Below are 72,089 nucleotides of genomic sequence, written 5' to 3' on the forward strand. Positions count from 1 at the left end.
GGACTTATAAGCAAATTGTTTCAGACCCAGGGCATGGAGTTTCGCAGACGTGACACCAGATTCCAAAGCATCCTCCAATGCAGAAATCTCCCCCTCAAGATCCACCACCTCTCTATTCCTTGCCCTCTTAGCTTCAACAATAAGGGAGAGGGCCTGCCCACGAATCACCGTCTTAAAGGCCTCCCATAGGGACACAGCTGAGGAAACAGACCCCTCGTTATCCAGAAAATACGCGTCCAAAGATTTAAGCAAAAGGCTGCGGGTCTCGGGGGAGGTAAGGTACCACGGATTGATGGGAGCCACCCGGCCCACTGCCTCCACTCCAACCTCAAAACGAAGCCAGAGCGGAGAGTGGTCAGAGATACCCCTGGGTAGGTGTACAATCTCACGCACCGCTGGCGACTGAGCTGCAGGCACCAGGAAAAAATCCAGCCTAGACAGACTCCCATGGGCCCCAGAATGAAAGGTGTACTGAAGCTGAGTGGGGTGCAAAAGCCTCCAGCAATCCACCAAGCCAAAGGTATCCAAAAATCCACCCAACCACTGTTGGGCCGCAGGAGTATCTCTAGGGGGGTGGCGATCGTGAAGACCAGAGAACACCGAATTAAAATCACCAGCCAAAAAGAGAGTACTATCAGGGAGGTCCAACAAGACACGGCCCAAATCTGAAAAGGTAGAAGTCTGTAAGCCGGGGGGCACATAAACAGTGAATAAGGAGAGGGTACGACCCTCATAGCGACCCACAAGGACAGCATACCGCCCCCGGTCATCCTGAATCACATCATCAATAGCTAGGGGGAGGGAAGCCCGAACAAGGATACCCACACCCCTAGAACCCGAGGTAAACCCCGAATGTGCCACGAGGCGATAGCCCCACCTATTCATTGCATGACAAACATTGCCTACCAAATGAGTCTCCTGCAGGAAAACAATATCAGGAGATAAACGTCGTATACATTTCAACACCACACTTCGTTTGATACGATCTCCCAGACCGTTAACGTTCCACGAAACAAATCTCAACCCGCTACCCCCCATCCCACCCGAAAAAGCCAAAACACCCCACCAATGAGCATGACACCAAAAACATTTTCAAATACAGGATAAAGTCGCCTTGAAAACAGAACACACAAACAACAAACTTCCCTACCACCCTCCCCCCAATTAACAAGAAAACACCCCCCACCCTGCACCCCTGCAAAAAGCTAAAAAGCCACCCCAACCTGCAGTGTGCCTGTCGCCCAAGAACCCCTATTCTACACAAAGACCCCGGAGGAGGAAAGGCTCCGTCCCACCCGCCCCCCGATCAAGACCCTTGACGAGAAAAAGAACATACATCAAACACATAAGCAGTAGAGGAACATAGGCGTACACCCCTGGAAAATTTATTCAAAACAAGGCACCAGGTATAGACGAAATGTTCAGCTCTCTACACCACCTTCAGCACCGCCCGGGTGGGCATCGGACTCAGTCTCAGGAGGTCGGCTAGGCAGGGAGTCCAGCCAGTCATTCACAGCATCCGGCCGATCAAAGAAGAAAGTTCGGTCATTATACTCAACCCGCAGTCTGGTCGGAAAGAGCATAGAGTAACGCATCCCCATGTCCCTAAGACGCTCCTTGGCACCACGAAATCCCATCCGCTGCTTCTGGACCTGTTGGGAAAAGTCCGGATAAAAAGTCACCGTGGCATTCTCAAAGGCCACCGGGCCCTTCACCCGCGAAGCCTGCAGGATAGCGTCCCGATCTCTATAGTGGAAAAGCTTCACAACAATAGTTCTCGGCGGGGCGCCTGGCTTACCCTGGCCCCCCGGAACACGATGTGCACGCTCCACTGTGAAAAATTTACTAAGGCCAGATGGAGATAGGTGGTTCTGGATCAGGTCTTCAACCAGGAGATCAACCGAGTGGGGTTCTGGGCTCTCCGGCACACCAACCACGCGAACATTACAGCGACGTGCCCTGTTCTCAAAGTCCTCCAAGCGCCGGGTCATGAAATCGTTCACCCTACGGAGATTGCCAATCTCCGTCTGTATCTCAGAGACGTCCGTCGTGAGGCTGGATGATTTGATATCCAATGACTTCACCTTTTCGTTTGTTTTGGAGAGATCGGCACGAATCAGATTCACCTCGATTGCCACAGTGTCAAGTTTGTGGGCCAAGGTTTCGTACTGTTGGCCTATTGACTCCCTCATGCCAGAAATGGCGCCCATGATGTCCTGCAAGGAGGGCTCCGTCGACGCATCCACAACGTGGTCAGACGCACTGGGACCGGGCAGGACAGCTCCGGGGGACCCCCTAGAGTGGGTATAACGGTCCATAACATTAGATTGGACCGGACCCCCGCGCAGAGGTGTCTTCGTCTTGCGCGTCTCCCGGTCCCCTCTGCCCGCCATTTTGAAGATGCGTCACAAGAAGATTCAGCAGGGTCAACGGACCGGGCACCAGAAATGGAGACCCCGGGACCAAAGGACCGCCAGAGGGGTACCACTAGGATAGAGGCAGCAAGCGAGGAAATTAGTCCCGCCAAAGGCCCGACAGCCGACGTGTGTCCTGGCACCAGTTCTGGCCCGACTCTCTCACCAATGTCCCAGTCTGAGGCAGAATAGAAACCGAAACTTAAGAAGGGGACCATCCAGTCAAATCCCCCTGCCGTTGTTGTTCAACTCCAAGACGGCCACCGAACCTCAACCAGTCCCGGGCGCACCTCAAGGGCGGAGCCCAAAAGTTCAAATCATCATAACTCAGGCACCCGGTGTCCAAATCAATTTCTGAAAGGTCCAGGTAGATCAGCCCAACGTCCTCTATATAAATCCTTGCGAAAAATCAGGATTCATACAGGATATTATGCCGGGAGCGGCGGGGGTCCGGGGAGCGCTGTGCTCACGCGGCCATCTCGGATGCCCGCCAAGCTCCTCCTCCTCAAACCATTCTTTACTGGAATTTTCTGGGTTAGAGAGCCTTTGATATCTCTAATAACCTGGGCCCAATTACCACTATGTAATTCTTTTAAGATGTTCAATATACCCTGTGGCATTCCATAGTTTTCCAGTACCTCCCAAAGGCTATTTCGGTCTACTGCGTCAAACGCCGCTCGGAAATCGACGAAACAGCAAAATAGTTTGCCATTTTGTTCCATCGATTTCCTGGCCAGGGCCCACAGTGCAAAACAATGATCTATTGTAGAGTGGCCTTCTTTGAAGCCCCCTTGTTCAACCGGAATGATAGATCTATGTTCCACCCAAACTTTTAGCTTACTAAGGATTATTTTAGAGAAGATTTTTTCTCCTATATCCAATAGGTTGATTAGCCTATAATTCTTCGGGGCATATACATCCCCTTTCTTGTGTAGCGGTCTTATTATGGTTCCCTTCCAGTTTGGGGGCATAATCCCTTGGTCTAAAATTAAGGTAAACATTTTCGCGTAGAATTCTGCCCACCAGGTTTGATTTGAATTTAATATTAGGGCTGGTAGATTATCTGGGCCTGCAGCCCTAGTTAGGTTCAGTGTCTTTATTATTCTAAGGACATTTGTTGTTAAACATTCTTGTTTTAGATCCTCTACTAGGCCATGCCAGTCCCCAGCTGCCTCGTTTCCAGTCCCTCTCCTCGGGGCATATATTTGCTGTATATACTCTGTCCACGCGCCCTCTTCCACTACGCAGATCATTGGGGCAACCGAAGGTCCCGTTGCTGACTGGATTAGCTTCCAGACTGCCGTGTATTTTTGGCTTCGATTGCTTCCAATAATTTGCCCCAACACATTTCTTTATAGGTCCTTTTAGCATTACGGATGAGGGTGATATATTCCTTCTTTATTTTTATTAGGTTTTCTGCCCTGGTTTGCACACATTTTTTCCGTAGGCTACGTTCTTCTCGCCTAACTTCTCTTTTCTTTAGTAGACATTCCTGGTTAAACCAAGTTTCTCGCTTTGCTTGTGACCTTCCGTTGTTATTATTGGCGCTTTCATCATACCTTAATTCTACGCTTATGCTTTCCACTACTTGAGTTATTTTCTCAACATACCAAGGTAAATTTTGGCCGCACAAGTGACCTAATTGCACCTTTGGTTGTAGGCTAGTTAACCTCTCAATATATTTTTCAGTTAACCGAGTGGTTACCCGCTTTGGATAATCCATCTCTTGGGGGATAACTATATCACATGCTAGATGTTGGGCGATTACAAGCTCTAGTTTTAACATTTTATGATCACTACATTCCGCAGGGACAATCCTAAAATCTTTTATCAACTCAAAATTCCAAGCCAACATAAAAATATAATCTATCGGGCAAATTTGCGTCCCATAATTAAAAGTTTTCTTTGCGGGACAATTCTGCGTTATCCTCCCATCTAGACAGAATAAACTTTTTGTCGCTAAAAAGTTGCCCAAGTTGGCCGCATCAGTTGTTATTTTAGTTTCCAGGAATTCTGCTTTTTTCACTTCATAAGCATCTAGAATTTCACTATACAACTGATCAGTCAGTTTTAGGTTTAAATCTCCCAGTAACAACATTAAATCATTTCCATACTTATCACACAGCGTATCCATATCATTCTTAAAATATAACAGTTCATCCCCATATTCCTTCCTTGAGCTCCACTGCATATACACATTTAGGATCAACATACTTTCATATTTTTTATCAGCAAAAGATGTTTGTATTGTGCAAGCCAAAAGCCACTTAGACGTCACGGGTATCTGAAAAAATGGTAGTTAATAAGCATGTTGAAATCAAGGTCAACAAACCCCCGGCAGGACGGCCAGAGGTAGATTTTTCTGCTGGGCGGTAAATTTGTTTAAACCCTTCCACTACCGGGGGTTCTCCACAGAGCCAGGTCTCTTGAATACAAATGATTTCACATTTGTTTGCGAGTTCCTTCAGAGCTTCCTGTTTTACTTGGGTACCCATCCCATTTATATTCCAAGAGACCATATTTGTGCTCCGTGGTTGCCCCCTTACCTATTCTCCATCGCTTAAGGGATCATTTATTTCTGATTCTTCCCTATAGCTTTGCGAGGGGCCTGCCGGGCTTTCAATATTGCTCCAATTTTTCCAGGACTCTACTAGGTCCGAATTATTTATCACTATATTGATGTTTTCGCACCCTTGTTCCATTTCTCTTCCTGGTAGCTTCACTTGCCTCTTACCTAGCCCTGCGTGGTACTTTAAAAATGTTTTCTTTTGGGACACCATCAGGCTTTGTACTAGCTCTTCTTTAGGCACTAGTCTAATCCCCTCTTTTTGAAACTCCTGTTCTGCATTTATTATTGCCGTTAAGGCCAGGGCGGAATAGAACTGTACCTTAGTAATCTCCTTGCCATCATCATTTACCTGGAAACCCACCTGTTTCAAGTCTTCTGTGCCTATGCTCTTTAAGTTTGGGCAAAGTGCGAAAATGTTAAGAAGGTGGGACCTATTTAAGTAAGCGCACTTTTTTGCTTTTTTTCCACCCCTTCCCAGTTTTACTCGTTCGAAATAGAGTGACTTGTTCCCTTTATCCATCTCTGTAGTTCTGTATTAATTCTACAACCTTCCTCTAGGCTACTTTCCCAATATACCTTCTTTTTAGCTATGGCCTTCTGGGCGGGTGCACTCACTTGCTCTAAGGCCACCTGTCTCTTAACTTTTGTCACCTTTTCCTGGAGGGTTTGCTTTCTGCAACTAGTTCCCTCTTTTGCTAAGCTCTTACCCCAATTCTCTAATCTTATTCTCATTGAATTGGATTCACTCGCCATTTTATGCGGCTGGGGCTTGGGATCATGCACTACTGCTTCTATTAAGTCACGCCTTTCTTTGTAATTTTTTGTCACTCTTTTACTTAACTTTGCTTTCACCCCCCTTCTTACTCTTTTTGGTAAGCAATAATTCATAAATTCACTTCTTCTTTTTACCAGCATTGGCCATCTTGACACATAAACTTGTTTTTCCCCGGAATGGGCTATGTCAATCTGACTTGCTGATGGGGGTTTAGTTTTTCCGCCTTTCTCTTCCCCTTCCCTCCCTTGACTCATCACCACCGAATCTGCGACGGGTCTTAACATTGAGGGCATTTGCTCCCTAATCCCATGTAATTCTCCCTCAATTTTAGACAGGTGCATTTTTTGACTTTTGAGAATGTCATGATTTAGCATAGTTACTTCTAGAAGGCCTTGTAACGATTTTTGCACCATTAACATCAGTTCCAGGATTGAAGATGCTGGAGATTCAGACGACTCCAAGTTTATCTCTGGGTGCTGGTTTTCCCCATTTATGTCGCCGTTTTGGACTAGGCCCACAAGGACATTGCTGCTTGAAAATGCCAGCTTTCCTGATCCATCAAGACTTTCATCTAAGTTTGGGTTTTTTCATCACTGTGCCTCGAACTCCGGCTAACTACCTCCTCCAGCGTCTGTCGTAAGAATCTCGGGGAGGAAGAAAGTCGCGGTGACATTATTGTCCCCTTTTGGCCTAGCAGAGACTGTACTGAACGGTCAGCAAGATCTATTGAGTCTGCCAAGCAGTCATCAAAAATTAGAGACGTGCCCCCTTTCCACGGATCCTCCTCCTCTTCAGTAGCATTAGCTTTAGCCGGTGAAAAAAACATTTTGAAGTGCTTTCCCACAAATTCTTTGATTGAATGGGTTGCTACACTCCCTTTACTTCCTCCCTGTTGAACTTCTTTGGGAGTTTTTTCTTTGTTCTTTTGGGGACGTTTTGTTTTTTCCTTTGCCTCTGGTGATGTCGGGCTCTCTTGGTCATCTTGTCTATTTTCGCTGATAGGCTTTGCTTTCCTTATTGTTCCTAGGGTGCTTTTATTTTTCCGTGGAGCCATTTTAATCTTTCCGCACTTTACCTTTCGTGCTTCGATTTAAAAACAGTTTAATTGAATTAAATCAAATATTAGTATAAAAATTATTTCCACTTACCTCTGTTGTGCCTTGCGCTTGCACTCGTGCCCCGTGACCTTCTCCACTTTTTCCTTAAAACGAGGTAAGACCTGGGTTGGGCAGGTTATTCTGCCAAGTAGTCCAAGTTTTCCTAGCCAGACGGGGTTCCTCCTTCTCAGCTTTGCCCCAGGGGTATCCTCCCTTAACCTCCACTTAACCTACCACTGCTTCCACCAATTTCCACTTGCCCCTCTCTGCCCCCACGACACAGTAAGCACTCAGGTGGAAGGGGGAGATGTTTTCTAACTTGCCCACTCTGGGCTGTGCCGGTATTACAGGTTTTTTTTTGGGGGGGGGGGTTTGCCTTTACCGGGGCTTGTTTTGCCACTCCTGGCCTCCCGGCTTTAGCCCGGGGCTCCGGGAGCTATACTCCAAGGTGGAGAGTGTTGCCTGGCCAACACTGGTCCCACAGGCACTGGTTACCTCGCTCCTCGCGCCACTTGCTCCTCGCACCTTCTTTGGGGGTTTATATTTCAGTATTTTATCCACATTCGACTCGCGCTGGGATTTGCGAGTTCTTACGGTCCGCCGCTCGGCTCCAGCAGCTTCGCCTCTCACCCTTGGCGCTCCTCGCGCACTGAATGATGCGTCACAGGTTCGCGTCGGGTCACGGGGTCACGGTTCACGGCAGCAATACGGCAACAACAGAGCCCACAAGAGTTTCAGTGCAGTGCAACTGGATTGATACTACTGGTTCGATATTTGGTAGAGATGCCTATAACATGGTCCTTCAGATACAAATGGGTATCCATTCGCAATCCCATTTTTAGAGTAAGAAAACCTTTCCTTCTTCTTAAAAATGGATTACTACATTACAACCAACACAAATTCTTAATCGGAGAGTTTGCAACCATTGAAATGCTTAGTACACCTGGACTATAGCTCTGTGTTTAGCAATTCTTTGATTACTAAATGTATTTCTTGACTCTGGTATATCCTAATGAACTATGGAGTACAAGTAAGAGTTCACTATTTCCATGAAATTGCTACTGTCATTTTTGAGACATTTTCAACTGATATGGATACCATCAGACTCCAATACCCATATTAACAACACAACTGGAACCAATTACTAGTTATCTCCGTAGCAGTTAAGTGAGTGTTTACAAATTCACAACAGTCACCGGATCCATTAAAAACCACTTGTAAATGTTCAATGGAAATTACTGCCAGGTTGGCCAAACGTTTGTGATGTAATACAATGCAAGAAAGGTACCAATGCCGCAGAGGTGGTGTTCAGCTAGCATTAAATATACACACAGATGTAAGGGTATATTCGGCATTATGTGTGGCATTCCCCCGAATTTGTGATCCCTTTTAAAAAAACACACATCAACCGATTGGTCAAAAATCAGGCTATCCAACTCAACAGAGATCTAAACATTTCAAAACATTTATTAGGCAACTTTTTTCTTTAAATGAGCCATAGAAATTTGACGAACTGCTTCACAATTTAGATTGCTTGCAGTTATACGTTCACTTCCTAATATTGATCTGTCTGTCAATGTGCATGTATTTTTCCCTCAAGTTAATTCTTTTCTGACGAAAAGCCCAGGGCGTGCAGGAGCAGCAGGACCATTTCCAAGAACATGTTTTCTTTTTCACTGGAACCTTGGTATTGATGACAAATGTGGTGACCTGCTTTTCATAGGGTGTATCTACACACGCTCATCTAAACAGTGGCAATTGACTCATTTTTGTCCTTATATAATTGAACATCAGTGGTCAAAATAAAATACAGTATATAGAGTGCATATTTTGCCAAATTACAGCTAATGATTTTATTTTGTACTAAGTCTACGTCGAGGATTACAAAATACCAACTTTTTCAAATCCCTATTAGGTATGTGATGAGTATGAAACTTGAGAAAAGGATCACTTTCACGTCGCTCCCGTGCAGTGGTAGTCCACTGCTTTCGTGATCTGCCCCCTACCCAAGTAGTGTTCTGTAACCATTGACTTGGAAGCCCCTTGTCTTGCCATCCTGCTCCATCGCAGATTTTCTCATGAAGCCCAGTGGTGGGTCTCCCAACAGGGCATTTGGGGACATATTTACACGGGCTTTATCGCCGCTTTTTTGGCTTAAAAAGCAAAAAGCGGAGATAAAACTATCACCCTATTCACAAGAGGGTGCTAACATGCATAATCGCATGTTAGCACCCTTTTACCCAACGCCTCCCTTTGCATCTCTAATGAGATGCAAAGTGGGCCGCACTGGGCGTACCCTGGATGGACAACCTTGCAAATATCGCTGATGTTCACATCGTGATATTTACCAGGCTGCCCCAGCATTTTTGCACACGTTAGTTTTTGGAGAAAACTTCAGTTTTCTCCAAAAACTAACGTTTGCTAAAATGCAGACTTACCTATCCCCAACATTTGGGTGGATTATGCTGATACGACCCTGTGGGTCATATCAGCAAGGTTATCGCCGTTTTCCACGGAACATCGGTGGAAAACCAGCGATGTTCCCTGCAAAACGGCGATAACCTCGCTATCTCTGGAATTTTTATCTCCCTGGAGTAACACGTTGTTAATAACTCGCTACCAGGGCGATAAATTCCAGAGATAGCCTGCAACAATAAAATTATCGTTAAGCACTGTCAGAGATAATTATCGCTGGCCGTTGATAATATGCCCCTTGGTCTCTGACCCTTTTGCTTTTTTCGACTGTCAAGTGGAGCGTCTGAATCTGCACATCACAGCGTTAAATTCTCAGAGTGACAGGAGAAAAAAGCATAGGCAAAGTGCGCATGGCAGCCTTGATGAGTTCTTCTCGTTGACTAAGATATGTTCAGTCTATCTATGCTTTCTCCTGACAGTGTGAGTCTGAAGCTGCTTTGACTCTCGGACTGACTATGTAACAAGCATACACAGACTGTGCATGTCTTGTGAGGATCCCCTTCAGCATATCTTGGGGGCCCCCCTCATGTTTTGTTACACCACTGCACACAGACTGTCATGCTCAAATTCTCTATGTAAAATGTGGACAGGCAGTGCTCCGAGTGGATGTGGGCCTTCAGGCAGGTCATGTAACTCTCAATTGGAGCACTGCTTCTCTGCAGTTAGAAGTTCCTGCATCACACACTTGCAGTGTGAAAGACAGTGCAGTGCCAAATGAGTCCCAGTGCCGGCAACCATACTGTACATGTGTCTGTAGGTCTCACAATGCAGCGACTTCATCTTAGTAGACTTGAATGCAGGAGTGGGTAAGTACAAAACAACTTGTCAAATGCTGTGCGTCTGCAATTCAGAGCATGTTTGTGTATGAGTATATGCAGATGCAGATGGGAGACTGTGCATGAATAAATGTGCATGCATCTGCATGTGTGGCACTTGTTATGCAGCTATCAGTAGTCTAACTGTGAAACATTCTTTAAATTTACTTTCTCCAGGAGTCTCACCAATTTCAATTATCAATAGCCTCCATTGCCCCCAAACACAACCTGAACCCTCCGCTGCCACTTAAATCTCCCACTGCCTCCTCGGTGGTACCACAAGAACCAGGCCAGGACAATGTTAGAGTTACATGCAGTTCATCAATGTTGCATTGATGTTGCATTGATGTTGCTGGGACAGCTGCAAAAATCTTCACCTCAGATGAAGCAAAATGAAATTGGAAGACTTTTCCCAGCAATCATTTGGAACCTTGGCGAAGGTATTTTAGAAGGCCCAGATTTAGAGAATTTCCATTGTTAAGATTTGAAGAATGTATTACTTTTATCATAGTAAGCTTAGTTGATCAGATAACATGAATGTATTTCCTTGGATAGATAACCAATAAAAAAACAGACATAGAGTTCACCATAGAGTTCAAATTAAAATCTTTGTGGAAGACAAAGCCCACTTTGTGGACGTTATCCTGAAGCATAGTAGGTGGTGAAGGTATTGGGCCCAGAATGTCTCATTTCAAATGTCTCTTGGACCTCCTGTGCCAGAGCACTTACAATTACAAAATTTGACGGATGGGGAATTGGTCAGTTCGACAGAGTACTTTACTCCATCACCGTGATGGAGTAAAACCCTACCTTCCAAACATGCCCTTAAATAGTGGTAATTAAAGAGAGAGGAAGTGGAAGTAAGGTCGCAGGAGGTACTGGTACCCTCTTGGATTGGGAGAACAAGTCAAATTCCACTGATATGTAGGAGGCCACCTTGGATTTGGCTGAATGCCCTGCTCCAGGAAATGATTTACGTTTGCACTTTACTGCTGGATATCTCTCGCTTTTCTGTTTTGGGGCAACTGCTCACTACAGTAGACTCCTGTTCCCCATGAGCAGGAACAGAAGACCGAGAGAGAGGTGCCTGCCTCGTTGACAGGAGTACATGCAGACAACAACACTGTTGTGCTTAATACCAGAAGCTGGAGGCACTCAATGACGAGACACCAGAGCCAGGTTTTGGAAACTTTCTGTCTGAGGTTAGTACCTAGTCTCAAAAGACTGGTGCCCATCCAAGGAGCCCTGCCTGAGCACATAGCACATAGCGCAGTCCACTGCAGATCACAACTGTATATTCCCTCCATGGTGCACCCAGCTTACCATGAAAGGCACTGAGAAGCGGAAATCCACATGGGTGCTTGAACAATATATGAATCAATGCATTCATGTTCGTTTGCACAATATCCTTTCCAGTCTAACATGAACTGGAAGCTACCCCAAAAAAGATGAGAGTTGCAATTTGCCAGTCCTGGTGTTCCATGCAACACTATCGCCAGCTTCAGGGCTTACTTTGCAGAAATCTTTTTTATTCCTTCCCTATGTCTCTGGAATATTTCAGAACAATACTCCTGAACCTAGGAGGGTACATGGTCTTGCACGCTGTAAGGAGGGATCACTAAACAAACAGCTAATCTTTTAAAATACCCCATACCAGAAGATTGGGGAGGACTTGGTTGACGATAATTTCCCCATCACTGCGGTTGATATGGAATGGAGAGCACTTCGAACTGGCTTTGTGAGTTGGTGTTGATTGGTAGAGAGGGAGCTGGGGGATGTGCAGCCATGCTGAATTTGGCCTGCCGGGTGTCCTTTGGTCCATGTATGGTTTGGAGGGGTTGACATACTGACCCTGATCAAGGGAGCAGCAGAGACGGCACTGCCTGCGGTGACCCATCGTGGCTTTAACGTCTGTGGTTCCAGTGACTGAGGCAGTGGAGGCCAAGGTATGTAGAGACACTCCACAAGACACTCCACACTAATGAGTGACAGCTAAAAGGGTCTGGTAAGAAGATTAGCACAAATAAAATTGCCTGTAAAATTCTGCAGCGGCACCTGGACTTTGACGACGGTAGCAGAGGTGAGGGAGATTGAGTAGGCCTATGCTGCTGTGCAACTATTCTGTAGGATCCAATATGCTGGACATGATGCGGATGGCCTGTTGCAGGAGTGAGCTGCATGTGGTGGAGATGCTGAGGGGCTACTGTTGGTTGCACTGCAGGGCATATGCTGACTATAGGATATACTTGGATGGCCTTGTGCCGTCCTCCACTTATCTTGATAAACTCCAGTGGGTATGAATGCCTGCTGCCCTTCACAGTTAGGCCCGGTGAATGCCCACATAAAAAAGCTTAACCCTGCTCATCGATTGTGGACTAATCGCACTATTGGTGAGGCCTGCCTTAGTCATCCTGCTCTCAGAATAGACATCATCTTTCAAATCCATTCAAAACAGTGCAAGAGGCCTGTTAGACCCGACAGGCTTAGGGTGGTGTTCCCTAAACTTTTTGCCTGCTTATCTCCACTTTTCACTGCATTCTTTTTGTTGGCCGTAGGACTCAGAGTACTTTACTACCACTAACAAGTTCTAAAGTGTATGTGCTTCTCCCCTAAACATGGTTTAATTGACTTATCTACAATTGGTATATTTAACTTATCTATAAGTCCTTAGTAGAGTGCACTACCTGTGCTAAGGGTCTGTAAATTAAATGCAACTAGTGGGTCTGCAGCACTGTTTGTACCACCTGCAAAAGTAGACCTTTAAACATGTCCCAGGTCTGCCACTGCATAGACTGTGTGTGCAGCTTACACTGTCATGTCGATTTGGGATTTAAACCCCTTGCCAAGCCTTAAACTCCCCTTTTATTACATATAGGTATATAGGTAGGCCCAAGGTATCCCATAGGGCAGGGTGCTATGTAAGTAAAAGGTAAGACATTTACTTTTAAGTTTTTCATTTCCTGGTACTGAAAATCACCTAAATTAGTTTTTCACTACTGTGAGGCCTACCCCTCTCATAGGTTAACATTTGGAATTCCTTATTACACTTTTAAACTGTAACTACAGGTTGAGAAGGGGTAGATCCCTCATGTTTAATATCTTTGGAATGTTAATGATAAAGCCTCTATGCTGGCAAAGTTGGATTTAACATTACTATTTTAGAAGTGCCACTCTTAGAAGGATTGAAGAGAAGAGAGCTGGTACGCACTCAGTTTTAGCAATTCTGAAGACAAATTTAGACAGTGAAAAAAACGTATAAGATTTGGCGTTCACCTAAAAAGGAGGTACAGCCCACCCCCTATTGAAAAAGTGGAAGCTGTTCATTGTCTACACTTTGGTTTTTATATTGTGATTCAAAAATTGCGCTGTGTTTATTCCATGAAGTAATATGTAACACACTCCACCGGAGTTCTTGTGAGTAGTGCACTTGAAGGCCATGACATTCGTCTTAGCTTTCCCACTTTTAAAAAGATGGCATTTCTCTGCTCTTAAAGCTCTGTGTGCCTGTGTCCTGTCTCCAATACATGTCTTGGGTGGTGGACTTTGTGCAGTCCCTCTAGAGAGATACACACAAAGGAAGGTTAGGTGTGACTGAGGAGTCATCTGCATCCTGATGGGCGATCCTGGGCAGGATGGGAGGGAGGAGCCAACAGTTACACCTAAGGAGTGGGCAGTGTCCTGTCCCCACAAAAAAGGTTGTAGGGCTGAGAAGGGGAGACCTCTGCACTCTTCAAAGCCCCTCGTTGAAGTCAGCTCCACTTCAAAAGCACAACCGGGTATAAGTACTGGGCCTCTGATCCCACCAAATCAGACACTTCTAGACCGGTGAATAAACTCTGCCAGGAAGAAGGAATGCTGTGCTGCTACAAGGACTGCTGGATTTCTGTTCTCAAAGAACTGCTTTTCTGCTGGGCTGCCCTGCTGCCTGCTATCCTCTTCCCCTGCTGAGGAAGAACTGGACTCTTGCATGAACCCTTAGTGGTCTTCAAGGGCATGATGGCTTGCCTTCTGTTGTTAGACTCAAGGATAGTAAAATCTCACCTCCTGTTCTTGCACTTAGTCCATTAGAAGTGGATCCAGGTGCTTTCTCCAGTGGAACCAACTTATTTGCTGTGTGAAGCAGAATTGACACATCTAGGAACAGAAGCGACAGATCGCACTTGCAACCAGCGCAGCACCTCCAGAACTGACGCATCTGAATCACTGCAACGCCGGTGCTGTAGTGAAAGACGATCAACGCATCCCCCTGACTGCGCGGAGAAAAGCAGCGCATCAACTTCGGAACCAATGCATTTTGGTTCCAGTGCTTCATCTATGAAACCGGTGCATCGCCATTGTTGCGTGGAAACAAATTGACACATCACCCTGTCTGTGCATCAACACTGATGCATCACTTGACTGCAACCCCATCTAGATGTAGGGACCAGGATCAAGGTACTTTGTTCAGCTGGCCTTGCGTGGCTCCTGTATCCAGCCCACGGTCCATCACGGTCGACCTGAAATCTTGACTTTGCCCTAGTCCAGCGTGACCAGATAACTCCCATAGTCACTTATTGTTTTTAAGCACTATTTACACTTTTATTTTAAAAACAATTAATTTCTCAACTTCTACTTATTGGATTTTTTGTCAGTTTGGGATTGATTTCTTTATAAAATAATAATCTATTTTTCTAAACTGGTGTGGTGTCTTTTTGTGGTGTTTTCACTGTGTTACTGTTTAAAATGTGTTGCACAACTACTTTACACATTGCCTCTTAACTTAAGCCTGCCTACTCTGTGGCAATCTACTAGAGGGTGAGCACAGGTTAATTTATGGTGTGTATCCGACTTACCCTGACGAGGATTGTTTTTCCTGCTTCGACAGAGTGCATACATCTGCCAACCAGAAACCCAATTTCTAGCAAGGTCCTTTTATCTGCTGCCCGGTTGGTCTGAGCCTCACATATGTCTGGATATTTGGGTGATTAGGGAACTAGATATTGGCGTGCACTGGGACGGTGAACTACTGCTACCACAGGACTCTGCCAAGGAATTAATTGGGAAACAACAGGCTAAGCAGCCCTGCAGAAGACCAAGATCAACAAATTCATCAACCCCCGTGGCAGAACAGCAATGCAACAAGAGTGGCGTGGGCCCTACTGACCTCAGCAAAACACAGGTCCCCTCAGAACAGATTTTTCAAGTCCTATGTGACACCAAACAAACATTAAAGATGCAAATAGGAAGAGTGGGAATCGGGGTTGGCCTCTGGTGAAAAGACCTCTGGAAGGTCACTGAAAGGGTCACAGAGGTGGAAACTAGAAATTACGCAGCAGAAAACACCATTAACACATTAACCTTGAACTAAAAAGTACGGTGAACTATTTGGAACGCAGAGTGGAGGATGCTGAAGACAGATTATGGAGGAATAATCTCCAATTCATACACATCGCTGAGGCTTGTGAAGGGTCCAATCTAGAGGAATTCCTAGCTTTGTGACTGAAGACCTTTGTCCAGGCAGATGCAATTTCGGTATATATCATCATAGAAAATGGTTCATAATACAAGAGCAGGGAGGACTCCTCCCAGGACACTGCCAAAGCCCATACTCGCCAGATTCCTAAACTGTGTCAACAAGAACGCTGTGTATGTCACACATGCCTCAAGGTATCTGACCATTGATTCCTTCCAGTTCAGTATCTACCATGAGTGTACATCACATGCCAGCAAATTAGATGGTCATTCCAAGCCGTTGAACAGAAGTTAAAGGGGATGCCGATAACATATGTGCTTCCTTTCCCTGCCAGAATGAAGGTTATCCACAATGAGAGGTCCCACTTCTTAGGCACACCTCAGGAAATATGGGACAGGATTGAAGTACAGCAACAGGGTGGGGACTCACAATCGATTCTAAACTTACCTGATTGATTGGGATGATTGGGGGGCTCCCCCTGCTTCCTTGTGTCAGGTGACACCACAAGTCTCTCTGAAAAAGACTCGGATCTCCGGTTCCAGGAGCCTCTGAGCGAGCGGACTCTAAGGCGTTGCCTGATGTGCATGGCAGCAGAAGTGACAAATCCTCAAATGCAGAATCCAACTCCAAAGACAAACCGAATGAGGACTCTACTCACATCTATTCTTAATCCTATCATTTTTGATTTATAATGTCTCATCTGCTTGGGGGTTATCCTCGGGGAGAATAATGGCATACATACCTGCGCCGCATGAGGTCCTCCAGTGCTGGACGGATGTACGACGTTACGACGCATGGTTTTACCACGCGTACCTTTACAATGCGTTTTTTACAACGCAAGTCGTTACCACGACTTGCGTTGGAGGGGTGCGGACTTAGGAATCTTTTAATTTACTATTCCAACACCAGCCTACGTACAGTAGGGAAGGTGTCGGATAGTAAATTAAATTATTCCTTGTCCTGTAGCGCCCTCCAGCGCAAGTCGTGGTTACAACTTGCGTTGTAAAAGACGCGTTGAAAGGGTACTGCGGAGTAAAATCCGGGTGGTAAAGGATGTTCCCCGTGCTGGACGGGTCAGCAAAGACTATCCATAATTAATACAGCTCATTAGGTTGCTTGTGATCATTTCTCCATACTATAAAGATACCACGTTCAGCAGGAGCACCAGATGCTTCAGTTCTGGAACTGTGGGAGGAATTAAGATTTTTGCAATTGTTTTAAGTTTGTATTCATATTTTATTTTTCTCTTGGGCAGCACCATATATCCAGCCCTTGTAGATTTACATCACTATGACGATTTCATGGCACTGTTTATCTTTAGTCTTCTCTCTTGGATTGTTAATGGTCTCAATGCCAAGCTACAAAGAGGATGTGGGTGGTCCAGTATATCAAGAGATATTCACCTTCAAAAGTGCTCCTGCCGGTGACACACATGCTGGGCACAAAATGCCCTTTCTTCTCCCTTAACGGTTACATCTGGGAGTATCACTCAGGATTTACACAAAACTACCAGGACACTGCAATGGTTATTCATAAAGAACTCCCATCACTTGTCACGACTACACACAATGATGAACTGTGTAGATATACTGCAATAAAAGGAACTCTAGGAGTTACTAGGTTGCAATTTATTTCCGTGTTTGCTCGACCAGCATTGGGTGAAATTACTCTCAAATCACTCATATCACTCATCACCTTATTATCTTCAAATCCCTCTTGAGGCCACAATACTCGGAGATGACTCTAATGGACCCTGCTACTGACACAGGTATTTGACACCTCATAGATCTGTGGCGCTCCCCACATGGTCTGGCTCACCGGCATTGTCAAATATCTAGTGGATAATGAATCTTCACAACAAAAACTACACCTAGAACTCGCATACACATTAACATTCTTCCAGCATCGCATATATCTTCACCCAAACTTCTGATATAAGATGACTTTCATCAGTAACAGCATACCACATGCCGTAACTGACTATGCCTGAACACTAGCCTTCCTCAAGGGATGATTAGGTGAAGCGATGGATTATGGAGACTAAACACATGGGGCATCATTTACAAGAACTGATACATCACTGCATTTCGTCAGCGATGCGTCAAAATGACTTGCAATTCGCGTCATCATTTTTAAATGTCATCAATGCGCCATATTAATGGTATGGAGAACCATGATGTAAGGCTCAGGCTGCATCAAAAACAATTGACACTGCCATGGATGTCTTGTCGCAGCGAAAAACTGATGCTTCTGGAGCAAAACTGATGAACGGCTAGTTAGCGGCACCTAAAGTGATGATAACCATTCTAGCATCACTGTTCAGTGGACCAAGCATCACAATACATATAAAAAATTATGCTTTGTGGAAAAAACATTGGCACACTTCACAGAAGGCAGTCATAGAGCGGGAGGAACCAAGCAGCACCCAGGGCAACAACTCCAACAACCCCAGCACCAGCCATGATATAAAGAAAGACTCCCAGGGAGAGAGGAAGAGCTAAGTGCAACTTAAGTGAGGAGGAGAATGAAATCTTGATCTTGATGACTGAGGTGGCAGAGCACCAACACCAGCTCTCTGTCACCAGTCCATAGTGGCCAAGATCAACAGCGTGGGACAAGCTATATAGACAGCCACCGACTGCAACGAAACAAACGCTGGCACAACTATAAGCACAGGACGAAGGAGAAACTGGCCAACAACCTGAAGGCAGCCCTGCAAACCAGAGGTGAATGCCTGGCACCACAAAAGGAGCTGGGTGACGTGGAGGAGCGGGTGGAAGCTGTCATCCCAGAGGAGTTAGTGGCAGGAGTTCCGGTACAAGATAGATCGACAGGGAAAGTCGCTACAAATGGCAATGTGGGCAAGAAGGTTATGTTGTGCAGCACAGCAAGCTAGGTACCAGTGTTCCACTGTGCTGTGTGCAGGGCAAAAGGCAGAAATTTGGGTCATGTACCTTTAAACATCACATAAGTGTAAGTCACACTGCCTAGTTACATGGGGCACAGCTTAGTCCAGCTCCCTCATGTTTATCCCTTCCATATGTGAAGTGCAGCACCAGTCCAGGTATACTTTTGTATACTGGTACTGGAATGTATAACATGACTCCCCACAATACAAAGCAAAAAACATTGAATGGAACAACACACAATGTATGGACTCTGTTACGATGCAGGCCACCTTGCACCATGAGGCCACTGTGTCTAACGTCTTTCCATGCACACAAATATGGCAGAGGATAAACCATGCACCTGAGAGGGGGACATGTGTGGGGCATGTGAAGTATTAACAAATAGGATTATGCCTAGAGTCATGTGTATAATAAACTACATGAAGCTACATTGCACACAGCTTGTCCCGACATGCTGGGTGAGAGCACACAGGTGTCAGCTCCCAAGAATGGGACCTGTAAAACTCCTGTCATTAACTAATTCAGATTTGGTGTGGTGGCGAATGCACACCAGAGGACCATGTGTGTGGAAACAAAAGATTGTGTGTGGCCCTGGTGGGCCACTGGTAGTGCAGTACATTGAAGGCACTGACTGACCACGTTGAACTTCCACTGTATTTGAATGGGGAGACATAGCATAGCAAGGAGCAGAGAAGGGATATGTGTATTGTAAGGTAGCCTGACCAAGACACATGCACTGCTGTGTCTGTCACTTGTGTCACAGCTGGGAAGGGATGACAGAGAAGAGACCATTGTGGAACCACATCCTACATGTGATGTGGCCCTAGGTGACGATGTAGCATGTGGCAGGAGGGAACCTGAAGGCAAACTGTCTCACCATGTCACAGATATCGAAGTCGGAAGATGTGAAACACGGACCTGTCAAGGTATAGAATGAAATAGTCCTCCACCACAAAGGTCAGAAATCAGGGAAGGTTGGAGCCTGAGGTGGATGGGCCCAGTTTTGTAGTAAACCTGGGTAGGTACATGTCACCAACTCCAGCACTACTGCCATGTGGGCTACAGCTCATCCCATAGCGCTCATAAACAGCCAGCAATGTCAGCCCATTGGATAATTGTTTCACATATTGTTGGTGTCATAGGCACATGGACGTCAATGTGTTATCTGTGTTGCATCTGTTTGTGGCAGTAAGTTGAGTGCCTGGCCCAAAATCTGGAATGCCAGAGGAGGTATTTGCATGTACAATGGAGAGGGCCTGAGTAAAAAGATGTATGGTACTCCGCAGATGACCTACTCTGTCAATGTTGAAATGGTCTGAATGTCAGTGCTGGCAATCTACCTAGTTTGACAGGGCCCATCCCCTCAGAGTTGGTGAAAGTGGCCACTGTCCAAAAATATGGAACCAACTGTGTGTGCTACGAAATCACGTGAGGAAACACAAGTAGGAAACCCATGTTAAGTACATGCCCTCACACATTCCTGCCATGCAGCAACGTTGGAAGCTGGGTAGAGGTGTGCAGGATATGTGCGAAAACTGGACCTGTGGCCAAATGAAAACACAATGTGCATGTAAAACGCCCCACAAGGCAGAGTGCCATGGTGTACTGTATGAAAGACAGACAGTAGTAGTATTACTCAGTCATGAGCAAACCCACTTCACATTCATAGGAACTGTCGGATGAGTACTGGTCACAGGGAATGGAGGCAGGCACCTTAGGGACTAGGTCAATGTGCACAATAGTGGTGTCAAGATGTCAATACACAATCAGCATAGACATCATGAAAAAGAAAGCTAATCACCAAGGCAGAGGGGGGCTGTACCTCATATCAGTCATGCAGGAATGGTAGGGCCAGCAAACTGTGTAACTGTGCAGCAACATGTGCCATGGGATGACAGGTCAGTCCTGTCACACATTGGTTGTGTGAGCAATGCAGAGATACTGCCATCTGAAAGGCAACTACACTGCAACTTGCCTTCTAAACACATGAGGAGCAGATGACCTAAGCATCAAGGTTGACCTGACATGGAATTTCTAGGATGTCTGAATATCAACCAGATTACTCATGTCACTATCTAACATAGATTAAGAATATATATATCTATTTCATTGCAGAGGATGTACCAACAACTCCTGACCATCTGACTGTCTCAGATGAGGATCCTGCTGCCAATGACAGTCTGCCAACCCTCGACCAAGACACCCTCCAGGATATCCTGTACTCCATTTGGACACCATCTCCAGTCGCAAGCAGGGCCAACAGCATTGCACCATCTCCAGAGAGTCTGCCTTGCACCCAAAAAACACCATAGCCAGCCCGCCCCCAGACCTGTACTCCGAGGACCCCAAAGTTGAATTCCAGTGTTGTGCGGTAAGCGGGAGCTTATGTAGTGCGGGTGGGGATGTAGACTGTGGCGAGCACTAGTCAATAGTTGCCTCATTCCCAATGAGGACACCTTTGAGGCCATAAGAGACACCTACCCTCTGCTCCACTGCTTGGAACAGTCCTTGGCTAACATCACTAGTGTTATGAGGCAGAGGCACGAACTACTGCCCTGCCAATGTGGCACCAGCAAGGATGTCAACCAGTTGTGGGCCGTCCACAACATCCTGGTGTCCATCGAGCAGATGCAGGACTTCTACATAGCAACAATGGGAGCCTACACCGCAATGTTGCTGCTGTGCTCGCTAACTAGTATGCTCTTCTTAATGCAGTGCTGCCTTTCTTGTTGGCGCAGAGAAATTCTGCTGCAGGCATGGGGTCCATTTTGTCAGCTCCGGATGTGTGTGTGCGCCTCTGTTGCCTCTGGCACCAACAGCACCCCCCGCACGAGAAGCACTACACAAATGAGAGGACGAAGAATTGGACCTCACCTCTTTCCAGGAAAAATCTTCCCACATAACATTTCTCTGTGCCACATGGCTAGGTTCTCTTTTGACCTGCACTTATGACCATGCCAGTGTACTTCCAACTGGTACTGTCCTCTAATTTCTTTCACTCCTGTTAGTCTCACCTATTTGTGGACTGTTGACCTGACCTATGTGTCCTAATGGCAATGTGGTCCTCTTCTTTGTCACTGGAACACTCCTCACCTCCACATGTCCAATTACATTTATCCCCCAGAAACTCTGTCTGGGGCTGTCTGGGCATCCTATGGCTCACCAACTATGTTGGGGTTGTTGTCGCAAGGGCTGCCACTTTCTCCTTGTTTCATGTGCGAATCAACTCACTTACCTCTACCAGAGTGTTGTATGCCTGTTTATGATTGACTTAGTAGACCATGGTGGATGTGCTGACCCTAATGGCACTACCTACCATCTAAAAGGAAGTGTGGTACATAGAGCCATGGGAAAATCTGCACAAGCCAAGCCAAATTGTATATGTGAAACCTATGTGCATCTAAACTAGCAAGTAGTTATACAGGTCCACATGCATGAAGGGCCACGACAATGGTAAGACTGAATGCATTTTCTGCCCAGGTGGGGGATACTTCCGTGGATACTAGCCAGCAAACAACACTGATGTCACAAATAAACTGTGCAAGGGAGAGTGTGTAAGTGGCTGGCATAGTGTGTGACCCAAAGCATCCTTGATTAGTCACAATGGTTTGACTAAGTCATTTATACAAAACATGTAGCATCACTTACACACACAGTACAACAGTAGTGGAATACCTGTTTTGGACTGTGTTTCCATTCACACCAAGAGTGCCACCTACAGTGCACAATCATGTTTGAAGATTCCTTAAGTGACTCCATTGCAAACTTGACAGTATCCACTCCTTAGGTGCTGCACCTAGTTACACATGTATACAAACACCTCCAGCAAATCCTACAGCATGTGCTCTACCCAACCAAAGCATAAATGACAGCTGCCACACAGTCAATAAGTAAGCAGCTGTGAAAGTACAAAATTAGATTTATTTAAAAACCATAAAAATACTATAATCTGAAACTAACAAAACTACACTAACTATTCCTATCTAAATTACGCCTACACTAACCTATGCTAAACTAACTACACTATCCTACACTTATACTACTGTACACCTATACCACCACAAACAGCTTCAACCCCTTGCCCCCCTTAATACACATTTGCACATGAGACAATCATAAACTACACCTAGACACAAACTACCTAAACATTAAAACCTAAACAAATGTATATATGGTGAGAGGAGCAGGTGCCCAGGCAGGGCCAGGGTTTGGACGGTGGTAGGGTCATACATTGGCATCGGTACATTGACGACCTTTTCATCGTGTGGCAGGGGACGGTGGATACTGCTCGTCGGTATATCGATGTCTTGAATGACAATGAGTATAATCTGCATTTCTCAGGCACCATTTGTCCAATGACAGTTGACTATTTGGACCTTAAGGTATTTGTAGATGAAGGGAAGGTACAGACGGCACTTTTCCGTAAACCGACGGCCGGTAATTCTATTCTCTATGCCGTCAGCAATCATCCACCCAAGCTAGTACAGAGCATTCCCTACGGTGAGCTCTTAAGGCTCCGTAGAAATAGCTCTAGAGACCAGGATTTTGAAGCAGCCGCACTGGACTGTATAGGGAGATTTAAGAAGAGAGGATATAAACAGGACTCTCTGGAGAAAAGTCTTTGTAGAGTGAGACAAATTCCTAGAACAGAACTTTTATCGAAGAAAAGGCCCAACATATCGAAAGAGGTTGGTGGCAAGTTTCGTATGATTACGCCCTACTCAGCAGAAGCAGATCATTATAAGGAGATGTTACGAAAGAACTGGCATATCTTAAAAACAGATGCAACTATTAGGGAGGATATACCAGCATTCCCATTAGTCACATTCAGTAAGGCTAGATCTCTTCGAGATACGTTAATCAGATGTCATCTGGAGAAAGTTACACCAAGAACAGGGACTCTGAAAGAAATGAAGGGCTTCTTCCCCTGCAGTAGATGTAAAGCCTGCGCAGGAAGTAAACGGGTTCTGTCATATAATCTGCTGGACACAGGAAAGACAAAAACCATTGATAAATTCATTACATGCAGCACCCCATTTGCCGTCTACTGTTTGGTCTGCCCATGTGGGCTACGTTATGTGGGGAGCACCATACATCAGCTCAAAATTAGGATCCTGGAACATCTTCGAGCCATAGACAAAGCTGACCCTGCATATCCTGTCGCAAGACATTTTGACGAATGTCATCAAAAAGACAGGAGCAAACTTCAATACTTTGGACTGGATTTCGTCCCCATTAATATTAGAGGGGGTGATAGGCTACGAAAATTGCGTCGCCTAGAATCTAGGTACATCATTGACCTTATGTCGAAATCCCCAAGAGAAATGAACAGCGGGGAAGAACTAGCAGTCCATTTAGGCAAGTAGAGGGTGAAATTGGGTTGGCCAATATTTGGACACTTCAGCTAGCTACGTACACCTGCACACACATGTACAGAGAGATAATTCTTTACACCCCGGTCTACATAGGACAGTGTAGTCGGCTGACAATGCACATGTATGTATGGTATATCTGGCGTAGAGTACATGTTGTGTGTTGATGAAATACTGCTCTCTGATTTAAGAAAATCTTTATGAATTTTACACTTTACATTTTGTAACTTTGAAAATTTAAAATTTGAAAAATTATTTTCCGTTATGAATTGATTGTATTGACTGTAATGAATTGTAAATATTTGGGTTTCAGGTTAGGTTGTATAGTATTAGATAGTAAGGTATATACCTTGCAATACGATAATGAAATGTCGTGAGGTAATGTAATTTGGGCCTGACTCTGTTTTCACACTGCTATCTTGTCTGAAAAGGGACAGTTGCCAATACACGGCATGATATACTGCCACCCCATTTACCAGGGTTTAGCCTTGTGATTAATATATGTACCACCCTATCGGATATCGCAAAAAGTTCTTGATGGTTCTATGTAGATGTGAACTGTATAGGGTAACGATCATGGGGGGCAGGTGATATTCTCTACTGATGAAGTAAGTAGGGATCGGTACCGATACACGGCTTCAACAAGTAACCCAGCAGAGTATGTAATGTTTATTTTGCTTGAATACAGATTAAACATACTAGCGGCCAATAGGACTTGGTAGAATTCAAAGATGGCGCCCACATTCTGCGAAAGTTACAATGTCCCTTTTCAATGTTGTTTATTATTCACTGTGTGACGAAAAACGTTATCAATGCCCTCACTTCTGTATGTTACTAACACTGACGAAGGCTTGACGCCGAAACGCGTCTGTGCATATCGCATTAAAGAAGTTTTGCCAAGACGTTTCCCCGGTGTGAGTGCGGCTTATTTTTGCCGAAATGCAGCAAAATTTTAGCGTTTTATATATATATATATATATATATATATATATATATATATATAGATATATATATATAGATATATATATATATATATATATATATATATATATCTATATATATATATCTATCTATATATATATATATATATATATATATATTACCTACTGGCGGTCGCCAGTAGGTATATATAGTTAGGATTTTTTCTCTATGGGTTTTTTGAAAATTCTATGTCTAATAACTTTGGCGTTTGTGGACGGAATTGGCTGAAATTTTCAGGAAAATGGCACATTTTGTTTCTGAGCAGCCCCTGAAAATTGGGGGGGGGTTCGTCCAGGGGGGGTCGAGAAAAAAGGGGGGTCCCAAAACGTGTTTTTAACATTGAGTTTTCCATAGGGCGGTTGGCCTCACTTTTAGCCCGAACGGCTGAATGGATTTGCACGAAACTTGGCAAAATTGTAGGGACTGGTAGCCCGATGTGCCTTTGGTAGGTCTCAATATATGTGCTTCAGTGGATTTTGAGAAATTAACGTTCAAAAAAAGATATATATCTGTAACAGCGCACCGCTTCGCGTACTTTTCGCGTTACGGAGCTTTGCGAAGCGAAGCTGATTGGCTCTCCGGTGTCTGTAAACATTCCAAACAGTCCGTAGCGGCCGCCATCTTGTCTCTCGGTAAGATCGAGAGACAAGAGGAGGCCAAAGCGAAGGGGCAAATGACCATAAGGGGGCATAGTAGATCCTCGCTGACCCCCTAGGTTTGATGTGGAGGTTTTAAAAGGGCCCCGCGGGGCAAAAAAAAATAATAATAATAATAATCGAACGGCTGAATGGATTTGCACGAAACTTGGTAAAATATTAGGGACTGGTAGCCCGATGTGCCTTTGCTAGGTCTCAATATATGTGCTTCAGTGCATTTTGAGAAATTAACGTTCAAAAACAAGATATATATCTGTAACAGCGCTCCGCTTCGCGGAGATAAAATTATATCTGTATTACCTAGCTGTTGCTAACACCAGTTAGCGACGGCTAGTAGGAGATAGCGACCATCTTGGGCCCCACTTTGCATGTGAGTGATATTTATCACTAATGACATGCAAAGTGGGCATGCCAAGATGTTAGCGACTGGAAACAGTCGCTAACATCGCTATCTCCTATTATCAACTTTTGGAAATATTCGAGATAAGCGCGAATATCTCCAAAAAGTAACAGCTGCCCTGAGCAGTTCTTAGCCATGTTATCCAATGGGAGGTGGATAACATGGCTAAGAGCATTAGCTCGGTAATGCATGAATATCGCTGAGTTTTCAGCGATATTAATGCATTGCGGTCGTTTTTTATCGTATTTGCGATAAACCTTGATAATAGCAAGGTTTATCTGCGATAATTTCTGACGGTAAAAAAATCTTTGCAATGCATCGTTAGGGATAAATATCGCTTAACTTTGGTAATATGCCCCAACGTCTGTTAACGTTCGATTCGAAGGAAATCAGGAAGTGTTGAAAAACATTGTCTGCGCCATCTTGTCTTTTTTCAAATGCCACACTTTTGTCGTGCACGGCAGCCATTTTAGATGCCTTGACCAGACCCACTCTGTGCACGCTGTCGATCCTTAGCATGGCTCCCCACCCTCGCAAGCATCTCACCCAGGCAGTGGTCACCCCCGCTCTCTGTCTTATGCATGGGTAATAAACCTCCCCCCATCTGCGCTGCTCTTCCCTGAGAATCACACCCTGTGCCCGCCCGACACCTCCCTTTCGCCCTATTCACTACCGCACCCTCTGACACTCCTTTTCCTCTGTGTCCGATTGTCCAGGCCGGTCCTAGGCTATCAGCTAGCCCTGCAGATGTAGTTTATGGCCCCAGCTGTAAAGAATCACCCCTCTTCAAAGGAGTTATAGTAGATCAAGGCCCACACTCGATGAGATCCGTCACAGCAGAAGCGTTGCTATTATCTGAAAACCATCCTGTATTGTGATTGGGGAGGGGACCGAGCGTGAAGCGGAAGATTCCAGGGATGACTCTTTGTACATCAAAGTTTTTACAATTATGTGTCACATTAAAAATATATAGCACTCCGACAAAGTAGTAAGATTATAAAACTTTAATAATTTATAAATATATACAAGAAAAAAAAAATAGTAATAACATATAAACATTTTTAGGGAAAAACAACGAAGTAGCGGTCGGCTGTGCGAATAGTCCCAACGCAGCACAACGTCCAGATTTCCGGCGTGGGGCGTCGCGGGGGGTGGGTCATCAGTAGCAAACTGTTGTGCGAATAGTTCCAAGGCAGCAGAACGCGCCGAAATCTAGATGACACGAAAGTGATGTCTAGTAAGTTGCCACCCAGCAAATAACGGCGTGGGGCGTCGCGGGGGGTGGGTCATCAGTAGCAAACTGTTGTGCGAATAGTTCCAAGGCAGCAGAACGATGGCACCAAGGTGATGTCCAGTAAGTTGCCGCACTGGTTTTGGTATCCTACAATGCTGCTCCGAATAACGGCGTGGGGCGCCCCGGGGGAGGCGGCGTGAACGGGCCTCTCCAGGTGGAGTGTCATCTGTTGTAGTGGGGCGCCCCTTTACCGTTTCAGTTGCCATTCCGTCCGTTTTTGGTCCACTGTGTCAAAAGCCGCCATTCAGCTGAGTTGCGCCCACTCTTGCGGTGCAGCGATAGGCGGCTGTCACAGGACTCTCAAAATGGCGGCAGGCTCTTTCCTTTTTGGGCCTGGTCCACTGAAATGGCCCTGGGACACCTTGGAAATCGGACGCTTGTCTGCTAGGTCTTGGACCCCATTCTCGAAAGCGTCCCCTCCGCCTTGAGAATTCATCAAAAGTTTTGGGGGCCCCGACTCCTGCAGGCTTCTGGTGGGGAGCGGCTGCCATGATTGCTCGCGGAATGACCACGACGGAGCTACGAGATGGTGGTGCTCTCATGCTGACGCCAGTTTAGTCTGAAACATCCAGAAACAAGGTGGGGCTTTCATCGTTTGGGAAAAAAAAAAAGTTTTCATCCAATGAAAAGTGTTGTTTTTAGGTCATATGATCAAGCCTTCCATCATTAGGAAACCAAAAGTAAAATGAACCAATGAAAAGTTTTATAAACAAGTCACATGACCTGTTATGCGGAATAGGGTATAAAATGCGGAGAAAATACGTTGGCACGTGAGGCGGCGTCAGTAGCGGACCGATGTGCGAATAGGCCGAAGGCAATACAACGCGCCAAGATCCGGATGGCACCGAGGTGGTGTCCAGCAAGTTGCAGCACTGGTGTGGCCATCCTACAATGCTGAAAGTCGGCGTGGGGCGCCCCGTTGGCCTGTGAGTTTGCGTCAGTAGCGGACCGATGTGCGAATAGGCCGAAGGCAGCACAACGCGCCAAGATCAGGATGGCACCGAGGTGGTGTCTAGTAAGTTGCCGCACTGGTGTGGCCATCCAACAATGCTGAAAGTCGGCGTGGGGCGCCCCGTTGGCCTGTGAGTTTGCGTCAGTAGCGGACCGATGTGCGAATAGGCCGAAGGCAGCACAACGCGCCAAGATCCGGATGGCACCGAGGTGGTGTCATAGTTGAGAGTTCTGAGCAGCGGTTGTAACACTGTCTGAAGCTTATTTGCAGCTGCTGCAGCTTCACTACGCGTCAAGATCCGGATGGCACCGAGGTGGTGTCTAGTAAGGTGCACTGGTGTGGCCATCCTACAATGCTGAAAGTCGGCGTGGGGCGCCCCGTTGGCCTGTGAGTTTGCGTCAGTAGCGGACCGATGTGCGAATAGGCCGAAGGCAGCACAACGCGCCAAGATCCGGATGGCACCGAGGTGGTGTCTAGTAAGTTGTCGCACTTCTATGGCCATCCTACAATGTTGAAAGTCGGCGTGGGGCGCCCCGTTGGCCTGTGAGATGGCGTCAGTAGCGGACCGATGTGCGAATGGGGCCAAAGGCAGCGCAACAATATTTTCTGATTTGAAGACACCACAAGGCGCTGAGATGCCAAGATCCGGATGGCACCGAGGTGGTGTCTAGCAAGTTGTGGCACTGGTGTGGCCATCGTACAATGGTAAAAGTCGGCGTGGGGCGCCCTGTTGGCCTGTGAGATGGTGTCAGTAGCGGACTGATGTGCGAATGGGGCCAAAGGCAGCGCAACAATATTTTCTGACTGACACCACAAGGCGCTGAGATGCCAAGATCCGGATGGCACCGAGGTGATGTCTAAGTTGCGGACTGATGTGCGAATGGGGCCAAAGGCAGCGTAACAATATTTTTTGTATGGAAGATACCACTAGGCGTTGAGATGCCAAGATTCGGATGGCACCAAGGTGATGTCTAGCAAGTTGCTGTACTGGTGTGGTCATCCTACAATGCTGAAACTCGGCGTGGGTCGCCCCATTAGCCTGTGAGATGGCGTCAGTAGCGGACCGATGTGCGAATAGGCCGAAGGCAGCACAACGCGCCAAGATCCGGATGTCACCGTGGTGGTTTCATAGTTGAGAGGCACTTCATCTGTAGTGGGGCGCCGAGATCCGGATGGCACCGAGGTGATGTCTAGCAAGTTGCTGTACTGGTGTGGTCATTCTACAATGCTGAAAGTCGGCGTGGGGCGCCCCATTAGCCTGTGAGATGGCGTCAGTAGCGGACTGATGTGCGAATGGGGCCAAAGGCAGCGCAACAATATTTTCTGAAGAGAAGACACCAAAAGGTGCTGACATTCCAAGATCCGGATGGCACCGAGGTGGTGTCTAGCAAGCTATGCAGTTGAGTTGTGTGCGCACTTGCGGCGAATAGGTCGAAGGCAGCATAACAATGTTTTCTGAATAGAAGACACCACAAGGCGTTGAGATTCGGTTACCACCGAGGTGATGTCTAGCAAGTTGCCGCACTGGTGTGGCCATCCTACAATACTGCTCCGAATAACGGCGTGGGGTGCCCGAAGGGGGGGGAGCCGGCGTGAATGGGCCTTCCTAGGTGGAGGCTCGTCTGCTGTAGTGGGGCGCCCCTTTACCGTTTCAGTTGCCATTCAGCTGAGTTTCAGCTGCTCTTGATGCTACAGCGACAGGCGGCTGCAAGAGGACTCTCAAAATGGCGACCTGTTCTTTGGATTTGGTCCTGGTCCACTAAAATGGCCCTGGGACACCTTAGAACTCGGACGCTCGATTTTTTTTTCCTTTCCTGTACATGCAAAAAAAGGTAAATGCCCGGTATGTTACACGCTTCATCTGCCACGATGAACTCTCCAGAGGAACCGAAAAAAAATATAGTTGTGGTAACTATACCATGCATCGTCATATGGAGAGGTGGCACCAATTAATTATAGTGCTGCATAAAAGAGAGATTTGGAGGAGAACCCCTGACCTGCTGGTACATTCATCAAAGAAGTGGCACTGAGAGCTTCAGAGGCAAGGGAAACGGTCCCAAATATTTAGAAGAACTTTGGAAAGATTAAAATGACATGTTTAGATTGTGGCAAATTAATTTCATGTGGACAGATGAGTGTTACTCTAATAAATACAGCATATGAACATCATCATAGTCGATGGTTGGTAGAGACATTTTGACTATATCCTGGACCTGCCCGTCCTCGCCCAAAATGGCGCCGGAATAAATGGGACTCGTAACTCCTTGTTGTGTACTGGTTGCAGAACCTTGAAATCACGAGATACGTATGCTGTTTTGAAGCACATGGCGGGCGGGGACGAGAATTGATTGAATATTTCGACATCCCTATTGATATTAAGTTCTGATGTGTTATTGATTACTGTACTGTTGAAAGTTCGAATTAACGTCACCCATGGTACTTGCCCGCAAATGTATATCTAGATAATTTTATTGTAACTGGCCCTGTCGTATTTTAATTATAAAATGTACGTCCACCGATTCCGTAACTGTTAGACACCTTAGTTCTTGCAACCTAATGGCCCGCCCGTTACGTTCCTCTACAGTGTAAATGTCTATTCATCATATACGATTACAGTTTGCTCCGTGGCAGGCCCACGTGGTTATAGGCTCGTATTTGTATAATGAAATTTTCACAATAAAGGTTTTTAAAAGAAAACATGGTAGTAGTATATACATTGGTAAAGTTTTTAATAATAGTGACTGTTTTAGAATCATTAAAAGGCAAGTGAAATAAAGCAGACCAATTACATGAAGGGTAAAAGGTATAATACGAAGGAACGCAGTAAAGATAAATGGTCAAGGGCTGTTGTGTTTTCTATTCCTGCAACATAAAGTGATCGATAAGAATCTCATATTCAGGCGTATCGGCGACTAAGACAGCAGGTCGACCCTCTTTTGCTCAACGGCTCCGTCATGGGACGAAGAAACGCTCTTTTTCTCGAAAAAAGAATATATTTTACTTGCAGGACAGTTGTAAAATTTCCGGGAAAGTACATTAGCCTGGAACATTATAACATATATTTAAGAAAAAATAATGTTCGGAAGTAATGAAAAGCGTAATTTTTAGGTCATATGACCAAGCCTTTCATCATTACAATAAGAAAATTAAAATGAACCAATGAAAAGTTTTATTAACAAGTCACATGACTTGTTATGCTTACGTTACGCGCTGCGCGCCCCGGATGACTTCCAGATGCGCTAACGCGGTGCGTCATATGACGCATTACGCGACAACGCAGGTCCAGAATATTGTCAAAATGTCTCCACCAACCAGCGGTCGGAACACAACCCCTTTCAGCAGGCTAAATAGTTCTGTTAAATGACAACAGAAGGGACAGGCAACAAGAACCATCAGTCAAAGAGGGGAGGGCTAGTTCTTCTCTACCGGGTTACATTGGGGCGCTACCCGAACTGATCGAATTGGTAGTCTACAGTGTTTCTGGATGTTTCAGACTGAAGCTGGGGTTAGCATGAGAGCAGCACCATTTCGTAGCTCCGTCGTGGCCATTCCGCAGCCAATCATGGCAGCCGCTCTTTATCGTTATTTTGGGCGGGGTGGGTGGCGGAGCCGAGCTGTTTTGCAGCCATCATTGTGTGGAGTTCAGTTCATCTCACTAGTTTTGTATTTGTCATGAGGGGTTGTTCCTAATGTTTCTATTTTAGCGAGGTCAAAAAGAGATCCCATTAGTGGCCTACTGATTTTGCTCGATTCCTTTTCTTTTTTTTTACACGATTTTTCGTTATCTGCAAAGACTAAACAGAGTATTGCGACTCTGTGTTTGTTTGCAAATAGAGAATGAACCAAAGAGAACTAATTCTAAAACAGTAAATACTTGGATAACAATCAATCAAATGGAGAGAGAAGCAGGCACGACGGATTACAACGGGGGCAAAGGCCTGCGTTAACTACCTTTCACTATCTGCAAAGAGAGAGTACTCCTAATAGAAATGAGGGGGGGGGGGGCACCATTCAAAGCAGATCAGTGTGCATAAACACGAAAATGTTTTCACTTACCACGTACTTGACATTCGACAGCTTATGATATTTGCTATTAAAAAACCATTGAAATTCACTGAAAAAACCATAGGTTATAGACCATATATAGTTAGGAATCAGCATTTACAAAACCTTGAAAATTCACTGAAAAAACCATAGGTTATAGACCATATATAGTTAGGAATTAGCATTTAAAAAACCTTATTTTACTCACACAAAACCATTGAAATTCCATATATAGTTAGTTGCACTAACTATATATTGCGCACCCGCAATCCACTGCTGATGATGTCACATATTACATCATTCATGACATGGTCAGTGACATCACTGATGACATCACTGATGACATCTCAAATGACATCACTGATGACATCACTGATGACATCTCAAATGACATCACTGATAACATCTCAAATGACATCCCTGATGACATCACTGATGACATCTCAAATGACATCACTGATGACATCTCATTTGACATCAATGGTCACATCACTGATGATATCATTCATGTGACAATACAATGCATCTCCTCACACTTTAATATAACCTGTTACATACACCCAGTGTTAAATACAGAATATAATTTTTTAAACCATTGACACACCAATACTAGTTACTACATACGCACTCACTGATTCCTTCGTCTACACACACATTCACTCATTCACCCATACAATCATTCATACATACAATCACTCATCTTTACAACACTATCATATGCACTCATACACCTATACAGACACTCACACTCTGCCACTGATCCATGGAGTTACTCACACACCTAGTCAGTCCTGTAAAGAATCAATCACACTTCCATTTTCTAATCTATACAGTTAAACATAGAGTACCTTACGTTTTCAAACATATACTAACACATACTTACTCTCTTATACAATCATTGATACAAGAACACATTGATCTGCAGACATCTCCCAGCCAGCCACACACACACTCAGTCTCCCATACAAATACTTGGACAATCAATCAATAACCCATATAGTTACTCATATAGCTACTGATCAACACATGCAGCACTTTACAGAACAACAGACATAATGATGCACAAATTAAGACAGTTTAGTCACTAACCCATGCACTAAGGGAGACACATTTAATCACTTACTCATTCATAAAGTCAGTCACGCACCTACTAAATCTTTTATTTAGGCACTTCTACATCTACTCATTTTTCAATATGTAAAACATATTTAAACTTTACAGAAACACACAGTCAATGGATGATGTCATCAGTGATGTCATCAGTGATGTCATTTGAGATGTCATCAGTGATGTCATCAGTGATGTCACTGACCATGTCATGAATGATGTAATATGTGACATCATCAGCAGTGGATTGCGGGTGCGCAATATATAGTTAGTGCAACTAACTATATATGGAATTTCAATGGTTTTGTGTGAGTAAAATAAGGTTTTTTAAATGCTAATTCCTAACTAAATATGGTCTATAACCTATGGTTTTTTCAGTGAATATAGATATATATATATATATATATATATATAAATGACGAATCTGTGGAAAAGTAAATTTTGCCATGTTCTGTGTCCCTACGTGTCATCCATCATATGTTATGTGTGCATGATTAAATATGCATATGCATTCCCCATGTCTGATTAATGACGCAATTACAGTTGTGTCCCCCTCTAGTATGCTAGTTTCCAGTCCTCGTGAATACTACGAATATCAGGCCTATGTAAAGCTACGTTGCCACGTTTCTCAGTGTGCACGTTATTCTATTATAAAGTCCCCGTTTCTAGGCCTCAAAAGGGCCCGGACACCAGATTCAGCTCCTGTCTCCTGAAGCCTCGCTGAGGAGGGATACAGCCCCCACCTGTATCCTCGACCCTTCACTTACTTCCTGCCTCGCAGTGCCCGGCCCAGCCTGGCTCAGTCTCTGAGTCTGCCAAGAATATGTTATGATTCCAGTTATCAGTTCAGTCCTCCTTCTCTGCATTCCTAAGCTACTGAACTGCATCAATAGTTTCCGTCATTGTCTAGCCTTCACGTCTCCACGTTAGAGAAATACTGCATTTAATGGTCATTTAATATTCTTCATCACGCACTACATGTAGAATAATGCATGGGCCAGTCTTAGAATCAAGTTAGCCTTTCCTCTCCTAACTTCTAGTTCATATCAACATGTTCTCTAAACATCAGATACTAGATAGGGTTTAGGTACATGTCGCTCCGACTCTCCAGACTTCAGTCTCTGCTCCTAGCACAGAGTTCATAGCCCCCAGCTTCTCCTAGTGATACGTCATTGCCAGTTTGCGCGCACCATCAGGTTAGAGGTCCCGGCTCCTCAGGTAGCCCCCTCCATGGTTTCCGCCCCATTCATGACATATCCTGTTACGTCTGCACCACATGTCTATGTATACGCCCAGTTACACCTACTTTTGCCCTTATCTTTCGCGACTGCTACGCGTCACACCTACTGCTCCACCCACTGCTACGCCTACTGCAATGTAATGCTATGTGTTTGCGTTATGTATATATGCTCATGTATTGTTATTAAAAGTCAGCGCGCTCATCCCAGATCCAGCCCCAGCAGCTGCTGGGCCCTGTCATCCTATTTCTATGCAGGTTGTCCTGTTCCTGTCCTTATGCTGTATTAAACCTGCAAAACTCCTACTACCTCGAATCTTGACTCTTATTTATTGAGCTATCTGTTATGATATATGTCTAGTCAAAAATAGGGTATTATTTATTTATTTACCACATAATGGCGCCCGAACAGGGACTTGCCCTTTCCCCACGCGTCGGTGAAGCCACGCCGACCCCCTGACCCTCTGCAGTCGTGACGGAACTCTTCTGCGCAGTGGCAGATATTTCTGCTCAAGTATCCCTCAGGCCCACGGAGGAGACGGAGGAGGCGGTCCAGCATCCAGACGAGACGGTGGAGGAACGGGGCGAGTCCCGACCAGAGCCCAAGCCAAGAGTCCAAGGTCCGAGGTATCCGGAGGTCCACCCGTAACTGAAGTCCGAAGTCCGAAGTTCGTCGTCCGTCGTCGTAGCAGTCCAGTCCAGTCTGAGGCTTTCCGTTCTTGCTGCCCGGTGAGTACCGTTACTGGGGTGGTATCTAGACAGGGTCAATTTAAATTGACTCTGGTCTGTGGGTTGGTGGTACACAGTCCCACAAACGAAGTGCCCACTTCGGTGGATGCGGGTCCTGACGTGTCTCTTTATGAGACCGGTAAGTTTCGTACTGTTTCAGCAGTGCATCTAGTTTCTGTTCTAGTCAGTTTCTGTTCTCGAGAAAATTTATGTGTTCTGTTCTCAGTATTTCCAGGTAGTATTCTGTTCGAACTGTTATTTTGAATGTTTTTCATGTATTTCAATGTCGTGGTATGAATGGGGAATAAGTATCGTGTTCATTGTGTATTGTATTGTGTCTAGATTACAGTTCAGTCATGCCCATATTTTCCAAGTTACGTCAGTTAAAAACTAGAAAGGGTCTGCTGGAAGCAGCAGTTCCCGTCCCGCCCAGGGACAGTCCAGGTCACTTTATGTATCAGAAACATGGCATAAGTGCCATATTGTATCTAGATTTATGGGTAGAGTATACCAAACAGCTAGAAGAAAAGTATAGATGGCCCGTATCGGGTACATGGGATGCCGAATGCATCATGCGAGTAGAAGAAGCATTATGGAAAAAGAAAGCCAGACAGTCACAGAAAGATGCCATCGAGTTATGGCGCAAAGAAGCTCATAAAAGAACTGAAAAAGAAATCAGAAAGTCAGAATTAAGTAGAGAATCCTTAGAGCGAGCCCAAGAAAAAGAATTAATCGAGATAGGTGAACAAGTCAAAACTGAACAGAGAGACAGACAGAGGAATGCCCTTATTAAGGGTATGTATCCTCTTCTTGCCGAGGGCTTGCCAAAAGCGACCCCGGAGGCATCCAGTAATTTCCCGCCACCATTAGTTCCGACCAAGCTACGTCACAAACAGACCGCAGCTGATATTTTTATTTCGTCCTATTTGGACGACACAGTCCCAGAATATGCAAATCCTGTTCGCGCTCCGCCAGTCCCTGTAAATCAGGCACTTCCCGCTCCTCCAGACACCGGGGCACCCCATGCAGTACCTGCTACGGTACCCCCGGTCCAGCCAGCATTTCAATTTCCCGCTCCGCCACGAAGAATATCAGTCGACGATTCTAGTCTAGGGGCCGCAGGAGGAGGTCCTCCTCAAACCCCGCCACCACGCAAGCGTTTATCAGCACTCGAATTACATGCTCAAGCATCACAGCGTACTCCCAAGAGTAACAAGTCTGTTGCAGAAATCAGGCAAGCCCTTGGCAAATGTGCCTATGACCCAGTCCCCGGCGAGAATAATATGGTTTTATATTCAGTACGCGTTAGGAGGGTGACCGAGTATCTAGTCACCCTACCCAATATGAAAGAAGATCTAGACAGAATATATCGTTTCATCCGTACAGGGGATGATCCAGAAAGTATTAGGGATGCCATGTCTCAAAGGAAAGCTGAGATCCAGCGTATGATATTAAAGTTTTTAATTAACTGTCTAATAAGAGAACAAGATTACCCGTCTAAAGATCAGGCCGAAATGAAAATCCTGACAAAGTGGAGTGATAATATAGCCGAGGGTAAGCACAATACCATTAGTGCCATGGAGAGTATGTACAAGAAAATCCGTAGAGAAATAATAAAGATACACGAACAACGTAAAGCAGCACAAGTAAGCGAGAAAGAAAGTAACTCTGATACTGAAGAGGTAGAGGACGAGAATACCGCCAGAATAGCGTATGTAGGAAAATCTAGATTTCCAGATCGCCATTTACGCCTAGAACACAAGTCAATTTTCCATCATTCAGCACCAGAACAAGGTTCCCTAGAACAAGTGTTCCAAGCTACCGATCACATTCTGAAATCACGAATCGGTTACAGTGAGTTAAGTACCATGCATGAACAAGAACTAGCCCGATCAGCAGTCCGATGGATTACTGATTCTACCACTTTTCCAGACGAAATAGTGGCACAAATGTTTCTGAAAATGCCCCCAGCCGAGCAACGACTGGTGGGTATGTATATGATTCAGCACCTCATTACTCTGTATGAGGGTCAGCACTCTGATCCAGGTCCGTTACATGATGTCCTGAACGAGTTACTCCAGTATAGATGGAAAGGTCTAGGTACCGATTTAATTAGTGTCATTCTAGAACAGCGTCATAAATATAGAACGTTTCTGAACCCGCATTTTGTTCATGCCTCACCTCCAGAAAGTAAACCATTTTACATGGAGAGACAGAATCCGTTACGAGAAGTCCACCCAGTTAAAGGAACGGGTGGCGAAATGCAGCGAGTGTTTGTTTACACTCCAATTACAAAGATGGAACTCCTCGAGATGAAGAAATTAATTCCCTGTCATGACAAAGATCCAGCAGGGTTCCATAGAGAATTAAAAGACATGCTCCGTATGGGAGAATACACTTACCCAGATATCATTAAAATGTTAAAGGTCCTGTTGCCCGCAGGGGTGTATGAAAAGCTAAAGGAAAAAGAATGGGAGGTGGGAGAGAAAAAGATCGATTGGGCAGTTCTAGAAGCTGAAGACAAGGCACGAGTACCAGGTACCGGTCTAGGAGAGAAATGTAAAGAATTACCAGAATTATTGATTCAAGTTTTACCCAGATTATTGACAACTAGAAAAGAAGACTGGGATGCAATCTCAGCCTGTAAACAGAAACAAGAGGAAGATATTAGTGATTTTTATTCTAGGTTTGAAAAATGTTTTAGCATCAATAGTGGCCTCAAGACAAGTAGTGAGTCATACCCTCACCTTTTTGTTACTAAATTAGTCGAGAATTCAAGCCCACAAATTAAAAATCGAGTTTTGAAAGTCGAAAGCACCTGGCAAGCTAATACCCCGTCCCAGATGTTGCAGATGCTCCAGTACCACCAGAATAGAATCAGGGAAGAGCAAGAACACGAGAGAAAACGTATGAAAGACACGAAAATGAAAGTACTAGTTGCACAATCTGTTCCTCAAGACAGTCAGAAGAGGGGTCCGAATCAAGCCAGTCATCCTGCAGCTCCCGTTAAAGGGAACTGCAATTATTGTAAACAGCCAGGTCATTTTATAAATGAGTGTGCAGTTCTGAAACACAACATAGCTACTGGTAAGACTAAAGAAAGACCACGTCCGCCTAGACAAGAGCAAGTTTCACAGACTCCTCAGCCACAGAATGCACAACAGACAGTTACAGCACCGCAGCCTATTGCTGCAACACAGCATGTTACACAGCAGATGTACCAGTATGCACAGTCTGAGTATCCAGAGTACCAGCAGTATTCATGAAACAGCCTAGAGAGGGAGGTAGGCTTGCCTCTCATCGAGATACCTGTAGATCAAGAAGGTCCCTATGTTCACAGTCAAGTATTAGGGAAAGACAGAAAGTTTTTGATTGATACAGGGGCAAGTAGGACCACAATTAGTCACGCCGAAGTTCCAGGGGCTCCGCTCTCAGGCTCAAGAAATGTTTCCCTTGGATTTTCAGGAAAACCTATCGTAAATGAGATTTCAAAGCCAGTTACTCTAGAAGTAGGTCCATTGTCCCGCACTACTGATCTGTTACTTACTAAATCATGTCCAGAAAACCTATTAGGCATTAAGACACTGAAAGAGTTAGGTGCAGTTATATGTTGTTCCCCAGAGGGAATACGATTGTTCCTACGTGACTTTAAGGGTCACTATGTATTACGAGATTTTGATTCAAGACTGTCTAATGTTCCACAGCATTTATGGGCGCAAGGTCCAACTGATGTAGGTTATATGCAAATCACACCCTATCGTGTGACTCTCAAACCAGGTGTAGTGTTACCACGAATCAGACAGTACAGATTGCCACCTGAGGCTGTAGCAGCCTTATCCAAAATTATTGACGAGCTCATGGCTCAAGGAGTAGTTGTAGAAACTGACTCCAACGTATGCAATTCTCCGATCATTCCAGTCATGAAACGTACTGATCCAAATGCACCCCCGGTATATCGATTAGTGATTGACCTACGAGAACTTAATAAATGTATTATTCCGCAATACCCAGTTGTCCCAGACATCTCTTCCCTATTGACAGCCATTGATTCCGAAGCCACGTTCTTCACTGTCATAGACCTCAAGAACGCATTTTTCAGTGTTCCTATTCATCCAGACAGCCAGTTTCTTTTCGGATTTTGTTTAAATGGAAGGAGCTATATGTTTACACGAGCTCCTCAAGGTTTCACAGAAAGTCCTAGTATTTACAGTCAAGCACTCAAGAGACAACTAGACAACATTCACATGCCAACTGACACTGCCCTGCTCCAGTATGTCGATGATCTACTGATCACAGCCCGTTCTGAACGTGCTTGCGAGCGAGCATCCCTTACAGTCTTGTATTTCCTAGCCGAGATGGGGCACAAGGTGTCCCCTTCGAAGCTTCAATTCTGTGTCCAGCAAGTGGTCTACTTAGGACACTTACTGTCCAAGAGGGGTAGGCAGTTGACACCAGACCGTATCCAGTTAATAGCGAGTCTTCCTCAGCCCAAGACCCAGAAGGAGGTACGTGCTTTTATCGGCCTCACTTCTTACTGCAGACAATGGATTCCCCAGTATGCATTTCTAGCCAAACCACTGATACAGTTAACGACACAGGAGGCAGCCGCATCGACTGTTCTCCCTTGGACATCTGAACATACACTTAGTTTCAACGAGTTAAAGAAAGCTTTATGCCAAGCTCCAGTTCTGGCCACACCGAACTACAGTAAGCCTTTTACACTTTTCGTCACAGAACGTGAAGGTACAGCATTATCTGTTCTCACACAAGATCAAGCAGGACAAAACAAGCCATGTGCTTATTTTTCGAGCACATTAGATCCAGTCGCCCAGGCGCTGCCTGCGTGCCTCAAGTCAGTTGCAGCCACAGCTCTAGCTATCAGACAAAGTGATTCCATAGTCTTAGGACATACCTTGACAGTACAAGTCCCACATTCTGTGGAAGTTCTTTTAAACCGAACACAAACTCAGCACTTGACAATTGCACGTTTAACAGGTTATGAATTGACACTGTTCCAGCCACACATAGAAATCAGACGCTGCAACGTTTTAAATCCTGCTACATTGTTACCATCAGCTAATTCAAATTCTGCCACACATGATTGTGTGGAAGTAGTTAACATTACGACAAAACCAAGGCAAGATCTGACAGATACTCCGTTACCAGATCCCGACCTGACACTTTATGTGGACGGTTCATGTATGAGAACTAGTACAGGAGAACTAGTAGCCGCGTATGCAGTGACTACTGACACCGAAGTTATTGAGACACACCGTATTGACACTCTGTCCGCTCAAGCAGCAGAGCTAGTTGCTCTGACACAAGCCTGCATACACGCCAAGAACCTAAAAGTTAATGTTTACACAGATTCACGCTACGCATTTGGAGTCGTACACGACTTCGGAGTGCTCTGGCAGGAGAGAGGTTTCATGACTTCTCATGGAACCAAGATTCAGCATGGTCTCCTTATTCAAGCTCTGTTAGATGCCATACATTTACCGACATCCATTGCTATCATGAAATGCAAAGCACATACGAAAGTCACTGACATTATTTCCCAGGGTAACGATCTAGAAGATCGCACAGCCAAGCTTACAGCACAGACTCTAGACATTCCAGTTAACATGACACATACTCCAGATCCGACTACATGCATGACAGTTAAGGACCCTACTCAAGATGTCATAGATATCCAGTTACATGCTACTCCCGATGAAATTAAGAAATGGTCCGAACAAGGAGGGGTCCAGACAGATCAAGGATGGGTAACGAAGGGTAGAGCCACATGGTTTCTCCCCGACTCTATGGTTCAAGTCATTATCAATACCGCACATAGTCCAGCACATTTAGGAGAAAAAGCTATGTTAGACAGTATCCAGAACATTTGGTTCAACAAGCATTTACGGGCTGCAGCCAAGCAGAAAGTCCGTACCTGTATGATATGTTGTCAGTTTAATCCAGGTAAAAGTGTCCCGGTGGAACAAGGTGGTTTCCAGCCCCCTGACCACCCTTTTGAAGTCCTCCAGATGGATTATATTCAGATGGAGCGATGTCGAGGTTTCAAGTATGTCCTTGTAGTTGTATGCGCTTTGTCCAGGTGGACAGAAGCATATCCAGTCCCAGATTACACAGCCGCGACCACTGCCAAGCAGTTGGTTCGTGAGTTCTTCCCCCGTTATGGACTCCCTAGAGTCGTATATTCTGATAACGGCCAGCCATTCTCATCTGAACTCATGAAGCATGTTTCCCTTTTGCTAGGGTACCAATGGAAGTTCCATTGTGTACGCCATCCTGAAGCAGCCGGTCTCGTAGAGAGACATAATCAGACTCTGAATATCCGAGTCGCCAAAATATGTAAAGAGAAGGGTGTGGACTGGCTAGTAGCTCTGCCAGTTGCTTTATTTTATATGCGCATGGTTGCACATTCCAGATCAGGTCTGTCCCCGTACGAGGTCGTTTTCGGCCGCCCCCCAAATATGTGGGGTACTCCTAGACCCCGAAGTATTACCGATGTTTCAAGTAATATGCTGACAGATTACCTAGCTTCCTTGATGTCTGCCCTCAACTCATGTCGTTCACAGGTTGCCGCCGCATTTCCAGACAATACCGAGGTGGCACCGCATGAAATCGTTCCAGGATCCATGGTGATGGTCCGCAACTTTGACAGATCAAGTCCGCTGGAGCCTCGATGGAAAGAGCCCCGACAGGTCCTCCTCACTACCCGTACAGCCGTGAAGTTGGAAGGACGCAAAGGCTGGGTACACCTTTCTCATGTCAAACTTTTTAATGGACTGAAACCCGCCTTAAAGAACATTTCCCAGGATTCAAAGGATTGCCAGAATATTGTTCTCAAGGACTGTCCCGCAAAAGACATTGCTACAACCCCTCCCCTGTTAGAGAAAACTCCGCAGCAGGAGTATAAACAGAAACTACGGTCTAGTAAATTAAGTCAGCCAGTTTGATTGTCTAAGTCCTCCCCTAGGTGAAACGGTTAGACTGTTTCTGACATGTATAAAATAGACCCCCATAGTGAGAGAGTCAGTCAAAACTCAATCCGATGTATCGTTTTTCTATGTTTCATATTGTTTTTCAGCCTTATGATTTCCTGCACCAGTTATGCATTTTACCTATGTTTCCCAGTTTCACATGTAAATAAGTCTGCTAATGCTACAGCAGAGCACACGTTTAGTGATCTGCCCCCTCATGAACTCTCTTACCGCCTCGCTATGCGTAATAACTCCTTTATCCGCATGTTACATTACTCACACCAGACCAGCAATGCCACTAATTGTTGGGTGTGTGGTCGACTCCCCCCTTTCCAGATGCCGAAGGGAGTTCTGCCACTCTTTCCTTATCCATTCTCACATAATGGTTCGTGTGGAGCATGGTCCACGTTAACGTCATCCTCAACAGATATGTCTTTTCTTAACAGTACATGTTTCCCAGACAAGCAAGGTCTCCCTCACCGAACAGGTTTAGATCTAGAAAATGAAGTGTATAATTTAGGTAATTATTCGTCGAATTTTATGGTCCTGAATGTTCAGTCTGTTACTACTCCAGACTTACCTGCTATTTCAGTACTACCAGTCAAAGGCGAATTATGTGTCCGAAATAAGGGTTCCGTACATGTAGGACATAGTGATTGTACTACTATTGTCAAGTATAGTGACAGTGGGAAATCTATTTTCAAAGCTTCACGTCATTCATATTTTATTTGTGGTCAAACCGCATATGTTCGTCTGCCCCTCGATTGGGAGGGAACCTGTTACATTGCCTTCCTACTGCCACCAGTTTTCCTAGCCCCACCTGATTATCATAGAAATACACATCTAGTACACATTAGACATAGAAGGGAGTCCCCAATTGTCGATTATACTGAAACTGCTCTAGAACAGTATACAGATTTCAATAGAGGTTTCTTCTTCTTTATAGGACCTATCCAGAATAGTAAGTTAATCCGTAGGTTAACCAGAACCCTTGAAGCTGTAGTAAATGAGACTGCCTCTGCTCTAGGTAACTTAACTGAAGAGCAATCTGCTATGAGATTTGTCGTTTTACAGAATCGTCTCGTCCTTGACGTCATACTGGCCGATAGGGGCGGGGCTTGTAGAGTCATCGGATCTAGTTGCTGCATTTTCATTCCAAATAACGCGCCGTCTGTTTATTCAGCTATAACCAGACTCCATAAAATTGCCCATCTGATACACCAAGATCCAGGCACCTGGACATGGTCCGGTTGGTTCTGGAATATAATTTCCGCCTGGGGATGGAAAATATTGTCCTTTCTAGGTATTGCAGTAGCGATCATATTTAGCTGCTGCCTCTGTATACAATGTGGCCCTGCGATTTGCGGCATCTGTGCTACCTCTTGTATTCCTAGTCCCAAGCCCCGTTCTAAATCCCGTTCCAGGATAATTCGAGACGAGCAAATGATACTGTATGAAATGATAGATGGTATCATGAATATTGATGTTTCCTGATGGAAACGTAGTGACAAGGAGGGAATGTGGAAAAGTAAATTTTGCCATGTTCTGTGTCCCTACGTGTCATCCATCATATGTTATGTGTGCATGATTAAATATGCATATGCATTCCCCATGTCTGATTAATGACGCAATTACAGTTGTGTCCCCCTCTAGTATGCTAGTTTCCAGTCCTCGTGAATACTACGAATATCAGGCCTATGTAAAGCTACGTTGCCACGTTTCTGAGTGTGCACGTTATTCTATTATAAAGTCCCCGTTTCTAGGCCTCAAAAGGGCCCGGACACCAGATTCAGCTCCTGTCTCCTGAAGCCTCGCTGAGGAGGGATACAGCCCCCACCTGTATCCTCGACCCTTCACTTACTTCCTGCCTCGCAGTGCCCGGCCCAGCCTGGCTCAGTCTCTGAGTCTGCCAAGAATATGTTATGATTCCAGTTATCAGTTCAGTCCTCCTTCTCTGCATTCCTAAGCTACTGAACTGCATCAATAGTTTCCGTCATTGTCTAGCCTTCACGTCTCCACGTTAGAGAAATACTGCATTTAATGGTCATTTAATATTCTTCATCACGCACTACATGTAGAATAATGCATGGTCCAGTCTTAGAATCAAGTTAGCCTTTCCTCTCCTAACTTCTAGTTCATATCAACATGTTCTCTAAACATCAGATACTAGATAGGGTTTAGGTACATGTCGCTCCGACTCTCCAGACTTCAGTCTCTGCTCCTAGCACAGAGTTCATAGCCCCCAGCTTCTCCTAGTGATACGTCATTGCCAGTTTGCGCGCACCATCAGGTTAGAGGTCCCGGCTCCTCAGGTAGCCCCCTCCATGGTTTCCGCCCCATTCATGACATATCCTGTTACGTCTGCACCACATGTCTATGTATACGCCCAGTTACACCTACTTTTGCCCTTATCTTTCGCGACTGCTACGCGTCACACCTACTGCTCCACCCACTGCTACGCCTACTGCAATGTAATGCTATGTGTTTGCGTTATGTATATATGCTCATGTATTGTTATTAAAAGTCAGCGCGCTCATCCCAGATCCAGCCCCAGCAGCTGCTGGGCCCTGTCATCCTATTTCTATGCAGGTTGTCCTGTTCCTGTCCTTATGCTGTATTAAACCTGCAAAACTCCTACTACCTCGAATCTTGACTCTTATTTATTGAGCTATCTGTTATGATATATGTCTAGTCAAAAATAGGGTATTATTTATTTATTTACCACAAATCACCAAATGCAGCAAGCGCTCGCTCTGCTCCCAGCGCCACCTGCCGCGGAATTGGACACGGCCATCTCTGGAGACAGACAGGAAGGGACGTTACACTATTTCTAAATGCTGTGGAAAAGACCTGGAAATTTGCATAATAAATACGTCCGGCCCTAACTATGATTACCCTGCTTTCTATACCTCTCTGACATCTAAAAGTCCAGGCACATTCGCGGGGTTCTGTTCTCTGGGGGGGGTGATTTCAATTTGACAAAACAACCCTGTATCAACAGATCAGACGGCACTGATAGACACCCCTCTGCCTCGGCCTGAGTGCTAGAGACGTCAATGATGCGACTGGGCCTGAGCGACGCATGGATACACCGGTACCCAACACAGGGAGGCTACACACATTACTGTGCTCCACATGATATTCATACTAGAATTGATTACTGGCAGGCCTCCACTCACTCAATCTAAGATGTTCGTACTTGCACGATATTGCCACGCACATATTCCGATCACTCGCTGCTCCTATTGGCTGTTGCCTCGCCAAGGAGGCGAATCCCCCCGTTTATGTGGCACTATCCACCCTTTTCCCTATTGGACAGCTCCTTTAAGGAGGAACTGGCCACGTCCATTGAGTAGTTTTTTGAAACAAATATAGGATCGGTTGACTAATTTCAGACAGTATGGGAGACCTTTAAGGCGTACATCAGAGGGATCTCTATCGCAAACCACACAGGGGTGCTTAAATCGATTCGGGCCGGCTGGAGACTTTGTAGAAAAAACTTAAAGAGTTAGAGGCCCGGCATATAACGGACTGGAGTGAAGCGCTCACGCAAGAACTGGCACAGACGCTGCGTGAATACCAAGAGGAAGCCGATGTGGAAATAAAACATCTGGGGAAGTACGCCACTGCTAGAACTTATGGTGAGGGGAAGAGCCCGGGGACGGTCCTTGCGCAGCTAGTCAGTCAGCGTCAAAGCAGAATGGTGATACCGGACATGAGGGCTTCGCCGACGGATCCGCCACTTACTGAAGCTCAGGTGGAGGAGAGGTTTCGTGAGTACTCGGGACCTCGGGAGGCTTTGTACGCCTCCCGAGGTCCAGCTCTGGAAGAACGGATCCTAGATTATTTTACCCACATTGAATTGCCGTGGTTATCGTACTTGCACCGGGAATTGTTGGTGCGACTGATCGAATGGGAAGAGGTCGTCTGGGCGCTGTCGGCTATGAAGGCTGGGAGCGCGCCGGGTAGTGACGGCCTAATTGTCGCCTTTTAAAAGGCATTTTCAGACCTACTGTTGCCTCAGTTACTTACGCTGTTTGAGGACATTGCCACTTCCGTAATAATGCCGCCTACTAAGCGTGAAGCAATACTAGTAGCTATACTTAAACCGGGAAGCCCCCTGAGGAATGCGCCTCCTACTGGCCCCTGTCGCTACTGAATGCTGATGCGAAGATATTTGCGAAGTTGATAGCCAATCGCCTTAGCCCCTTGGTTACCTCGCTGGTTGCGCCGGAGCAGGCGGGTTTAGTGCCCAATTTTACCTATAATCTTAGGACGGTGTTTGCAGCCATGCACACACGCCCGGAGGTCCCAACGGTGGCAGTCTCTTTAGACATGAAAGAGGCCTTCAACTCTGTCGAGTGGCCTTTCATGAGACAGGTTCTTTGCCGAATGGGGGTGGGGGAGCTCTTCCTCCAACTCTTGGCGACGCTGTATTCGGTCCCCACAGCTCGTATCCGGATTGGAACTTTGGTTACCGACTCTATACAAATTAGCAGGGGCACGAGGCAGGGCTGTCCCCTATGCCCCATACTTTACGCTCTCACTGCTGAGCCTCTTGCATGCGTCTTGCGCGAATACAACGGGCATAGGGGCACACGGTCCCCAAATTACCGTGTCATTGGTATCCACATATGCTGACGATACCCTGTTATATGTCCGGGACTCCAAAGTACAGCTTTCCCCAGTTCTGCGCGAGGTGGTGCTGTTCAGCTCTCTCTCCGGCATTAACGTTAATTGGAATAAATCCATTATGTTTCCCCTCACGCCGGCTACGACGCGCGTGGTCCCGGAATACCCACTGCAATGGACCACAGACGCGGTGCGATGCCTAGGGATCCATCTTCATGCAGACTCAGAGGTTGTGCTGAAGGAGAACTATGGGGTGGCCACCTCCAAATTGGAAGACGACATTGAAAGGTGGATTGCACTGCCATTGTCCTTGATGGGGTGGGTTTCCGTCATGAAAATGATGGTATTGCCTCGTCTCCTCTTCCTATTCACTAATATACCCATGGTGATGTCCAAAACGTTCTTTCAGCAGCTGCCCTCGTTGATGATCCGCCTGGCCTGGGCAGGCGGGCAGCCAAGGGTGGCGTGGAAAATACTCACCCGACCGTACTCAGCGGGAGCACTGGGGGCCCCTGACCTGGAACTCTATTATAGGGCGGCACAAAGCTCATATGCTTATCACTGGATCCACAGTCCGGCAGAGGTTCCACACCTTCGTATAGAAACTATTGTCACTGACCCTGTTCCTCTTCCTGCGTTATTGTTTTTGCCCCGAGATCGCCGCACCGGTATCATTGACTCGCTCAATATGGTTACAAACGCGTGGCATCATATGCTGGACGTACAAGCTTGCAGCTTACTATATGCCCCGGGAGCATCTATCGCTTGGTGCTCTTGGCTCGCCCCATGCAGGGAAAAAGGGTAATTACCATGTTGAGAACATTAGAAATACACAACCTGGGGGATATCTTTGTTGAAGGCACTGCCCACACCTGGGACGAGGTCACGATGGAGGGAGAATCCTATTCGCTGATGTCGCGTTTTCAATACCACAGGGTGCAACATGCACTCAGGGGCCTCTTAGGAGAGGATATGGCGGAACCTCCAGAGGTCACTGCCTTAACCTATATTATTAAGGCAAAATCACCCGCTAAACTGGTCTCCAATTTGTACCGTATAGCCCTCTCGGAAAATCACGCTGAATATGCTAAACCACGGCTTTAATGGCAGAGGGACCTAGAAGTGGAAATGATGGACGAGATTTGGCAATACTGCTGCTCGAGCACTAAGCGAATATCGCTTAATGGACGCCATAGGCTGATCCATTTTAAAGTCCTGAATAGGTTGTACTATACCCCCGAAAGACTTCATCGATACGGACTCCGTGAGAGCCCCCAATGGGAGAGATGCGGAGTGATGGTGGCCGATTTCCTCCATGTGGCTTGGTTGTGTCCGGGGATTGCATCTTTCTAGCATAGGGTATATGAAGAAGTGAACCGGGTCACTGACCTAACACTGACACCAGATCCACTCCTGGCTTTCCTGGGCTACTCTAAACCTCTTCATAAGATCTTAGAAGACTGGTAGATATGGCTTTCCTCCTGGCCAGGAGATGTGTTGCTCACTCCTGGATGTAAGGCCCTACGCCGACGCTAGCGCAGTGGACTAACGAAATGCTTTACTGAAGCACACAGACAGAATTATATAGTGCGTTGTTGCCCCCACGTAACAGGCCTGAGAACTTCTGGTCATTATCCCTGGACAGGAGGCCCACACATGATAGGGCAGATAAGGGGGATGCAAACCCGCTTACTAGGGAAGAGCACCTAGCAGACACCATATAATTGTCCTATTGGAGTGTCACAGATCTGCGACATGCACACTTTCCTGGCAGGCTGCATGCATGGGATATTGAGGGACGAGTCACAGGCTGAGTTATACTGTTGACCAGGGGAGCGGGAAGTTCCTGGCTGGTACGCTGATGTATACAGGTCTATATTGGAGTTATGCTGTCACACTGCTGTGGTCTACACTCTCATTGCGCTAATGGATATGTAACATTGTCTGTTGTTTACCTGTGATCTCATACTCTGTATGTATGTGCCAATGCCTTGATTTGATGCCTTTGTTTTTTAAACCCAGATCAGTTGACTGGGGGTGAGTGTTTGTATTGTCAATGCTCCGTCCATCATCCCCTTTGGTTTTTCTTTGTTTTATAGTCATTTTCTCTGAAATGCCAATAAATACATTTTTTTAAAAAGAGTCTGGCATGTAACAACATTGGCATGGGTGGACTGGTGACATGTCCCACATTGACACATACCTATTCAGTCTGCACTGGTGTAGGAAACATCAGAGCCAATGTGGACCAGCCACACAATAAGTACCATACACTTCCCTGTGTACACCTACACTAGCTAAGTGCAGCAGACAGGCAGATTGCAATTCCATGTTCATACTGAGGTTCACCAAAACTACCTTTCTACCACCATACCATTTTTGCAATTGCTTCTTTGGCAACCCATCCCACATTTAACCGATATGCAGTCCTCTGAGGGATGCACAAGTACGAATGATGCCGGTTGGCAGTTCCCACAATTCATGAGAAATGTGATCTAAGGAGTGAACCCAAGTAAGTCATTGGTATGGACAATGGGCTTATGCACTCACTGAAGCAAATGGGAATGAGTAACCTGCCCACTGGTTTTGCTATCATTAATGATGCATGTTAGCTATGCCACCTCACAGAAAACATATGCAGCATCTATAGTAGGATGGAATCATGTTTTTTTTATACTGAGCCTGCTCACATGGTCACCCAAGTCCATAGGAGTACACACTTTGGCTAGGCGTTGTACTACAGGCACATGTATGAATCACAGAAGTTTGTTGTTTGAGTGGCATGAATGTCTGGCATGCCTTCAATCATTTAGACTGTACCAATTTTGATAGGGTGGAGGAATGTAATCTGCAGGCATGCACATGATATGATGGAAACACACAATATGAGGACATATAAAGTAGAAAAAGGTGTTCACTGTGCACATGTAAACATTAGATGTGCTGTTGACCATTGGAAATATGGCCTTTGATGTTTGTTACAACCCAACCACACCTGTGTCCTGCTCAATGTTGGGGTTGGGGAAATATACTGTGTGAGGGAAATCACAGCTTATACCTTGTAACATTTCTGTTGGATATTTCTGGTTACATGTTGGCACTTTCTGTCCATAGTAGGGGTGAGAGTCATCAGAACAAAAGGCCAACATTTGTTTTTGGGGCAGAAGATGGTACATATGCCATAAGTATCCCCATCATAGCTGCCACAACAGTAGCACAGCGTATGAAGAGGCATCCATCAGGTGGGCCTGCATACATTAGAAATTCTTTAACATAGCAAATTGGCCTTGTCAATTGCACCTGCAACTTTGCCCTACTTCTGTTGTCAATCCACATGTAAAGTACAGCTTATCTCCGCACACTGATGATACCCCTTTCGTTGGAAGCTGGCTCTGTATATACTATACCAAAGTAAGTTATAGTGTGCACAGAGTCCAGGGAGTCCCCAGAGGTATAGTAGAGGCTAAAGTAGATAAATACTAACAGTGGGGTAGCGTGGGCGAGCAGTTAGGCTTATGAGGAGGGTGTGTTAAGCATTTATTGTTTTCACTCAATAAAGGACTGATTTCACACACTCAGAGACAGAATCCAGACCAATTGGGTAAGTATAGAAAAGGTATACTTCTGTTTTATTTCTTGGTACAGGTAGGTAAAATGTACTTGCAATTGTAAAACCTTACATGGTAAAGCAATTGGGAATGGATTTGCAATTGACACAGGTTTGTATATGCTTTAAAACTTGTTTAAATTACATAGAAACTAGTTTTGCTTTCTTATGTGTTACTTTCAGATTACATCACACCATGAATCCTAAAATACAAGGTCAGTAAGACTTGTTAAGATTAGCTCGACACAACATTTTTAGGAACAAAATATCACAAGATTAGTTACTATGGGGAAAAGAAGGTTATCGGTTTGCAGGTAAGTAAACGACCAGCAAGAGTCATTTTTAGTGGTTAGAGCCAAGGTTCCCCAAGGTTCAAATGGGTACTCAAATTGCACCACCAGCGGCACTGGGGTGGCCGGGTGCAGAATGCAGGAGCCCAATGTTAGCCAATAGGGCTAAGAGGGCCTTCGGTCAGGGACTGCTTACGAGCAAGCCACTTGGGTATGGGAGCAAAGTTCCCTGGGTTGAAATCAGCACTGCAGAGGGCCAACAAACAGCACAGGAGCTGCACATGGGTGGCCAGGTGCAGAGTGCCAGTGCGGCATCTGGGACACTGTGGATTTCAATGGAGATCTTCGGTTCGGCGAAGATGCTGCAGGCTTGGGCAGGTCGGCTTCCTAAAGGTGACCATTGGCTGGAGAGGTATGTTGGGATCTTGGGGCATGCCTGGACACTGTCCGTTGGGCCACCCAAGGCCCTGGGACGTCGGGTGCAGGTGTATCTTTTGGCGCTGGGTTCTTATTACCAGTTCCGGTTGCGGTCAGGGAACCCTTCAGGTTGAGGCTGCAGGTGTTGGCTTGAAGCTTGAGGGAGTTCAAGGATCACCAGATCCCAGGCCAGGATCACTGGGGAGACCACCTTGTGGTGTTGGTCCACTCGAACTCAGGCTGTGGGCATCGGGGGCATAGTGGTGCAAAATCACAGGAGACAGAGTCTTTAAGATGGTTGCAGACCAGGTCCTCCAGGCTCTGGGGGCCGCAGGCTGCTAGACACACTGGGGTTTCCGTGATCGGCAGGTCGGAGTCACAACAGGCTGGAAGGACAGGGGCCAAAGTAATTGGTGTCCTGTTCTTCCTGGGTCAGCATGGCTCTTCGGTCCCTCTTCTTCCTTCCTCGAATCTGAGGAGGAAAGGTTCAGTGTCACCACTAAATACTAAATTTAGGGGCGTTAAAGGGGTGTGCAGGTTGGGACCAATGGGTCCCTTCCTTGTGGTGGGTACACCCCCTATTAGGGCATGAGCAGCTTCTTAATTGGCTGGGTCCTGTCATCTCCATGATGGAAGGGACTGAGATGTGTGCTTCACCTCACCTCCCCCACCTGAGGGGGGAGTTGTGAAAGGTTGGCACACCTCTCCGACGATTCTCCCACCCAAAGTGGAGGCAGAACCGGTGGGAGCCAGTTGCTGGGAGCAGCAAAATGTAGGGACAGCTTCCAAAGGTGGCAGGCCTTTGAAGCTTCCCCTTCGTGGACCCAACCCATCCTCGGGGAGGAGGCATGACACCTCTACCCATAATGGGCTTTTTTTCTGGACCCAGAGAGCAGAGGCCCTCTACCCAGGGATCCTGAAACCTGGCTGGTGGTGGCAAATGGCGGGCAGCCATTTAGGAACCACACCAGGGCTGGTCTTCTTTCAGGGGGCATCTCTAAGATGCCCTCTGTTTGCATTTTTATATTAAATTCCACACTGGCATCAGTGTGGGTTTAATGTGCTGAGAAGTTTATTTTCAAATTTTCTAGTTTTTAGTAAAGCCATTACATTATGGAGCTGTGGAGTTCATAATGGCCAACTCCCAGACCATATACTCTTTATGGCTTTCCTACACTTACAATGTCTAAGAATCGATTTAGACACTGTAGGGTACAGGCTCATGCCATTGCATCCTCACCTGGGGACTGGAGCACCCTGTTAGAAGGGTGACTTACCTAGGCCCCAGACAGTAGGTTGCAGGCATGGCACACAGGGTTGTGTGCAATGTAGGCTCATCACTTTTCTATGCCCCAAAACACGCAGCCTGCAAAGGCAGTGTGTCGGTGTTAAGGTACAGAACCTCTAAGAGTGGCACAATAGGTACTGTAGCCCTTAGAGGTCTCCCCTAGTCACAGTGCCCTTGGTACCCATGGTATTTTTTACAAGGGGCTTACCTGAAGCCAGAGATGTGCCAATTGGGGGTACAACGGTACAGCTTTGGGAAAGAACACAGGCCCTGGGAACCTGATTGGCAGGGACCCAGGGCACATCAAGTCAAGTTGCATCAGATGCCAGGCAAAATGTGGGGGGTAACCATGCAAAAGGGGGTACTTTGCTACACGTTGCACATCTCACTGCAACCTATGTAAGCAAATACACAATCCTTGCAGAGCACAGAAAGTTTAAGTTGACACTCACTGGTAACATTGGGATCTCTGAAGGTGGCCTCCTCTCAATGGGTGCATAGGTCAGGTCCAGCTACAAGACAAAACATGGTACATTGCTCTGTGAATGCTGAACATGTACACTGTGTACATATAAAGCACAGTACATTGACTTCACGAATGCCTAGTATTGTCAGTACGTTGGACTTGTAGCATAAAGTACAGCTGGAATGCTCTCATGATGGACATATGTGTGCCATGTTGCAGCCCTTAGAGGTCTCCCCTAGTCACAGTGCCCTTGGTACCCATGGTATTTTTTACAAGGGGCTTACCTGAAGCCAGAGATGTGCCAATTGGGGGTACAACGGTACAGCTTTGGGAAAGAACACAGGCCCTGGGAACCTGATTGGCAGGGACCCAGGGCACATCAAGTCAAGTTGCATCAGATGCCAGGCAAAATGTGGGGGGTAACCATGCAAAAGGGGGTACTTTGCTACACGTTGCACATCTCACTGCAACCTATGTAAGCAAATACACAATCCTTGCAGAGCACAGAAAGTTTAAGTTGACACTCACTGGTAACATTGGGATCTCTGCAGGTGGCCTCCTCTCAATGGGTGCATAGGTCAGGTCCAGCTACAAGACAAAACATGGTACATTGCTCTGTGAATGCTGAACATGTACACTGTGTACATATGAAGCACAGTACATTGACTTCACGAATGCCTAGTATTGTCAGTACGTTGGACTTGTAGCATAAAGTACAGCTGGAATGCTCGCATGATGGACATATATGTGCCATGTTGCAGTGTATTCAAATAACAGCAGGCACATCACATATAAGGTGCACTAAGTTCAGACAATGTACAAGACCGGCCTAGCTAGTGAAAGGATCCCAGGGTGCCTGGCTTTGATGGCTATGTGTACAGTCCAATTTGATTGACCACACTCTGCATAGTATGATATTGCTGGGGCCTTCTGAATTCAATAAATTTTCTTTGAAATGCTACAGACATGTTATGTTATGTTATGTTAAAAGTTCTTGTATCACGCATGAATCACCCAGGGGCATCTCAGCGCTTTACCTGGAAGGAAAACCGACAAAGGGGAAAGGCGGGGGGGAAGAGGATCAGAACAGCCAAGTGTTTAGTTGTTTCCTGAAGGATAAGTAATTTGTGGATTCCCGCAGCATTAAGGGAAGGGAATTCCAATATTTCGGGGCTACAAACGAGAACGCTCTGCCGCCTGTGCGGGTGAGTCGAATCCGGGGAATGTTCAAAAGGGCTAGGGAATTGGATCTCAGAATACATTCACTTGAATGCTTAAAGAGCTTATTTCTAAGGTAAACTGGACCTTCGCCTCTAAGAGCTTTGAAGGACAGACAGCAGATCTTAAACAGAGCGCTTTTGAATTGGCAACCAGTGTAGCTGTTTTAGAAGCGGGTAAGATGGAGTTCCAGGGGGACAGTCCAAGACCATTCTGGTGGCCGTGTTCTGTATTACCTGTAGTTTGGATAGGGCCGTGGTTCCAACCTTTGCCAGTAGGGCATTGCCATAATCCAGCCTACTTCCTATCATCGCCTGCACTACGGTTCTCCGATGTTCTAGGGATAGGTAGGGGATGATTCTACGCAGTAGACGTAGATTGTAATAGCACGAGCCTGTGATATTCTTTATGTTGTCCTTCATATCGAGCTTGGCATCCAATTGGATTCCTAAGCTTTTTACGGAGGTGGAAGGTTTTGGGGCATCACCCAATTTGGGGGGCCACCAATCGGCAGTCCAGAGATGTGCGGATTTCCATAGGAGCATTAGCTCTGTTTTTCCCGGGTTCAGCTGTAGGGACTGCTCCCTCATCCAATTTGCGATTGCCAGCATATCGTCCATGAAGTGCTGTTTCTCATTCCGGTTGTTATTGCCAATTGGAAACAGTAGCTGCGTATCGTCAGCATAGGAGATAATCTCAAAGCCGAAGGATTGGATGAGTTTTGCCAAGGGCGATAGATAAATATTAAATAGGGTGGGGCTGAGACACGATCCCTGTGGCACCCCCTTGTCCAGCAGGAATTTCCTTTTTGAGACGAATGGTCCTAACATAGTGGTTTGCCATCTGTCCCTTAGGAAATCTTTCAACCACTGTAGGGCGGTGCCTCCGATGCCACACTTGCCTAGTCTCTCCCCCAGCCTTTGGTGGGATATCGTATCAAAGGCAGCGGAGAGATCTAAGAGGATCAGGACTGCAGAGCCGCCGGCATCGAGGGTGCGTCTTAGCGAGTCGGTGACCGCCAGTGTTGCAGTTTCAGTACTGAACACTGTCCGGAAGCCTGACTGGGAAGGGTCCAGCAGATCATTTGCTTCCAGATATTGACTGAGCTGGATGTTTATATTAGATTCCAGCAATTTCCCCTGTAAAGGGAGCAGGGATATCGGTCGGTCAGATATCAACCATGCTTGTTTATTTTCTCCATTTAGCTCCTTACATGTGACCTGTGCATTCTGAGGCCCTCATTTACAAGAGGCCTGTGTCACTGGAGTGTAATTGTTTATGATGACGCAGTGGCACAGGCTTCTCAATCATATCTATGAAGCGACGCAACACCTCCCTGTGTGGATTTGCATGGCCTCATAAATATGGAGTAAAGCAAGGCAGTGCAGAGCGCTACCTTGCCTTACTGTACATCAAGGAGGCATTCCATGGATGTTGCTGTGGGTGTTCCCACTCAACACCCATGGAAGTTGACACTGTCCCAGATTTACAACATCAAGTAAATCTGGGGCTGCACCAACAACGTACGCTTCCCCAGAGAAGGCGTAACAAGGAGAAATGTTTCCATTTCTCCTTGTTTTTTCCTCTTTCCTTGTGTGCTGCATTCTGCATCCCACACCCAATGACGAACATGCCTCTTGTGATTGTTTGTGAGCAGGAAAGTGCCCCTTCCTGCACAACAACAATCATGGCAACAACACAGACACCATGGTGCAAAGGGGCCTGCGTTGGTGCTTGGCTGCAAATTTTGCCCTAGCGCTGGCTAAAATGACAGGAATGCACTATCTTGCCTTACTCTACATCAAGGAGGCATTCCATGGATGTTGCTGTGGGTGTTCCCACTGAACACCCATGGATTTTGACACTGTCTCAGATTTACAACATTGTGTAAACCTGGTGTTGCACCTACTTACGCCTCACCAGAGCAGATGTAATGAGGAGAAATTTTTACATTTCTCTTCGTTTTTTCCTCTTTTCATGTTTGTTGCATTCTGTATCCCACATGGAATAAAGAAAATGCCTCTTGTGATTGTGCGCAGGAAGGTGCCCCTTCCTGCACAAAAGCAATCATGGCAACAACTCAGAAACCCCTGCATCATGATGCAAGTGTGCCTGCCTTGGCACTGGATGAAATGACAGGAATGCCCTGTAACTTGTAAATATGGTGTATTCCTGACCTTTATAATTGCGTAGGGCAGCACAGCAAAAGTACTTGCTGTGCTGCCCAACACCATTTGTTTGTAAATGAGGCCCTCATTGTTCTTTGGGTAGACAAGGCCCAGACAAGGTATTATTACCAGTTTTCACAAATATATGTGTGACCATTTGGGGGGAACCAAACACCCTGTCCAACCTATGGCCAGATGACATGTGAGTATGCTCCCCTGCAAGACACGTGGCGGGTCGCCACACAGTTTGGAGACAGTAATGACCTAGCAGGCCGGGTGACAATACTCCATGCAAAGTGCGGGAAGGGTCCCACATCACCTGTGGGCTTCCCCTGCACTGCAAGGGATGTTTTGGCTATTGGAATGGCCCTGTGAACTGCCCCTGTGGCATGTTCAGTGTCTGTATTGAACTTAGCCTGAAACATGCCCGAGAACTATATGCATATCTGGGCCTCACTGAATAAAAGCTATTTTAAGATGTGTGCAAAAGCCACACAGCTAGAAGCTCATGGTATATAGGGACTTACCAACAGCCCCACCAACTTTAATGCCCATGTGATCCAGGAGATTGCGCTCCTGACTGGCAACAACTGCCCACTGATGCTATACCTGGTGGATGCTCCGCTGGACATCAAAGATGCAACGCTTCTAAAGCTGCACCTTCTCCCAACACTCCCTGCTCTAATGGGTTGGGTAGCCTTGGCTAACCCTGCCTCCACTGCTGATCATGTTGGGCAGGTACTACACAAGCAGACAATAGCAGGCCCCTAAACTGCTCCTCCGGCAGGTTCTTGGCTCTGCCCCTTTCTAACATCTTTCTACCCATACTAGCCACCCTAAACCCAAAAAACTAAACAATATCCCTTCCCCCTACCCCTTTAACTCTAAACCCCTAATTAAACAAACAACACACAAGATACTAAACAAAACCACACAAATTACAATTACAATACAAAAATGATAGTTTAGTGACACAACAGAGACAGCACAGACACCAACAAGACCAGGGAACAGTACCAAATTCTCCAGCAACCGACAAACACCTTCACCAGCCCCCATAGAGAAAAAGACTGTAAGTGAAAGTGAAAAGGAACTTCACACTTCCTGGTTTGCAGCATGGCTGAACCATTACATCATTTCCTGTGCGGATGCGTCACGTTTCCGACGTATACTTTACATTTCCTACTTAAGTGTGTTTTTTACTTATGCTTCACTAGGGAAATAGCCAATGCACGAGTGACACCCAACACATTACCATGCACAATGAATTATTTTTGATGCTTTTGGTGTTGATGCGTGGCATCCGCCCTACGCTCTTTCCACTAAAGCATCACGTTTTCTAGTAAAGCGTCCCTTTTCTGACCAGTGTGTCACGTTTAGTACAGAAGCGTCCCCTTTCTTACTAGAGATTCACCTTTCCAATTCAAATGTCACGTTTTCTGGTAAAGCCTCAATTTTCTGACAAATGCATCACAGTCAGTACTAAAGCATCCACCTTTCCGACTAGAGTGTCACCTTTCCAACTCAAACCTCAGGTTTTCTGGTAAAGCATCACTTTTCCGACAAATGTATCACGTTTAGCACTGAAGCGTCCCCTTTCCCACTAGAGTGCCACCTTTCCGACTCAAGCGCCGCGTTTTCTGGTAAAGAGTCACTTTTCTGTAGAATGCGTCACAGTACTGAAGCGTCCCCTTTCCAACTAGACTGTCACCTTTCCTACACAAGTATGTTTTTTTTCTGACACATCATAAGGGAAATGGGCAAGGCGCAAGTTACACAGAACACATGAAAATGGCCAATGAATTGTTTTTGACGCATTGACGTTGATGCCTGCTTTCCGACCTGAAAGAAAACTTTTGAGGCCTACTTCTAGTTGATGAGATATAGGTAAGTTACCTGGGACTGAGACATGACTGCAAAGACAAATAATGTTTTCAAACATATATTCTCATGTTGAACCTTCATTGCATGTTGCTTCATGGTCCTTTCCCAAACATGTGGATCATGTAAAGATATGTTGCACAATGCGTGTGTGTCTGTAATTGCCAGCCACAGTGTTTTCGTTGTCTCCTCCATTGGCATCCTCTTCCTCCTTCTCCTCCATTGGGTCCTGATGTAGTGGGTCTCTGTTCCAGGTGACATTAGTCTACACAAATATATTGTGCAGTATGGCACAAACAAGTATGATTTTGGACACTATTGGGGGTGAGTAGAGCAATCTCCCCCATGAGTTGTCAAGACAGCAGAACCTGGCCTTGAGCAGGCCAAAGGTTCGCTCAACAATATTGATTGTCTTGTATGCCTGGTTGTAGGTCTTCTCTGTATCAGTATGGGGGTGTGCATATAGGGCCATGACCCACAGCTGAAGCCCATATCCTTGGTCAGCTAGAAGTGAAAAGAAAGGACAACTGTCAATACTTTGGCTCACTGTTTCAGATACATGCCAAACCATGTGTGTAATGCGTAGTTACATTGTCATACACATTTCTAACATTGTTTTCACAATATGTGTTAGTCATACAGTCGTTCGTAGGCTAGCACATTTGTCTTCCATTACTCTGTGTAATAGCAAATGCTGAGCATGGGCTGATATATTGTACACTTTTACATCCTGGCTGTCATGTTGATCCGTTAACTTCCTCTGCAGCCTATCTGGAGATGCTCCTGGCCAGTGTATGTTGTGTGCTCCCACTACATATTTGAAGTAACAGATTAGGGATCATTTATTTGGCTAGTTGACCCTCCACAGGCAGGCAGTGACATAGCAGGTATGCCTTGCATTGACACAAGTATATGTACATGGTAAACCCCAGATGTCAGTGATGGGATACATGACATGCCTTATGAACCATACAAGTGGAATGGAGACAACCCCACAACCCCCATGGAACCACTTGCACACAATGATACTACACTGCTATTTGGCCAGCGATGCATTACTCTGTGCCGTTTCCATCATGCAACAGCAGCCATAGTGGCTTTACGTGTCTTGACATGGGTGGCTTAGTGGTTTGCTTGATACATGTACCATGATCCATTGTGCATGTATGAGGTACACCCCGCATACGTATGTCCCTATCTGCATCAACAGACACAGAGATGCGTATTATGTAATCCATTTCTGACTGTTAGGTGGGCCTATAAGGCAATTGGGCTTTGCTTACATACAAGTAGGCCATTCCCATGTTGTACATTCTGGAAGCATTAATTTATGATGGAATGCCTGAAGACGTATGCGTCATGCATACTCCCTGGGTATTTGGCCAGCACACTGGTAAACATTGCCTAATGATTGACAATGGCCTGGACATTGATGAAGTAGGTGTGTTTCTGGTTCCTGTAGAGATGGGATGTTGTTACAGGGGAACCAGTTGCACATGTGTGCAGTCCATGGCATCTAAAACATGTGGGAAACCGGCAACAGCAAAGAAGCCTTGCTTAATCTCCAGCTGCAGTCGTTGTGTGTTGGGGAAGAGGTGGTACTGTGGCATTAGGCAGATGATGGCATCCAGTACAGAGGGTAGATAAGCAGAGAAAGGTGGCTTGGTGATTCCTGCCACTCTGCTTGTTGTGATCTGGAATGAGCCTGATGCCAACATGTGTAGGACAGCCATGAGCTTCACCTGGGGAGAGATGTTGCTGGCCCTAGGAGTTTGTGATTGGAAACTTGATGCTATCTGGTGTATCAGTTCGACGATGGACTTCCTCTTGACCCGGTAGTAAGTTATAACCTCATCCTCCCTGAGATCAATTAGTGTAGTCCACAGGTGATAAACACACTCCTTCTCCTGTGTTGCCTTTGTGGTGCTGAGGGAGGAGTGGTGGGTGATTGGGTGTTTGGGGTGGTGGTCAACTCCATGCGCCTACAGAAGAAAATTCCCCCACAGCCTAAATATTATTTAACTTGTGACATTGTTCATGATATTTTCTAAGGAGTCCTTCAAAACATAACAGGTACACTTATTTTATTTTTTATTTTCAATAATGTATTGATTTTCTTTGTATATATATCAATAAAGCTTTTTTTCTTATTTTCTGTATAATTTTCCTTTTAGTTCAATATTTTCTCTTAATCATATAAACATTAAAATCCAACTCATCATATTACTATTTCTCAAATTTTAAATACATTTCAAAAAGACACCCATACTGCCACACATCTATCTACACTCACATACTCCTGGCGTGGGAATCTACATCATAACTTGTGTTACCTCAGCTACAGAAAAAAGAGATTGCTCTGGATAAAAAGAGGAGTGTGTGAAGATGAATGTATGAGTAGTATGTGAGTGTAGATAGATGTGTGGCAATATGGGTGTCTTTTTGAAATGTATTTAAAATTTGAGAAATAGTAATATGATGAGTTGGATTTTAATGTGTATATGATTAAGAGAAAATAATGAACTAAAAGGAAAATTATACAGAAAATAAGAAAAAAGCTTTATTGATATAAATACAAAGAAAATCAATAAAATATTGAAAATAAAAAAGAAAATAAGTGTACCTGTTATGTTGTGAAGGACTCCTTAGAAAATATCATGAACAATGTCACAAGATAAATAATATTTAGGCCGTGGGGGAATTTTCTTCTGTTGGTTTGTTACTTTCCTCTCTATTCCCTGGTCTTGAAGCAAATAAGAGGGGGTCCCAAGTTTATGTTGTGAACTCCAAGAGCCTCCCAGCTTCAAAATGATCACCTCCATGATGTGGTTGTGCTTGTCACACTGTTCTCTCCAGCTTCTCTTTATATACCAATGTCAATGCGTCATTTCCTACGCTTGGATTTCACAGGCACATGAATTTTGACACTATTGGGCCTCTGTGTGACTCAAGAAGGTGATGCGTCACTTTTGTTAAAACTTGTAAATATCCATGCATCTGTTTTACAGTGGATATCACGATGGAGCACCTACCTTGCATATAGTAATACTTACGTGACCCAGGCGATTCCAACACATATTCCTTTTGACACAGGACTCCAAAAAGGGACGCATCCTCCAAGATGTCAGGTTGTAAATATAGAGTAGTGACAGCACTCCCAATGAATCAAAAAAAGTGACGCATTGGTGGCACAAGCTCCTTGTAAATATGCCCCCTGATGGCTTCTGGATGGAGATTTTGAAGGCTACCTTTAGAAAGTAGATTGTGGACTTCTTCAAAATTAGTGCACAGTTGCTTCCCCGACTATACTATGGGAAGCACTTCAAACAATCTTGCACAGACAGATTATTTCATACCAGCCAGAAGCTAAAAGTGTAGACATAGTCACATCTGTAACCTAGAAGAAATTATTAGGAAGCTAGAGCAAGACCTGAAGAAAATCTTAAATGAGCCCTGGGAACATACACTTCTCTGATAGAAACTATTAGACACACCAAAACTGGCTCAGGTGGCAATGACCTACATGATATCTGAACATCGGGACAAAGTCTGTAAACACCTTTAATGGCTAGCCAAGGGGATCTAGTACTTTGACTGGTGCCTAACACACTTACTACGGTGAATCAGCCGATTACTGACACACACTAAATAGTACAAGAATTTGCAAATTTTTAAAGATCCATCTATGTGTCTAAAATCCCCCTTTTGACCAAGCTCAAAAATCTGATAAGTTAAGATATGGGGGTTCCTAGGCTGCCCAAAGAGGCACAGCATGTCTCCAACTCGAGCCCCCTCCCCACTAAGAAGGAAACGCTTCAGGAACATAGATTGTTCCCTTCAAGAAAGACTCCCGGCCCTAATGGATTCCCATTGGACTTGTTTTACAAACATGCCTCCCTTATCTCTACACCCCTTGCCACTTACGATGACCAAGGGAGGCTACCCTACAACCTGCAAGATGCAATATTTCCAGTCATTCTAAAGCCTCCACAAGAATGTAGCTCCTACTAGCCCATATCCTTGATAGACCTTCAAACAAAAAATATTATCCAAAGTCCTTGCCCCCAGGCTAGTGGCAGTGCCCCATAGCCAAATCCACTATGACCAGAACAGTTTTATGATTACACACAGTACGCCCCACTGCCTTTGATGTCTTCAAATTGCTTTGGCCTGCTTAGAAGACACAGAGGAACATTTCTCACTTATCCTAATTGATTTTCCAAAGCCCTTTGATTTGGTACTCTGACCTTTCATGATGTACCTGCTAATATGAATTAATATTCTCCCCTTCACCCACAGATGTTTCCATGTGCTCTATATGGAGCTCTGGGCATGAATTAGGGTGAACGTTAACCTCTTCTCCCCCTTTCATATTGAATGGGATATATATCAAGGTTGCCCCCACCGCCTTTGCATTTTTCTCTCATTATTGAACCACTCGCTGAATTAATACGGAAAGATGCTCAGAGACAAGGCTTTGGATGGGTTATGCTGATGGAAGGTAGGATATCCCTATATGCTGATGATATCATGGTCTATCTGGGCGATCCTAAAACAGCCCTCCCCCAGCTGACATAGATACTGCAAACCTATGGTGAGGCATAAGTGGCAGTGTCCGGGTGCCACAATTACCTCGAACAACACACTTCGGGCATGCCATTGATCATTTCAAATATCTAGTCAATTTGTGATTTTATAAATTACATAATTTGAGATTTCTTCAATGATGTCCTTGAACATGTCATGAGTGATTTAATGTGTGAGGTCATAAACTGTGCATGAGGAGGGTGCATTTTATAGTTAGCTCAGTATAGTAAAGTGGATTTCAGTATTATTTTTAGTTTCAAATGGTATTTTAAACGGACCTTTTCACCTAACTATAATCAGTGAATTTCGAGTTTAAAAAAAAGTAACAAATTCTTTTTTAACGTAATGTAAAATGTTTTTACCAGACCTAACTATAATGTCTCCATAACATTTGGTTTTCTTGAGTGATTTTCTAGGTTTTATTGACCTGAAAATAACACATTATTACACTCTGGCTATGATATAATGTAACCTTTGTTCTTTTCAAGGAGTTCCTGACGTTTCCAAAAGGTAAGTTAGATATTGACCTACCTAACTATAATGCCACTTTAACTTTTGTTTTTCCAGTGAATTTCCAGGGTGTTTTAATGCATGGTATGATCCTACTACCGTACCTAGCTATAACTTCACTGGCTTGTGGCGGACAGGTCCCCCACCAGCTCTTAACAGGCGCAGCTGATCCCAATCATGCACAGCCATCCAATGAGAGCGTCATCACAAAATAAAGGAATGTAATTTGAAATAAGGAAGGTCTACTGGTTTTGTCAAGTGGTCACTATATCAATGTATAAAAGGCAAGCCTATTTGGCTTTATCAAAGGATGACCACATCAATATACAAGGCAAGCCTATTGGCTTTGTCAAAGAGTCACCGTATCAATATATGAGGGCAAGCCTATTGGCTGTACTAAAAACACTAAATGTTGTTAGAATCACTCTGTTACACTCCTCAGGCCACATAATGCAGTTATAAGTGTAAGCACAAGGGGTCCCTACAAGCTTTATATTTGTGGAAGATTTTTGTTTGTTTCACAATTCTTTATTGGAAGATCAAAACAAAACAAAACAAGGTATAAGGGAAGGGGATGGGGAACATAAGGAACACACATGAAACAATCACACAGTATGGAGTACACAGTGCAAAATTAAACATTAGACTAGATACATAGTATGTGGTAGTCCCACAAAGCAGGGGCCCTCGGAAGACAAGGAAGAGCAGTGCAGAGGAAGACGCGAGGCTCGACATCTGTGCACAGGATGGTCTGAGCGGTAAGAGGAGCAATGAAGAAAACAAAAAGACAGAATATGACAAAATATGACCAAAAAAGAAAACGAAAATAGCAGGAAGCAAACAGGAAGCCCATGCTAACACACACGCCCAGTGGGGGCTGAGGGGAGAAATGGTGGAAGAATAGGGAAGAAGAGGGGAGCGAATAAAGAAATGAGAGGTAGAAGAGAAGGTAGATGTGTAAAAGGTGAAAGTGGAGAGAGGGAAGTGGGTGCACACCCTCAAGGGTCATATCTCGGCAGGGTCCGAAGGGCAGCTACAGCACAATATAGCATCTGGCCACCCCATTGGGGGACAGGAGTGATCTCAACTAGGAGCTAGTGGGCATTGTCCCAGAGAAAAGGTGCCCAGGTGAGGAGGAAGGTCTCTGTCATATCCTATAAAGTGTAGATTGCCCACTTATAGGAGGCCGTCTGGTACATCATTGACATCATGGTTCGAGCCGGGAACCCTTCTTAAAGATGGGAATTCTCTCCGCCCTCAACCATGTGGTTGGGAGCGGTAAGCCCTGCAAAATTGCGTTGTAAAGTAATAAAAGATAGGGGGCCCAGACTACTGGTTCTTCTTTGAAGAGGTCGCCTTGGATCCTATCTAGCCCAGGTGCTTTATTCGATTGCAAGGAATGCACTGCAAAAAGAACTTCGTCCAGGTCAAAAAGTGGTATGGGGCAGTTAGGGTCCATAACCGTCAGAGTGGTGGGGGCTGAGCTTTTTGATGTTGGGGGAGTAGAATAAAGTTCTTTCAAATATAGAGACCAGGATTCTTCAGGTATATTTGGGTCAATTGAGGTCCTGCCTTCTGGTTTCCCCGTGTGAACTAGGTTCCAGAAGGACCGTGAATCTTTGGCCTCGAGTGCAAATCTGATGGCGTGCCATCGATCTTCTTCCCACTCTTTTTTTGCATTAAAAATTATTAGTTTATAAGCACGCCTAGCTTCAATCACGGCGGCCGAGGAACCTTGTTTCTGTGCCTTAAGCAACCCCTGCTTCAATTCTTTGCAACCCCTATTAAACCAAGGGTGTCTAGTAACAAGAGGCTTAGGATTGATAGGGGTTGTTTTATAAAAGGAGTTCGCCAATAAGATAGTAAGTTCCTCATGCAACACTGACAGGGACCTTTGTGCGCTATTACCAAATGGAAGACTCATTATTAAGTTTGCCCTTTCTAAGTGGGGAATTATGCTCAGGTACAAATTACCCATGTCTTCAGTGGATTTCTTCATGTTAGCCCATCTGATTCTCCTTCCACCTTGAATTATTCTGAGGTCACTATTTTCATAGGTTTTGTTGGCCTCAGTTATCAAATCATAGTTAATCTCGGTTGACAGGGGATTATGGTCGCTTTCCGTGCGACTAGAGATTTGGAAGTTGAGGATCTTAGGCCATAGGGGCATGCTGACCATAAAATAATCAATTACAGAAGTGTGACCCCTACCACTATAGGTTGGTTGCCCTGGGCAGTCCCCCTTAAAACGCCCATTACAGGCTCTAATAGAAAAAGAGGAGGTTATGGAGGTTAGCTGAAGTACCATGGCTGACCTTTGTTTAGCTGGATACATATTTGGGTAGGGGATTGACCATATTTCATCCTCATCTGTTGAGATTTGGGGGACTCCAATAAGTGGTTCATAGTGACAACTGAAGTCACCACCAATCATCAATGCAACATCTCAGCAACAATGAGTCTAGGGTTTTGGAGGTGCCCCCCTGTCCTTCTGGCCTCGAGTAGATATTGATAAGTGCCAGTTTAGGTGTTTTAGTATGTGACAATATGATACAAGTTATATCGGGCTGTTGGTGTCTATTCTTTTCACAGAAAACCCAAGGTGGGTGCCTATCCAGATACATAATCGCACCGATGGCCTGCCTCTAGGACCTTTCAAAGCTGGCTCCATAAACGTGGAATAACCTAGTCTATGTATGGGGTTAAGAGCCCATGTTTCCTGGAATATGCATATCCCGTGGAGGTCAACAAAGGCGCACCAGTCTGGATTATCCTGGTTGGTTATCCTGGTTTAAAGTTGTATTTTGGTTATGGTTTCTAGGTGACTGATTACCACAATTGACCAAATTATTTAAACCACCAGGGGCATTCGTAGGCCCATTTCGTACTGGGTCGAATGGTGCAGGGGTAGGAGCAATAATGTAAGCTGTTGGTAAAGTTATTGCTAATCCTTTCGGCGATGAATCCCTATCCAGGGAAAATTCATCACCGAAGGATGGCAAGTCAATAAGATCTTCTGCAGCCTTCAGCTCCAATCTCCCTTTAAGGTCTAGAAGTGGCCGGCCAATATCTTGTCCAAATCCCTTTTCCACAGATCCCCTGTTACTTAGAGATATACTATTCAGTACTAACATTTGGGACATAGAGCGTCAGTCGCAGTCCCCCAGACCTGGGAGGGCATCAAATCTATTAAAGAGCATGATGTTCCCCGAAGGGCATGTGTTCAGCACTTCGTCCTGTGGGAATAGGTCTCTTGTAGTTAGATACCGGGGTTCATATAAGTGAGACAATGGCAGTGTGAGAATTCCAGGTAGCAAAATATTTTGGGGCCAATTACAAATAAATTCGACGCACCTCCGGTCTCTAAAATTAACTATGACACAGTCCCCCACCATGGTTTTAGTGCTCTTGCCAATCCAGTCCACTCTCCTGGCGAACAGAATTTCTGCTGTAATATTTATTGGAAGCGGTCGTTTCTGATTAAGCCAGAAGGTGCACTTATTTTTGAGTTCTGCATATGTCTCCCTTTTCCCCAGTGCCAGAGCTGGAACCCCCGCCAAGACCACCACATAGGGCGCTGATTGTGGCGGAAGATCGATGATGGGCAGGGGATCAGCGCTCTGGATCAAGGGCGGTTTTTGTGGTCTGGGTGCCAGTCTGCCAGCAGCTGTTTGAAGGGGTTTATCCCTTATAGCTGTATTTGCACCTGCTGGCAGGCTGGGGGCTTGGTCATCCACAGAAGTTAAGGCAGGAGAGCTTTGTATTGGGACAGTACGACTGTTTGGTGCAACAACAGCGTTGAAATCAATTGGTCTTTGGCCTGGAGTTTTTGTCTGCCTGTGAATAGTCATTGACCCTAAAACCCACTTGCTTCTGGAGGGATGCGAGTGAGAGTTCAAGGCAGACTAATCTATTCTCGATTGAGTCCAATCCTGTGGTAATTGGCGTACAAATTTTTTTTAAAGTGCTTTCAAGTTTCTTCCAAAACAATGGTCCCATATCAGGTTGTTCTTCTCCCCCCAAGGTAGTGTTTGGCTCGCTATGCTCTTCGATGGCAATCGTTGGTAAATGGGGTAGACTAGGAGGAAATCTGGCTGCTGGGACTTCATTGGGCACATCCATTTTGCCAGTTTTAGCTTTTTTGCCTCCTAGATTTGTTTGTGCGCCAGTGCGCTTCCTTTTAGCAGCCGCTCCCACATCGCGCTGTGAAAAGCCTGATTTTGCGTGGGAGGCTGAGCGGGTTTTAATGTTGGGGGAGGGTATAGTCTTTGGGGCATTATCGACGTCCGTCCTAGTAGGGGAGTTTGAGCTTATGTCATGGATAACAACTGACTGAGGTGTGTTACTTCGTTCCACAACCCCCGAGGGAGGCAATGTGTCCTGGGAGTTAGATGGGAGGCTAATTGGTGATCTTGCCCTCGCCAGACTTCCCAATGATGATCTCTTATCAAATGGGGTCTCCAAGAAAAGTCTTTGTTCAGTAAGTTCGATATCCTTGGCCAGTGCTGACGATACCCTAACTAAGAAGTTGTCCAGGGTGCCTAATAGTGAACCTCCAGTTGACTTCCTAGTGTTTGGGGTTTCAGGTAGTGCAGTTGTCATGATTACTTTTAAGGGCCTGTCACTTATACTCCTTTATGAGAGGGGCCAGGTACAGTAGCAAAGTAAGTAAGTAAACTGACCTTGATTCACAGGAGCAGATGAAAGGGGGGTGGCCCGTCCCGTCCTTTGTCGATCTTGAACGGGCTTAAACGGGCCCGCCCTTGGCCTGGGCTTCGCCCGGCGCGTCCCGCGAAGTGGGGCTCAGCGCCTACTTTATGCAACTCCTGGTGCGGGTGCGTCGTCAGCGGTGCGCGTCGCCACTGTGCCTGCCGGGAGTTGTGGTCCCGGGGCGGTGGCGCGAAGATTGATGCAGCTGACTCTTGGACGGTGGCGGCGTGGGATATGGCCCTCTTGACTCTTGGCGATGGTGGCGTCCTGTGCAGGTAAGGTAAGGTTGTCAGCAAGGTCCCCCCAGTTGTACATTTTAGGAAAAGGGTGTGCGGCCCCCTCCCCATACCTTGGCTTGGCCACAGGGCCCCATACCCCAGGGTCTGATGAGTGTCTCCCCTGAGCCCAAGAAGTTGGTTATTTTTTAAACAAAGGGAGAGGGGCCATGCGTCCCCCATCCCAGACTGATTTCATCCCGTCTGCCTCATCCCCCTGGGACCCAGTCAAAATCCAATGGGGGGCCCATGGCTCTCCTCCCCAAGAGGCTTTTGGCCACAGGGGTCCCATCCACTGCCATAACTCATTGGGTGTGGGGGGATGCATGACCCCCCTCCCCAGGACAATTTTGGCTCCAGGGACCCGATCTCCAAGGCCCAAACCACGACTCCCTGGGTGCTTTAGAAGGCACCCAGTATGATTTGATGGAGACCGCGTGGGGAGCTTGAAGGCCTGCACGATCTCAGCTGGCTCCCCACCTTCTGTGGGACCTGGCATTGCTCTTGCACATAGGGAGTTGCTGAAAATGCAGCTGCCTGTGTGAAGGAGCAATCTTTTCACCTGTTTCCCTGCTTGCTTGACAGAGGACAGGTAACAGATGAAAACTCTGCTCCCAGCAAGCAGGAGAGGTGTGACAGCTCCTGCTTGCAAGTAGTAGAGTTATGTTTGCTCTTGCTTGGTGGGAGCTTTCAGCTTCCATCAAGTGAAAGCAAACTGCTACTTTCCGGGGGTGGGCACCCTGGGATATAGCAGGAGTCGTCCCTGAGCGTGGCGGTCCCCAGGCCGTATATGACCCAGAGGGGGGCCAGCAGCTCCCCTCCCTTTATTATAAACATGGTCCTAGGGAAGTGGTTTCCCCGGGACACATTAGGGCATTGGAGGGGGGTGCACGCGGCCCCCTCCTTTTTCCTCATAAGGCCCTGGGGAGTTGTTAGTACTTGAGGAGTAGGGCCAGGCAGCACTTCTCCATTTTACTTCAACACTTGGCCAGCCCCGGGGAGGTGGTGGTCCCTGGGGCCAAAATTGGCCTTGGGGAGGTTGGCCTCACATGCCCCCCTTATTTATAATAATAAGCCCTTGGACCTGGCTCACCTGGGGGCCAATAATCAAAGAATCCCGGGAGCCTGCATTTCTGATTTTTCTTTTTGATTTTTGCCACTGATTCATGAGTAAAAAATGAAATTTTGCTCTGGTCGAGTCCCAGGGGGACCCAGGACCAGGGCTTAAAGTGTCAGGGTATTTCTACCCTGCCCCCATTTCTTTTATTTTGTACGTTTTTTTGGGGACGCAGCAGAAGCCGAGTCCCAAGATGGCTGCCAACACTTCCTGGTTGAAGTATTGGCAGGCAATCAGATATCAGCAAGAGGACTGTCAAATTCTCAAAAGATCCACGTCCCTTGATAATGCAAATTTGAATTTCTTTTAATACGTCTAAAACTACTGATCGCATTTACACCAAATAACAAAAAGCACTCTTTATGGACCAAGATCTAGCTTACTGCCAAATCTGGTGTAATTCCATCCAGTGGTTCGGCCTGTAGTCATGTTCAAAATCCTCATGGGAATTAACATGAGAAACACACTTTTTCTGACCACCCCTTTTCTCAGCCCTAGATATACGGATCATTCCGGAACTTTCAATGTACAACTAGAATTTTGTGAAGATATAGACATGTCAAAAAGTGCTTTTCCTATGGAAACCTGGTCCTACCTATAACTACCTACTGGTGACTGCCAGTAGGAAATATATACCTATACATGTGTATATATTCAGTGAGGAAAACCAAAGGTTACATTGTCATTATACTTTTGGGGGGGTGGGAGCGCACCAGACACGCCCCAACATAATTACCTCTTGCATGATGGTTCATGTAGTTCATTATTTCTCGCTCAATTCAATTCAAAGTGTTCATAGCCAGTGCTGTATTATTAGTTTCAATTCGTATCCCTAGACACGTGTTTCATGATTCCTCAATCCTCAGTAGGGAAAAAAAGCAAAGTTCATAGGTTGCAGGGCATGCTGCCTCATCTCTCAGGACCAGTTCCACTCACAGCATGAAGGCGCAGGCTCCCGAGCTTGTCAGTTCACAAGAATTTGATACTTTTGGGGGGGGGGTGGGAGCGCACCAGACACGCCCCAACGTAATTACCTCTTGCATGATGGTTCATGTAGTTCATTATTTCTCGCTCAATTCAATTCAAAGTGTTCATAGCCAGTGCTGTATTATTAGTTTCAATTCGTATCCCTAGACACGTGTTTCATGATTCCTCAATCGTCAGTAGAGAAAAAAGCAAAGTTCATAGGTTGCAGGGCATGCTGCCTCATCTCTCAGGACCAGTTCCACTCACAGCATGAAGGCGCAGGCTCCCGAGCTCGTCAGCTCACAAGAATTTGATACTTTTGGGGGGTGGGAGCGCACCAGACACACCCCAACGTAATTACCTCTTGCATGATGGTTCATGTAGTTCATTATTTCTCGCTCAATTCAATTCAAAGTGTTCATAACCAGTGCTGTATTATTAGTTTCAATTCGTATCCCTAGACACGTGTTTCATGATTCCTCAATCGTCAGTAGGGAAAAAAAGCAAAGTTCATAGGTTGCAGGGCATGCTGCCTCATCTCTCAGGACCAGTTCCACTCACAGCATGAAGACGCAGGCTCTCGAGCTCGTCAGCTCACAAGAATTTGATACTTTTGGGGGGGGTGGGAGCGCACCAGACACGCCCCAACGTAATTACCTCTTGCATGATGGTTCATGTAGTTCATTATTTCTCGCTCAATTCGATTCAAAGTGTTCATAGCCAGTGCTGTATTATTAGTTTCAATTCGTATCCCTAGACACGTGTTTCATGATTCCTCAATCGTCAGTAGGGAAAAAAAAGCAAAGTTCATAGGTTGCAGGGCATGCTGCCTCATCTCTCAGGACCAGTTCCACTCACAGCATGAAGGCGCAGGCTCCCGAGCTCGTCAGCTCACAAGAATTTGATACTTTTGGGGGGGTGGGAGCGCACCAGACACGCCCCAACGTAATTACCTCTTGCATGATGGTTCATGTAGTTCATTGTTTCTCGCTCAATTCAATTCAAAGTGTTCATAGCCAGTGCTATATTCAGTGAGGAAAACCAAAGGTTACATGGTCATTATAGTTAGGCTCAGGTTTCACTTGTACAAAAACAGTGAAATTTAGCAGTCATAGCTGAGCTACCTATAATTCACGCCCCCGGTATGAACTGCTTATGACATCACATATTACATCATTCATGCCAAGCTTCAGATGATCCTTGGGGGCCAACAAGACCTCCTCTTGCCTCAATTAAGGCACACACAGCAGAATTGCTGAGAGGTCGTCAGAGGCCACCTTCCCTCTTTTCACCACTCTACAAACGCACCTCCTGGCACACTGCTGGCTGGGGGATGAAAATACAAATAGAAATTCAAATTGAATGCTAATGCAGCATGAGTAAATATTACATTCCGGCCCGGGGGCGGAGCTTCTGGCTAGGGGGCGGAGATTGCGGGCCGGAGGTGGAGCTTGCGGCTTGGAGGCGGAGCTTCCGGCTCGGAGGTGGGGATTTTAGCCATGGCTGAAATCTCCACCTCTGAGCCGCAAGCTCCGACTCCGGGCCGGAAGCTCCGCCTCTGGGCCGCAAGCTCCGCCCCAAGCCAAAAGCTCCACCTCCAGGACGGAATTTCCGGCCCGAGTTCGGACTTAGAGTTAGTAGTCTTAAATCTATTCTGTGAATACCGAAAGTAGTAAGTTTATTCTGTGAATCC

Source organism: Lissotriton helveticus, chromosome 6, assembly GCF_964261635.1.
Source record: "Lissotriton helveticus chromosome 6, aLisHel1.1, whole genome shotgun sequence".
Classification (NCBI taxonomy): Eukaryota; Metazoa; Chordata; class Amphibia; order Caudata; family Salamandridae; genus Lissotriton; species Lissotriton helveticus.